The sequence below is a fragment of the Schistocerca nitens genome, chromosome 7, assembly GCF_023898315.1.
Source record: "Schistocerca nitens isolate TAMUIC-IGC-003100 chromosome 7, iqSchNite1.1, whole genome shotgun sequence".
Classification (NCBI taxonomy): Eukaryota; Metazoa; Arthropoda; class Insecta; order Orthoptera; family Acrididae; genus Schistocerca; species Schistocerca nitens.
In genome coordinates this window covers 538,358,520-538,430,608 of record NC_064620.1, presented here as the reverse complement: position 1 = coordinate 538,430,608, position 72,089 = coordinate 538,358,520, and positions in this window count along the sequence as shown.

Below are 72,089 nucleotides of genomic sequence, written 5' to 3'. Positions count from 1 at the left end.
AGCATGAAACTGGTTTGCCAAGATTAGCAACAGTGAAAAATATCAGGACCTGAGACTCAATACGCTCACTAGGCAGTAAAAAAAAAAAAAAAAAAAAAATACTTACAAACATTAAGACTTGGGAATTAACAACGTGAGTACAAGAGTTCTTTACTGAAATCTATTTAAAACACAAGCCAATTGATCCACAGTGCCTGCCGCCATTGGCCCATGCTCAGAACAGTCAACAAATCGAACGGTTCAGAATTCTGGCACTCGGCTTCTAGAAAATATGTAGGAATCGTAAGTGACTATATGCAGATACATAATATAGTTAACAATTAGACAAGTTGAAATCATGGGGCAGTGATAAAGGGGGCTGCGTCAGGAACACCGTAATATCCAAGGAAATTATATCAGGAGACTGATATGACAAGCACATAGAACCGTTACAAGACACCACTCTCGTTACATCATCAGGAATAATAATAATAAGTAAACCGGCAGCAATGCGCTCAACGTAATTTCTGACAAGAAAACCTCTCATACCGAGGTCACAGATTTAGTAGGTTGTAAAGGACCCCGTTCATTTCGTCCCTGCAGACCGTAATAAGTTCGAACCCGAACCGTTAATGAAACTGAAACATTACGCCCTTGTCGCGGAACCGAAACAAATCCATGTCTCGGTAAGCGGAACACAGCTCAGCTCGCGTGGGTAAATACAGGGTGTACATAAAGTCCAGGAACACATTCAATTATTCACTGCACAAGAACCAAAGATTGTACATACATGATACACATGTCATTTTGAAGAGAAACCCTGAAAGTTTTTTTTTTTTTCATGCATGCTGCCCCTGCGTACTTTGGTAATTTGCCGATAGTCAGCGATAGTAGCAGACATGGCGAGTTCAAGTGCGGATCGTGCTGTCTATGTGCTGGAGTTCGACTGGATATTCCTACTTGGACATGTTGCAGCAATAGCTGATGGAATCGGACTTTCCGTTCATCTTTCTGCAGGCTCCACACCATTTTCATCTTGAAGTTCGTGGGTACCTGAACACGGATCTGCCACATCGATGGACCGGCCGTGCTACAGAACGGGACAGCTGTTTCATGAAATGGCCTCCGTGATCACCAGACCTCACTCCGTGTGACTTTTTTCTGTGGGGACACATTAAAGATCTGGTGTGTGTACCGCCTCTACCACGTGATGTAGCAGAGCTCCGGGAGAGAATACGGGAAGCGACTGCCACAGTCGACGATGCCATGCTGGGACGACTATGGCAAGAATTCGATTACCGCATTAACTTTTGCCGGGTCACTCATGGTTCGAATATCGAATGTTGTACTACCAAAAGGTTGGATGGAGAGCTTACTTCGGTCTGAACCAGAAAGCTCTTATTGGTGGGCAGTAGTAATTAATGATTCACGAAAATTACTATAGAATGCTGCGAGATTTAAATTTCAAGACGTATATCAGTCCCAGGCTCGGAATCACCCCAACAGTTCAGTCATAATAATAAAAATAATAATAATAATAATGCATAAAACGTAAGTAAACAGGAAAGGAATAAAATCAACAAATTTCAGCACGATAGCTTATTATACTGTAAGGCAAAAGTGGCACCAGCGACCCACTGGAAAGCGGTTAGGAACAGCGTGCACAGTAACGCAGGTCGTTGAGTTCAAATCTCGAGACAGTACGTGGTCTCCAAACACGAAATTCTGAATCAGGAATTTCTATCACGCACTGGAATCATTGAAGCCAGCTCTGTACAAATCAGTTTGAATCACATTCTTAACACGTTTAGTTTGGGAGCTACAACCCTCAAATTTTCAGGGACAGATACCACACGCTGTACATAATACGTGATTGCGTGGTGATGGATGTTATTGTGGCGGAATGGTGATTTGAATGAGGTGTTCTACTGTGTGTCCATGTTCGCAATGTGCCTTATAAAGGATTTGCAGACGAGATGCAACGTCGCCGATGTCAAGGAGCGACATTCTTTCTCGATGCCCCGTTTTAGGTCACCTGTGGCCTCAGTAACACAAACACAATTCACCCGGAAAAGGAAATATACTGGTGTGAACTTGCGAGACCATGCAGGCTATTCATGAGGACCACAGGGCACCAGCAATCTTCCACGGAACCTGTTGCTCAGTTCTTCCACAACGGCATGCGAAGAATGGAAGAATGGGCTGTATGACCAACCTGCTGCATCCACATTTGGTCTCGGACGTCTAGACACTATGCTGAAGGAGGGCACCCAGACTGACGAGTATGAAAGCCCGATACATCTCACCTGAACGTGTTCAAATGGCTCTGAGCACTAAATATCTGAGGTCATCAGTCCCCTAGAACTTAGAACTACTTAAACCTAACTAACCTAAGGACATCACACACAACCATTCCCGTGGCAGGATTCGAACCTGCGACCGTAGCGGTCGCGCGGTTCCAGACTGAAGCGCCTAGAACCGCTCTGAACGTGTGCTTGGGAAGTAGTGTAGACTGATGATTTCAGCCCCATACATTAATAGATCGCCGATGTTGATGTTCGACAGGTCCTACTCACCGAGGATTGTCTGTGGCCTAGTAATGCCTGTTATGACGGTTTACTGTACCGTTGTTTGTGAACGGGGACTCATCAGAGAACATAACACTTTGCAAGGAGTCCAAAGTGAAATTACACACGGCCTATTCAAGAAAGTAACTCTCCAATTGAAATTGTTTCGACGCAGCCCCTGGGTCAGTAACAGGTAGTGACATTCTACTTTACGCCACACAGACGTAAGGCTGATACCAGCGAGTGCACCAGCGTCTCGTACGCTGACAAGGGGATCATGGTGTATTGAATCTAAAACCAACACCTTCATCCCCTAATTTCTTGCAGATCCTGGTCTGTTAGTGCTGCACCTCCCCAACCTGTCTTTTTCCCAAAAGTCGTTCTTCAGCGCGTAAGAGCGTAATGGCTGCCGGAGCTCTTCTCCTTTGATATCTCACTGGATAAGCCATGGCTGCGTCAGTGGGATCGTCACGGATTTCGTCGAGCACAAGCAATGTGTCAACGTACTCGTCGTGCGTGTATGCCTTCATCATCCAACGCCAGTGACCGTAACACACTGAAACCCATATTTTTTCGACAGTCGGCAGTCTTAACAGCGCATCGAGGATGCTTGTAATTCCCAGACATTGGCCACGTTCCATATTGTCCACAGCACCTATAGAAGGCGCATTGCGTTATGTACAGCGTGTGTGTCCGCCCCCGAAACTTTGAAGGGTTGTAGCTCCCAAACTAAATGTGAAAGGAATGTGATTCAAATTGATTTGTACACAGCTCTCTTAACTGATTCTAGTGCATGACAGAAACAACTGCTGCTCCATTTAGAAAATTTTACCTCTTTGTCGTAACTCTTTGGGAAATAACAAAACAAATTATATTCATAGCTCAGCAGACTGTGTAACATTTCTTATGTGCCCTATTGCAATAAATTTTTCCGTCAGGTGTTAATTTGTACGTTGCAGAGGTAAACATATATAAGTGATGAGTGTTTTGTGTTGGGGTATTATCGGTGTGCCTTATCGTCCTGCTTTACAAGGCAGCATAAAGCAACAAATTGTTTTCCAGCCTTGACTTGTAACGTATCCTAAAAAATTGGCAAGCTACATTTGAACAGTATTGGCTTGTCTGTTAATGTGGCTTGTAGGACCGCATACATTTTAGGGGCACATAATGATTTTAAAGTCCCTGACGTGTCTGCTGCCCTACACAACATGGGGTTATGGGAATAATTGTACTACTTTACTGATTTACTTTGCGTTGGCTACACATGTTGATGGGCGTCTCTGAGCAGAGAGAGGGTGGGAACAAAATAAGTAGTGAGAGAGGAGTGGGATTATGTATACAGAGAAATGAGATAGAAGGAGATGGGCAGTGACAGAGGGGAGGAGGAGATGGATGAAGAGAGTGTGAATGAGAATGAGATGGGCAGAGTGGGGTGGAGGAGGAGGACAAGAGAGAGTGTGAGAAGAGGATGTACAGGAAGAGGGGAAGATGTAAGGTACAGAGACAGTAGTGAGGATCACATGGACAGAGAGAGGGGGAGGAGAAGATCGACAGTGAGAGTGTGAAGGAGGATGAGCAGCAGCAGCAGCAGAGAGAGAGAGAGAGGGCGCAGAACAGAATATCGACAGAGATATTGGGGGGAGACAACAGTCAGGGGGAGAGATGGGTAGTAGGAGATGGTTGGGGTGAAGGGGAAGAGGAGATGGACAGATAGAGGAGTAGGAGATGCAGGAGGCAGGTGGAAGGTGCAGACTGATAGTGGGCAGCTGGAAAAGGAAGAGGGGAAGGGAAGTACAAGGAGAAGAGAGGGGGAGAGGAAAATATGGATGGGATTTTGGAGGGGGGAGTAGAAGGGGTATACATAGAGATGGGGACGTGTCTGTAATATATGTGTCCAATGCATACACGAGCAAAGCTACTGAGAAAAGGCTGGTGTAGATATAAAACAATATGTTGAAAAGTACAATTAAACAAAATAATATAAATTAAATGGGATTTAATTAAAGTTTTAAGTGAATAATTTTCAGACAATGCTGCGACGACTCTTACTGGCTGCTTTGAAGGAGCTTTGGGTTTAGCGACCAAATTTAAGTACATATAGAACTGTTGTTACTACACCATTCTTTATTGTCCCAGTGTTACTGGTGTGCCTTGGCGACCCTAAGGTTTATGCATACCCATTTAAGCCAACGCATTTTTAATTTTTTGTTGTATAGTATCTTTCAGTTATAATTTAGTCTTCTCTATCAGTATTTGTTACGGAGGTTACACTTCTTCTTAGTGTTATACTCTCCTCTTCGGATCTGTTGAAGCTATTTTCACTTGTATAGCGTCCATGTGATCTTAAATTTTGAAAGGTTAGATGGTTTTTTTAGATATTTCATGAGCTGTCAAATTAACTGTAGTCCATAAACTATGGTCATTTGCAACAATTGGCAAATTGCCATGTAATTGTCTGCGTTCAGTATCTATCTGGAAACAGGGACACCTGAAAAAAGAAAATTTTCTGTACCGTTTCAGAGACTGGTGCGTTCCTACATATCACTCGACATAGATTTTTGCGATGTGGACCAAGACTCGTTAACAATTGCACCATACTTCGTGAAGGGGCAATATCGCGCATACTGAACCTGTTCATAATATTTAGCAATATGCTGTACACCTGGATTACAGTGGTTCTAGTGTCCCAGTCTGACATCCATTCGTCTAATATCCAGTCTCGCACGCGTCTTTCACTAGAAATGTAACCTCCTCTGATCTCGAACAGTAAATCGTATTCTTCTTGCCAAAATCGGTACAATGTAATATGTCACGATACGCAATGGACGTACCCTGAAATAATCAGTAAGGCCAGGTTCAGTCCGAAGGGCACTGATGAACACCAAGACTACGTTCCGCTGTATTTGTTCCAGTGCCGTCCCACTCGAAGGAGACAACAATTAGACAATGGGAGAGAAGCCCACAATAGTGTTCAACAAAGTTTTGTAACATGACTGCAAAACATTCACCGGTAATTCTTAGTCATCAGAGTCAGCAGGGGCATTCTTACGCATATTTTGGACCGCGTTCCGAGTACCGGCTTTTACATGTTCCAGAGTGTTTCTTTTCTTATCTAGGAGACTGCCCAGATACGTACAAACAATGCAGAGGTTTAGAGGGACTCGGTCAAGCCTCATGGAAGTATTTTTGGTGAAAAAAATACAAGCGGTTTAATTAACGGCTATTGCCAGGTTACTATAAATACACCACTGCTGCATCTAAACGATTAGGCAATTCATCGTTTCTTCAAGGTTCATACCGGTGTCCACAGACATAAATACTAAAATGTCATCCCCATACGCAGTAACACCTTCATCAGTATCTGATACGTCTAACAGATGTGAGAAGGGTTTAGTGCTATGATCCCAGAACCATGACCACCCATGGAGCTTTGGAGACAACCCGTGGCAATCATTTTAATAACCTTCCTTTGCGCCACAACCCAATGGATCGTACATGCGCTACGCTAATAGGAAAAACACTTGTACAGACATTTGGAGGCCAAAGAATGGCGAAGGCGGCTGCAGTGTCAATCATGAGCGCAACAGCACATTACAGTGTTAAATATTCGACAATATGCAGAGCTCCCTTACCCTTGTTATCTATGTGCTTCCCGTATCTGAATCCAAATTCAGTTTCCTTGAGCTGGTTATAAAGTGGACGCTACTCTATCTAGGCCAAACTGTTTAGTAACCAAATAGGTCTGTAACACTATGTAATTCTGGGTTTCTACCCTTTCCATTTTTAATCACTAGTGTCCAGGCTGTTTTTGAAATCGCCAGTATCCTAACTCCTCATTTAGTAATACGTAAAATAATGCACTGCAGGCGTTGGTGGGATGTGACACTACGAAGAATAACCAAGGGTGGCGCTGAGGGCCTGTCAAGCACCCCGAGAGTAGTAGGGCAAGGTTCGTGCCACCCCACTCTCCATTGTTGCCAATTTTTTCAAGATGGCGGCGATGACGTCATCCAATATGGCGGCATATAGACTTGGCAACAGTGCACGATGTTATCCAAGATGGCGGCTTTTGGAGGGAAAATAGGACAATTGTGCTACGTCCACTAATCTAACCTCAAGAAAAAATGGCTACAAAACCTTACTTTTGTTTATTATTATTGATTATCATTTATTAACATTCATTATCATTCATTGTCATTTATTATCATTCATTATCATTTATTATTATTCATTATCATCTATTATTATTTATTATTATAGGCCTACCTCCACTATTATTATTCATTATCATCTATTAACATTCATTATCATTCATTGTCATTTATTATTATTCATTATCATTTATTATTATTCATTATCATCTATTATTATTTATTATTATAGGCCTACCTCCACTAGAAAATTGCACCAAATTCCAACACAATAATCTCTCGAAAACTGTACTTCTATTTATTATTATCATTTATTATTTATCCAAGATGTCCAATTTTCTGGGTGAGACAGCAATTTTCCTTACATCTGTAGCAAAAATCTATCACAGGTTCAAATCCCATCACCATAATTGATCACACATACGAACTTTATCTGTCACTTACTTTTTTCACTGGTAGCCTATCATAATTGCTTCAAATAATAAACAGCACTTATAGTAACGTAAGTCACGTCCTTTAATTTTGCAGGGGGGAAGGGACTGAAGACTTTATTTCAAGCAGTACGGTCATCACTTGTTCTCCAACACAGTCAGCACACACATCTTTGATATCGCAATCCAGTCGCCACGACGTCTGCGCCCCAACTTAATTAGTTCAAATACTCGCCACCCCCTGGCCAGCGCGCGGAGACATTGCCGACGCCTGACACGTGAGGCAGCCGCCCGCGCTGGAGTGCCGGTACGCTGGGAGGCGAGCCCAGCGATCGCTCCCACGTCGTAAACATGTTTTCGCTGGACACGCTGGAACTTGCCGAGTTTGCCGTCACAGCGGTCCCTTGTCCGCTCGCCACGTGTATTCGTCACCTCCGCACGTTTCGCGCCAAAATTGTTTGCCTCGGAGCTGAATCACACAACGGTCGGCCGTTCCATGTCATACTTTTCGAGCCAAAGTTTTCCTGGGGATGTTCAAACCTGTCAATGCCGACCGCTCACCATGCCCCATGTGTCCTTGTACGAGGGAGAACACAGGCTACACTTTTGGCGGCAAAGTTTGCTCTACACTGGAATCCGCCATGACTATATAACAGCGCGTTTGGTCCGCAATAGAACACTCGCTAATTGACTCTCTCTCACGTGCGTGTAATAACTGTACAATCGCTGCGCCGCCGCCCCGTTTACGTCACACACACTCCATATACAAGACGGACATAGTCTTCTAAAAATATCTAAGTACTTAATTCTATTTCCTTTTTAATCATATTAAATAATTCAATTTACAATTTCATATATGTATGCAAAGGTGTTCAACTACCTAATTTCAACTACTTTTCGAGGACCAGACAGCCACCTCTTCCTAGGAAACAGCGCCAAGTTTGAATTCTGGCAGTAAAGAAAGGCCACTTCTGCTTTCTCTATCGACGTAACAAAATTGTTGGAAATAAAGAGCACTTGTACTAACCTTAGCAACCCGACCACCACATCCTCCTAGGAACCAGCGCCAAGTTTGAAATCTGCCATTAAATAAAGCTCACTGGCGCTTCCGCTACCAACCTAAGAAAATTGTTTCAAACCAAGCTCATCACCGCTAAACTAAGCCACCAGCACTCAACCTCTTCGTACATGTTTCAGGTAAATGGAGTCACCCTGCACTAGGCCCATGGATGGAGGAACCAATTTGCTTTATTTAGGAATGGAGTATAGGTATCACACTGACATGTTCCACACAATACAGACCTACAAAACACTCCTACATAACTCATTTATAACGCTCTAGACACACGCTTGCTAATTGTAAACAGTTAAAAATAACTCATAGCACAGCCTACAGACATCAGAACGGCTCGTAAATAATGCAAAACATTTACATCCAAATAGGCAAACAACTGCTAATTTTCGCAAATAATTTAAATGCATAGGCTGATGGAAGGAGGAACGAGTGTATTTTATTTATTTGAGACATATCTTTTTGAAGCTTTTACTTCTCATAGGTTTTGATATGTAAGGCTGACATAAGGCAGTTTCTGAACTCCAGTAGTGCACTACACTTGGCAACACAACTACACCCATCAAGATATTCATTGCAATCCAGACCTGTAACTCCACTACAGATAAATTTGTCCAGTTATTTGTCGACTCACTCAGAGTCTGACCAGATTGCCGTTATTGCGCAAAAACAGCTCACACTGAACTGTGCTGCTCGGGGAAGTAATGAAGGACTGCACTCTATTTATTTGAAGTCCTTTTATTTAGTAGAGGAGTATATTAGTCACAAAACACCCACACTGATCCGACTGTGGTCATCTGACACATCCACAAACACGTAAACAGCTCCTAATTTCACCACGCAACAGCAGACAGCTCTTAAATAATGCAGTACTCAATATCAGCAGACGAGCTCTGTACTCTTAAACTCTCCAAATAAAGCACAGCACAGTGCACAGACACGCTCCCAAAATAGTTCAACAGACGCGCCCAAACACCCACGGCTGCCAAACCGACCAAAAGCCTCTGCTCGGTCACTCCCCCCCCCCCTCAAAAAAAAATGACCACAACACAGTCGCATTCGCGCATAGCACGGGGGAAATTGATATCGCCTATGCACCATAGATTACGCTCCAAGGCAGGCGGGAGAGAGGGTTCCAGAGCCTCCACCCAAGTTGCTTCCGCACTCGTTCGTGACAGCCGACCATAAAGGGCAATTCACGCGCCATAATCTCTGGAAAACCGTACTTCTATTTATTATTTTTATCATTTACTATTATTTATTAGCATTTATTATTGATTTACTGTATTTGGTGCTTTTGAGGATGACAGAGAATCATTCACGTCTAAACTTACTCTCCTCTGTGTTAAAGGATAACAGAGAGTGTACGGGATGATCGACTGAGACAGAGCTGTTGCTGTAAGATTTAACTTTGATGTCCTCTGGACGACCGAATAGCGAAGTAATAGTATGTGTTGGGCGGTTTTGGTGATCAAGTCAGAATTTGAGGTGATGATTGATTTGGGTTGGAGCATTATTCGATGGGATGTAGATTGTTCGATTGACTACTTCTGCACATGTGATTCCTTTATTTAGTTGAGTGAAGATCGATTGTGGTGTGTTGGATACACGCTTGTCTGTTCTCTAGACCTGGGACAGAACTTAGTTGACGTGTAAATTATAGCCACGATCTCGAATATGTTACATGACTGAGACCGGCATTCGAGAGTGGAAATATCATTTTGGGTATGTTTGTTTCTAGTTAGTCAGTGGTTTACAGCATGCTGCACATAGATGAAGTTCGGCGTTTGTATAGAATTAATTTGAAGTCTGTATCTTGGGAATTATGGTGAACTAGTAATCGGTAGGGTGTAGACTAGTGCATGATATTGAGAAGTACAGCTAAAATCGTGTAATATTGTGGAGAAAGTACATGTGTTCTTGCAGTCTATGAGTCTGAGGTGGTTTGTAGAAAAGCGAACAGGGAAGGAAGGAGAGACAGTAAAGCGTTTGTGCTGAGGGTGGACGATACTGAATTTGTAAAAAGAGTTCTGAGGGTGACTTAGGTCTGCTGATGTAAGAGGGAAGATTAGCTCTGAGTGTCGGGTGTGTAGAGAGAAAGAGCAGGTTGACGGTGCATTCCTAGGATTGGAGAGCAATGGGGTATATAGACGCTATAGGAATAGGAAATATTTTTTTCATATGCTGCGGGGACTACTCAAGAGGATGTCGTTATCAGGAGAAAGAAAACTGGCGTTCTACGGATCGGAGCGTGGAATGTCAGATCCCTTAATCGGGCAGGTAGGTTAGAAAATTTAAAAAGGGAAATGGATAGGTTAAAGTTAGATATAGTGGGAATTAGTGAAGTTCGGTGGCAGGAGCAACAAGACTTTTGGTCAGGTGATTACAGGGTTATAAATACAAAATCAAATAGGGGTAACGCAGGAGTAGGTTTAATAATGAATAAAAAAGTAGGAGTGCGGGTTAGCTACTACAAACAGCATAGTGAACGCATTATTGTGGCCAAGATAGACACAAAGCCCATGCCTACTACAGTAGTACAAGTTTATATGCCAACTAGCTCTGCAGATGATGAAGAAATTGATGAAATGTATGACGAGATAAAAGAAATTATTCAGGTAGTGAAGGGAGACGAAAATTTAATAGTCATGGGTGACTGGAATTCGTCAGTAGGAAAAGGGAGAGAAGGAAACATAGTAGGTGAATATGGATTGGGGGGAAGAAATGAAAGAGGAAGCCGCCTTGTAGAATTTTGCACAGAGCATAACTTAATCATAGCTAACACTTGGTTCAAGAATCATAAAAGAAGGTTGTATACATGGAAGAATCCTGGAGATACTAATAGGTATCAGATAGATTATATAATGGTAAGACAGAGATTTAGGAACCAGGTTTTAAATTGTAAGACATTTCCAGGGGCAGATGTGGACTCTGACCACAATCTATTGGTTATGAACTGCAGATTGAAACTGAAGAAACTGCAAAAAGGTGGGACCTGGATAAACTGAAAGAACCAGAGGTTGTAGAGAGTTTCAGGGAGGGCATAAGGGAACAATTGACAGGAATGGGGGAAAGAAATACAGTAGAAGAAGAATGGGTAGCTCTGAGGGATGAAGTAGTGAAGGCAGCAGAGGATCAAGTAGGTAAAAAGACGAGGGCTAATAGAAATCCTTGGGTAACAGAAGAAATATTGAATTTAATTGATGAAAGGAGGAAATATAAAAATGCAGTAAATGAAGCAGGGAAAAGGGAATACAAACGTCTCAAAAATGAGATCGACAGAAAGTGCAAAATGGCTAAGCAGGGATGGCTAGAGGACAAATGTAAGGATGTAGAGGCTTGTCTCACTAGGGGTAAGATAGATACTGCCTACAGGAAAATTAAAGAGACCTTTGGAGAGAAGAGAACCACTTGTATGAATATCAAGAGCTCAGATGGCAACCCAGTTCTAAGCAAAGAAGGCAAGGCAGAAAGGTGGAAGGAGTATATAGAGGGTTTATACAAGGGCGATGCACTTGAGGACAGTATTATGGAAATGGAAGAGGATGTAGATGGAGATGAAATGGGAGATAAGATACTGCGTGAAGAGTTTGACAGAGCACTGAAAGACCTGAGTCGAAACAAGGCCCCGGGAGTAGACAACATTCCATTAGAACTACTTATGGCCTTGGGAGAGCCAGTCATGACAAAACTCTACCATCTGGTGAGCAACATGTATGAGACAGGCGAAATACCCACAGACTTCAAGAAGAATATAATAATTCCAATCCCAAAGAAAGCAGGTGTTGACAGATGTGAAAATTACCGAACTATCAGTTTAATAAGTCACAGCTGCAAAATACTAACGCGAATTGTTTACAGACGAATGGAAAAACTGGTAGAAGCGGACCTCGGGGAAGATCAGTTTGGATTCCGTAGAAATGTTGGAACACGTGAGGCGATACTAACCTTACGACTTATCTTAGAAGAAAGATTAAGAAAAGGCAAACCTACGTTTCTAGCATTTGTAGACTTAGAGAAAGCTTTTGACAACGTTAACTGGAATACTCTCTTTCAAATTCTAAAGGTGGCAGGGGTAAAATACAGGGAGCGAAAGGCTATTTACAATTTGTACAGAAACCAGATGGCAGTTATAAGAGTCGAGGGACATGAAAGGGAAGCAGCGGTTGGGAAGGGAGTAAGACAGGGTTGTAGCCTCTCCCCGATGTTATTCAATCTGTATATTGAGCAAGCAGTAAAGGAAACAAAAGAAAAATTCGGAGTAGGTATTAAAATTCATGGAGAAGAAGTAAAAACTTTGAGGTTCGCCGATGACATTGTAATTCTGTCAGAGACAGCAAAGGACTTGGAAGAGCAGTTGAACGGAATGGACAGTGTCTTGAAAGGAGGATATAAGATGAACATCAACAAAAGCAAAACGAGGATAATGGAATGTAGTCGAATTAAATCAGGTGATGCTGAGGGGATTAGATTAGGAAATGAGACACTTAAAGTAGTAAAGGAGTTTTGCTATTTAGGGAGTAAAATAACTGATGATGGTCGAAGTAGAGAGGATATAAAATGTAGACTGGCAATGGCAAGGAAATCGTTTCTGAAGAAGAGAAATTTGTTAACATCGAGTATAGATTTAAGTGTCAGGAAGTCGTTTCTGAAAGTATTTGTATGGAGTGTAGCCATGTATGGAAGTGAAACATGGACGATAACCAGTTTGGACAAGAAGAGAATAGAAGCTTTCGAAATGTGGTGCTACAGAAGAATGCTGAAGATAAGGTGGGTAGATCACATGACTAATGAGGAGGTATTGAATAGGATTGGGGAGAAGAGAAGTTTGTGGCACAACTTGACTAGAAGAAGGGATCGGTTGGTAGGACATGTTTTGAGGCATCAAGGGATCACAAATTTAGCATTGGAGGGCAGCGTGGAGGGTAAAAATCGTAGAGGGAGACCAAGAGATGAATACACTAAGCAGATTCAGAAGGATGTAGGTTGCAGTAGGTACTGGGAGATGAAGAAGCTTGCACAGGATAGAGTAGCATGGAGAGCTGCATCAAACAAGTCTCAGGACTGAAGACCACAACAACAACAACGTGGAGATACACTGGATACGTGCACTGTTTTGTGTCAATGTGTATATACTGTATTGTTAAGTTAATGTGGTTTACATTCTGTAGTGTTTGTATATATTGCATTGTAAAGTTAATATTGTTTGTGTTATGTGATGAGTAGAGAGGAAGCGGTAAGAACGGTAGAGATATTTCCAGAGTAACAAGTGTCAAGAGAGTGTATTTCCGATACTTAGCTCATTGTCGAATGACAATCAATTGAGACCGCGATCGTACCACTTAACTGTAAGTATAAAGTCATCAACGACTTCGGTATTCGAGAGTGCGAATATCATTTTTTTGGTCTGTTTGTTTCTAGTTAGTTAGTGGTTTACAGGAGACTGTACTTCAAAAAATTTTGGTGTGTTCTTGTAGTCTATGAGTCTGGAAATGTTAGTATAAAAAAGCGAGAAGGCAAGGAAGAAGAAAAAAGTAACGCATTTATGTTGAGGGGGAGCAAACGCCGAAGTTGTGAACAATTCTGAGAGCGACTTCTGTCTGTTGATGAAGAAGGACTGATTACCGCTGAGTGTCACGTGTGTAGAAAGAAAGAGCAGGTTCACAGCGCTTCCTTAGGAATGGAGAGCATTGGGGCATATAGTCGGTATTGTAAAATTACCGTGGCTTACATTGTGTAGGGTTTGTATATAATGACTTGTTAAGTTAGTATTGCTTATGTTATTGGATGAGTAGAGAGGATGACCGTTTGTGTGTGTGTGTGTGTGTGTGTTTATTTATAGAATGATAGGGGTGTGGAGGTAATTTAGCGATCTCTGTAAAAGTAAGCGCAGAAAGCTTCAGAAAGTAAAGCAGTGTGGTACTTCGATGACGGGTCCTTAGGAAATTAGACCTGTAAATCCGATAAGAAGGAATAAGAATGATTAATCGGTTGTTGTGGGATATAGGAGGGTTGAGAACATTTACGTATGTTGAGAGCTGGAAGGGTATTATTTTCATGAACAAGTTCTGTTGGGGCAAGAATTTGAATTTAAAAATAAGCTGAGAAAACAGAAACGAGTGTTAACTATTTCTGGGGGTGGCGCGGGTTATATACAATTTCGGAGAGGTTGACTGGGCTCTTATTTTTTACATAGTATGATGATCGTTTTAGATTGTGAGGGGAGGGCAGCACTGGGATGTGTGTGGACGGTGTGTGCGTGTGAACTCGCTCTCGGCTATTCTGACAACAGACGTGAAGGTGGAGATGTGTCGCAAATAGGCCGGCAAGCAATGGAATGCGGCCTTAACATGTGTGTTGGACCGCACTGAGTTAGGACGGTGACAGGCGACGCGCGCGGCCTGGCTTGGATAGTCATGTTCGGCGTCTAGGTGAAACGAATTTCTCAGGTGTTAGGTGTGAATGTGGCTGTCATCAAGTCACGTTTGAGGGTTCGAAAAGAGACCATTGAGTGAATTGAGTGCTGTTGGACGTGTGACTTAGTGTGGAACAGGTTCAATGCGCGCGTCTGTTGAGTTATTTTGCTATGCGTTATTTGGGCAGATTACGAGTACTGATGATGTTTACTATTATGTGTCCTGGATTATGTAGGAGCAGTTTGATATTTTGCACTGAAATTAGGTGTTGTTAGCGTGTCTGTCGACTGTGGAACATGGCACCAGGTCCGTCAGGGCGAGTGTTTTTTGTTTGAGAGTGATAGATATAATCGATGCCTAAATAAAATGTAGGATAAGTATTTGTGGGACGATATAGAATATGAGAGAGTTGGTTATTATTTTTTCTACTTGGAGGTTTTGTTAGATCGAATTGCTGAGGCAAGTAGCTACGAGAGCGCGGGGGATGTGATTGCAGCATATCTCCGTCTCTCAGCGGTTAACTACAGGTGGGGCGAGCGATGTTCTCGGCTTAGGTACTGGGGGTGTGCTCCGGCTATGTCCTAGACCGTGTGGATTGAGCAACAGTATTCGGGTCATAGTTTAGCTAGAATATTTACAGAGGAGTATGTCCGACACGAGTATAAAGGTCCAGGCTGGGATGTGGGCAGTCTCGCGCTCGTGGTGTGTGAGAGAGGCAAAGCAGCAACTTAGGTTAGTGGCTTCGTTTGCCACAATTTTCTTGTGTTGGTAGCGAAACACGAACTGACCATCAGAATTCAAACTTGGCTTATTTGTATAGAAGAAATGTGATATACGTTAATGTAGGTTGGTGCACGTTAGTAAACGACAGTACACATTAGTATATGTTAGCCGACGAACATGGGTCGGTAAGGGGCCATGGTGATCGGTAGGGGCTTCAACTATTTCATTCCGAGTCCAGGTGGGCGTGGTACTGGTGGAAAATTGATTTCCGATCTAGGTGGACGTGGCAGTTTTCATTATCAGAGAGGTTAATTAATTGATCAATTTAATTAAGTAGTCATAGGAACTTTGTTACATTCACTTGCGGAGGTACTAAGCTCAGCGCGCGCGAAGGCTCACGTGTACGGACGTGTGTTTTCGTGACGATCTTCGATTAGGTAGGTGCAGAATGTGGATTGAATAATGAGAGTCTGTTGATCAATTAACTTAGCGAGGGACGTCGTGGTGAGCACATGTGCTGGACCACCTGTGTGACGTCATGGCGGATTCCACTCTCGAGCAATCTCTGGCGTCAATCGTGCGGCAGGGCATTCTTTGTCAACCAGGTGCTGGATCAACCGACCGACCGTTATGAAATCGGCAGGTTCCAACCTGTCCAGCGAACAGCTTTGGCGCCAGCTAGTCGGTGGGGGTGGACTCCACTGTCCACGAAAACATGTTTACATCGCTGGACTAGCACAGGCCTGTGACGCGAGTCGGCGGCAGTAGGCTGTGACGTGGGCGGGCCGCTGGACGGGCAGCGGGCGCGGACGCAGCTGGCGGCCGTCACGTGAAGCGCCCGGTGTCTTGCCGGTGGCGCGCGGGTCGGTGGCGACCATGTGAACTAATTCAGTGGGACTGGGGGCCTCGTGGCGGTTGGACTGCGATGTAAGATGTGTACTAACTGTATTAGAGAACAAGTGATGACGGTACTGTTTGAAATAAAGAGTTCAGTCCTTTTCCCACGAATACACAGGTGACTTACGTTAGTAAAAGTGCACTTCATTACTATTTGACGCGATTTTCATAGCATAGGTGGACTTAGGTTAGTGCACATGTGACCAATTTATCTCTTTTTCTTCGTAGGTGTGACAGATTATCGTGTTTGAATTTGTGAGAGATTTTTTTGTTATGGATGTAAGGGAATTGACTTTCTTGCCGCAAAAATCGACCATCTTGAATAAATAATAATAAACCACAATAAATGCTAATAAATAATAGTAAATGATAAAAATAATAAATAGAAGTACGGTTTTCCAGAGATTATGGCGCGTGAATTGCCCTTTATGGTCGGCTGTCACGAACGAGTGCGGAAGCAACTTGGGTGGAGGCTCTGGAACCCTCTCTCCCGCCTGCCTTGGAGCGTAATCTATGATGCATAGATGATATCAATTGCCCCCATGCTATGCGCGAATGCGACTGTGTTGTGGTCATGTTTTGGGCGGGGGGGGGGGGGGGGAGAAGGGACCGAGCAGAGGATTTTGGTCGGTTTGGCAGCCGTGGGTGTTTGGGCGCGTCTGTTGCACTATTTTGGGAGCGTGTCTGTGCACTGTGCTGTGCTTTATTTGGAGAGTTTAAGAGTACAGAGCTCGTCTGCTGATATTGTGTACTGCATTATTTAAGAGCTGTTTGCTATTGCGTGGTGAAATTAGGAGCTGTTTACGTGTTTGTGGGCTGTGTCAGATGACCACAGTCGGATTAGTGCGGGTGTTTTGTGACTAATATAATCCTCTACTAAATAAAAAGGCTTGAAATAAATAGAGTGCAGTCCTTCCTTACTTCCCCGAGCAGCACAGCGCTGTTTGAGCTGTTTTTGCGCAATAACGGCAATCTGGTCAGACTCTGAGTGAGTCGACAAATAACTGGACAAATTTATCTGTAGTGGAGTTACAGGTCTGGATTGCAATGAATATCTTTTTGGGTATAGTTGTGTTGCCAAGTGTAGTGCACTACTGGAGTTCAGAAACTGCCTGTCAGCCTTACATATCGAAACCTATGAGAAGTAAAAGCTTCAAAAAGATATGTCTCAAATAAATAAAATACACTCGTTCCTCCTTCCATCAGCCTATGCATTTAAATTATTTGCGAAAATTAGCGACTGTGTTGTGGTCATGTTTTGGGGGGGGGGGGGGGGGAGGGGACCGAGCAGGGGCTTTTGTTCGGTTTGGCAGCCGTGGGTGTTGGGGAGCATGTCTTTGCACTGTGCTGTGCTTTATTTGGAGAGTTTAAGAATACACAGCACGTCTGCTGATATTGTGTACTGCATTATTTAAGAGCTGTTTGCTATTGCATGGTGAAATTAGGAGCTGTTTACGTGTTTGTGGGCTGTGTCAGATGACCACAGTCGGATCAGTGTGGGTGTTTTGTGACTAATTTACTCCTCTGCTAAATAAAAGGGCTTGAAATAAATAGAGTGCAGTCCTTCATTACTTCCCCGAGCAGCACAGTTCAGTCTGAGCTGTTTTTGCGCAATAACGGCAATCTGGTCAGACTCTGAGTGAGTCGACAATTAATTCCTCAATAAAGTAAATCGGTTCCTCCATCCATGGGCCTAGTGCAGGGTGAGTCCTTTTACCCGAAACGTGTACGAAGAGGTTGAGTGCTGGTGGCTTAGTTTAGCAGTGATGAGCTTGGTTTGCAACAATTTTCTTAGGTTGGTGGCGGAAGCGCCAGTGAGCTTTGTTTAATGGTAGATTTCAAACTTGGCGCTGGATCCTAGGAGGACGTGGTGGTCGGGTTGCTGAGGTTAGTACAAGTGCCCTGTATTTCCAATAATTTTGTTAGGTTGGTAGAGAAAGCAGAAGTGACCTTTCTTTAATGCCAGAATTCAAACTTGGCGCTGGTTCCTAGGAAGAGGAGGCTGTCTGGTCCTCGAAAAGTAGTTGAAATTAGGTAATTGAACACCTTTGCATACATATATGAAATTGTAAATTGAATTATTTAATATGATTAAAAACGAAATGGAATTAAGTACTTAGGTATTTACAGAAGACCATGACCATCGTGTGTATGGAGGGTGTGTGACATAAGGGGGGCGGCAGCACAGCGATTGGTCAGTTATTACGCGCACACGAGAGAGAGTCAATTAGCGAGCGTTCTATTGCAGACCAAACGCGCTGCTATGTAGTCATGGCGGATTCCAGTGTAGAGCAAACTTTGCCGCGAAAAGTGTAGGCTGCGTTCTCCCTCGTACAAGGACACGTGGTGGACAGTAAGCGGTCGGCATTGACAGATTTGAACATGCCCAGTAAAACAACTTTCGCGCCAAAAGTGTGACAGGGAATGGCCGACCATTGTGTGATTCAGCTCCGAGACAAACAATTTTCGCGGGAAATTTGCGGAGGTGACGAATACACGTGGTGAGCGGACAAGGGACCGCTGTGACGTCAAACTCGGCAAGTTCCAGCGTGTCCAGCGAAAACATGTTTACGATGTGGGAGCGATCGCTGGGCTCGCCCCCCAGCGTACCGGCAGTCCAGCGTGAGCGGCTGCCTCACGTGACAGGCGTCGGCAGTGTCTCCGCGCGCTGTCCGGGTGGTGGCGAGTATTTGAACTAATTCAGTTGCAGCGCGGACGTCATGGTGACTGCACTGCGACATGAAAGATGTGTGCTGACTGTGTTGGAGAACAAGCGATGTCCGTACTGCTTGATATAAAGTCTTCAGTCCCTTTCCCCCTGCAAAGTCAAAGGACGTGACTTATGTTACTATAAGTACTGTTTATTATTTGACGCGATTATGAAAAGCTACCAGTGGAAAAAGATAAGTGACGGATAAAGTTCGTATGTGTGATCAATTATGGTGATGGAATTAGAACTTGTGATAGATTTTTGTTATGGATGTAAGAAGAATGGCTTTCTCACCGAGAAAATCGGACATCTTGAATAAATAATAAATGATTATAATAAATAGTACAGTTATCGAACATTTTCGTGGTGGAATTTGGTGCAATTTTCTAGTGGAGGTAGGAGTATCATAATAAATAATAATAGATGATAATGCATAATAATAAATGATAATGAGTGATAATAAATGACAATGAATGATAATGAATGTTAATAAATGATAATGAATAATAATAAACAAAAGTAAGGTTTTGCAGCCATTACTGTGTTGGAATTTGAATTTGGAGGGAATATTCTAGTGGAGGCAGGTCAATAATAATAAGTAATAATAAATGATAATAAATAATAGTAAATGATAATAAATTATAATAAATGATAATGAATGTTAATAAATGATAATCAACGATAATGAATAATAATAATAAAGACAAATTCGGGTTTTGCATGCATTATCATGTTGGAATTCAAACTTACCGCAATTTTTTTCTTTTGGAGGTACAGGTTAGTGGACATAGTCCTATTGATCTATTTTCCCTTCAAAATTCAAAATTCCCGCAATTTTTTCTTGAGGTTAGGTTAGTGGACGTAGCACAATTGGCCTATTTTCCCGCCAAAAGCCGCCATCTTGAATGATGTAATGCACTGTTGCCAAGTCTACATGCAGCCATCTTGGATGACGTCATCGCCGCCATCTTGAATAAATTTGGCAACAATGGACAATGTTGTAGCACGAACCTTGTCTTACTACTCCCTGGGTGCTAATGAGAGCCGGCCGCTGTGGCCGAGCGGTTCATGGCGCTTCAGTCCGGAACTGCGCTGCTGCTACGGTCGCCGGTTCGAATCCTGCCTCGGGCATGGATGTGTGTGATGTCCTTAGGTTAGTTAGGTTTAAGTAGTTCTAAGTCTAGGGGACTGATGACCTCAGATGTTAAGTCCCATAGTGCTCAGAGCCATTTGAACCATTTGCTAATGAGACCGCATTAGCATTTTGCATGTACATTTGTTTCGGTTTTACGATTGGTTACTGATCTCTCCGGTGGCGGTGGCGGCGGAGGGGACAGCAAAAGAATAATTAAGTATGTTACGTACGTGATGATGGGTCTACCTCAGCAGTCTTGACAGCTTCAGCGTAGTCATGGCAGCCAGCACAGCAGGATCGGCCCTGAGAAAAGTAGCTGGCCGAGTTTGTTAACCATCGGCAGCGACGCTCAATAACACGATGAACGGTTTGCTAGGGTGATCTCATGCTCGTCAAAGGTAGTGCCCCAGTAAGATCCCAGCTGTTTACAGGGGGCAGTGGTTGTGCAGAGTTACATCATTGCCTGTCCAGTAGAGGACGACTGTCGATGCTGGTGGGCCCCCACAAACGGAAGTTAGGGGGGAAGTGGGGGAGGTAGCAGCAGCTCACATGCCTCCCAGAACATTTCCACAATGTGCCAAACACTACCAGTTTGCCCCCAGCGAGCAGCTGTAGAAAAACGTCGAGTGCTCTCATCAGTGGACGAGAAGAAGGTAATCACAACAGCTGAGTCCAGATTCTAGCAGTTTGGGCTGGCTACAGTCTCGTAAGTAGTAGTCATCTGGTGGATGGTAGTCAGTGCATCACATAGCCTGCCTTGAAATTGGCTCAATGGAACTGAACAGAGGGAGGACTAGGTAACAAGAATATTTGTAGTTGTTTGCCTGAGGAAATGGCGTTATCTCTTGCCGCCTGTGCCAACCTTAGGTTTCAGGCTTTCAGCTCGTTACTTTCTGCAGTATGAGTGTGTTTAAAGTTATTCTGACTTACGAGTTGCTACTCCACCGTGCGTGACTTACGTTGTGACCTCTTCACATGGAGGTCATACTGCTGCATTTGTGTTTCAGATACCTCTATCGACATGTGTAGCAGTGGTGTCGGCTCTGTCTCACGTTATCTGCAGTGTCAACTCCTGGCGTGACTTGGCGCTCCCCAGGGAGAGACAGCAAAAATTTTACATCCGCCCAGGATATCTCTCTGCAGCGAAACAGGCCACACTTCTTCAGAAAATTCTCCCCCCTTCTGCCTTATTTGACCGTAAGTCCTCCAAAGCTCTTTTAAATTCCGATTCTAATACTGGATCCCCTATCTCTTCTAAATCGACTCCTGTTTCTTCTTCTATCACATCAGACAAATCTTCACCCTCATCGAGGCTTTCAATGTATTCTTTCCACCTGTCTGCTCTCTCTTCTGCATTTAACAGTGGAATTCCCGTTGCACTCTTAATGTTACCACCGTTGCTTTTAATGTCACCAAAGGTTGTTTTGACTTTCCTGTATGCTGAGTCTGTGCTTCCGACAATCACATCTTTTTCGATGTCTTCACATTTTTCCTGCAGCCATTTCTTCTTAGCTTCCCTGCACTTCCTATTTATTTCATTCCTCAGCGACTTGTACTTCTGTATTCCTGATTTTCCCGGAACATGTTTGTACTTCCTCCTTTCGTCAATCAACTGATGTATTTCTTCTGTTACCCTTGGTTTCTTCGCAGCTACCTTCTTTGTACCTATGTTTTCCTTCCCAACTTCTGTCATAGCCGTTTGTAGGGATGTCCATTCCTCTTCAACTGTACTGCCTACTACGCTATTCCTTATTGCTGTATCTATAGCGTTAGAGAACTTCAGACGTATCTCGTCATTTCTTAGTGCTTCCGTATCCCACTTCTTTGCGTATTGATTCTTCCTGACTAATGTCTTGAACTTCAGCCTACTCTTCATCACTACTATATTGTGATCTGAGTCTATATCTGCTCCTGGGTACGCCTTACAATCCAGTATCTGATTTCGGAATCTCTGTCTGACCATGATGTAATCTAATTGAAATCTTCCCGTATCTCCCGGCCTTTTCCAAGTATACCTCCTCTTCTTGTGATTCTTGAACAGGGTATTCGCTATTACTAGCTGAAACTTGTTACAGAACTCAATGAGTCTTTCTCCTCTTTCATTCCTTGTCCCAAGCCCAAATTCTCCTGTAACCTTTTCTTCTACTCCTTCCCCAACAACTAAATTCCAGTCGTCCATGACTATTAGATTTTCGTCCCCCTTTACATTACCCTTTCAATATCCTCATACACTTTCTCTATCTGTTCATCTTCAGCTTGCGACGTCGGCATGTATACCGGAACTATCGTTGTCGGTGTTAGTCTGCTGTCGATTCTGATTAGAACAACCCGGTCACTGAACTGTTCACAGTAACACACCCTGTGCCCTACCTTCCTATTCATAACGAATCCTACACCTGCTATACCATTTTCTGCTGCTGCTGTTGTTGCAATAGATTTCCTAAACTGTGTGGCGCCCCTAATAGCTTTGGACGGATCAGAAAAATTCTCCATCCTGGCTTTGAATGACATATCAGCGCGGACATTGACAGCCCTATTTCCATCTTCACCAAAGATAACAGTGTCAGCCACTGCACTCCAGCTTATGTTTGCACATTAATCGTTCATATTATATCCGAGAAGGTTCCAGTGATTCACTGTGTTTCTGTACCAGGATACCTAGATTTTCTGTGAAGAACTTCGTAGTATTCTGTGTAAGGCAGTGCTGACGCAGGCCAACAGCGAACTGCTCGAACATCTCTGTCGTACTAAGTGTTTCATGATACACTACGTATTAATTACGTTCATCCATTAACCGTAAATTAGACGTATGTAGACACTTCACATCTCATTCATTACTCAGTATGGTGGTTGCAACAACATCGTTATTTCCCCAGAAATCGTTATTTTCCCAGAAAAAGGCATTGTCAAGTTGGGTGGTACTGGATCCAAAGAATGAGGGGTTCACTCAACATTCGATTTGGTTCTCTAGATCCCCATTATATTTGCCGTTGAACGGTTTGTATTACTTCCACTTGTCTATTTAACTCCTAACTAAACCCTTGTTAATGTGAATTAACTGCCAATATCTTGGTTACAGGCTCACTCTTAGAAGCTGCACGAATGTCTGTCTCTTTGTGCATCCTACAAATGATGTAAAAATGCATTTACACTACATACGAAAAACAAACTAAATTAGCATTTACACTTTTTCATAGCCCAATGGAACTCAAAATGATCCTATGCCAAATGACCAAAACGTCTGTAACTGACACATGTAGTTGGTACTGCCTTAGTTCCTGGCAACTCGTGCCCTGACAAATTACAGAAATTACATCGCACTGGCGTTAAGTACGTTCCCCTGCAGTTTGGAGGAAATCACATACAATGTGGAAGCTGCTGTGGTTTAAGAAAAATGGTTGAAATGGCTCTGAGCACTATGGGACTTAACATCTGAGGTCCTCAGTCCTCTATAACTTAGAACTACTTAAACCTAACTAACCTAAGGACATCACACACATCCATGCCCGAGTCAGGATTCGAACCTGCGACCGTAGCAGTCGCGCAGTTCCGGACTCAAGCGCCTAAAACCGCTCGGCTACCGCGGCCGGCGTGGTTTAAGAGATGACAATTTTAAACTGCTATGAGAGTTCCTATGACTAGACATTGCTACAACCAAACGAACACAAAATGAAGGCTGACATAAAAATGTTCACTCACCATACTGTATTACGTCAGGCTGCAATCCGGAACCGGCAGAGGTGGCCGAGCAGTTCCAGGCGCTACCGTCTGGAACCACGCCACCGCTACGGTCGCAGGTTCGAATCCTGCCTCGGGCCTGGATGTGTGTGCTGTCCTTAGATTAGTTAGGTTTAAGTACTTCTAAGTTCTAGGGGACTGATGACCTCAGAAGTTAAGTCCCATAGTGTTCAGAGCCATTTGAACCATTTTTTGCAGTCCGGACAGGTGACGATCGCTGACGCTACTGGTTTGTTTCCACTGTCACTGAAGTTCTGAGGTGGCAGCCAACGCTGGCACCAACGTGTAAGGACTGGTGGGATGTAGCTCCTAGGGATGCTGGATGACGGAGCGTTGAGTGTGGCAGTGAGACCTGACTGCCACCCCAGGGGTGGTAAGGACAGAGCATAAGCGTTTTACACTTTTATTAGTTTTTAATTTAAATTTAATAATTTTCTACGTGGTCGGGTGACGGTGGTCGCGCCAGTAGAAGCCAGAGACGTACTTGGAAGATGCTGATGCTTCCACCTCTGCAGACACGAGGGCGTCAACTTTTTCAATTCCACCAGCGAGGAGAAGCAGTTCTGTGCAAGAGAAGCATCTCAGCTGGTGGAAGGCGTTGACCATCAACAGCGATGTCCAATAGTACGACAGTATGTTTCAGCAGGCTGAACTTGTTGACATTGAATGTTCTGCTCCAGTAAGCTCCCAGCAGCTCTGCATGGGACGACGGCAGTTGTGTAGAGTTATCTCATAGCCTATCCCTCAGAGGAAGGCTGCGGACACTGACGCCCACAAATAGAAGTTGGAGGAGACCAGCAGCTAGTACGCCTTCTCAGGTGCAAGAGAAGCATCTCAGCTGGTGGAAGGCGTTCACCATCAACAGCGATGCCCAATAGTATGACAGTTTGTTTCAGCAGGCTGAACTTGTTGACATTGAATGTTCTGCTCCAGTAAGCTACCAGCAGCTCTGCATGGGACGACGGCAGTTGTGTGGAGTTATCTCATAGCCTATCCTTCAGAGGAAGGCTGCGGACACTGACGCCCACAAATAGAGGTTGGAGGAGAGCAGCAGCTAGTACGCCTCCTCAGGTGCAAGAGAAGCTTCTCAGCTGGTGGAAGGCGTTGACCATCAACAGCGATGCCGAATAGTACGACAGTATGTTTCAGCAGGCTGAACTTGTTGACATTGAATGTTCTGCTCCAGTAAGCTCCCAGCAGCTCTGCATGGGACGACGGCAGTTGTGTAGAGTTATCTCATAGCCTATCCTTCAGAGGAAGGCTGCGGACACTGACGCCCACAAATAGAAGTTGGAGGAGAGCAGCAGCTAGTACGCCTTCTCAGGTGCAAGAGAAGCATCTCAGCTGGTGGAAGGCGTTGACCATCAACTGCAATGCCCAATAGAACGACTGTATGTTTCAGCAGACTGAACTTGTTGACATTGAATGTTCTGCTCCAGTAAGCTCCCAGCAGCTCTGCATGGGACGACGGCAGTTGTGTAGAGTTATCTCATAGCCTATCCTTCAGAGGAAGGCTGCGGACACTGACGCCCACAAATAGAAGTTGGAGGAGAGCAGCAGCTAGTACGCCTCCTCAGGTGCAAGAGAAGCATCTCAGCTGGTGGAAGGCGTTGACCATCAACAGCGATGCCCAATAGTACGACAGTATGTTTCAGCAGGCTGAACTTGTTGACATTGAATGTTCTGCTCCAGTAAGCTCCCAGCAGCTCTGCATGGGACGACGGCAGTTGTGTAGAGTTATCTCATAGCCTAACCTTCAGAGGAAGGCTGCGGACACTGACGCCCACAAATAGAAGTTGGAGGAGAGCAGCAGCTAGTACGCCTTCTCAGGTGCAAGAGAAGCATCTCAGCTGGTGGAAGGCGTTCACCATCAACAGCGATGCCCAATAGTATGACAGTTTGTTTCAGCAGGCTGAACTTGTTGACATTGAATGTTCTGCTCCAGTAAGCTACCAGCAGCTCTGCATGGGACGACGGCAGTTGTGTAGAGTTATCTCATAGCCTATCCTTCAGAGGAAGGCTGCGGACACTGACGCCCACAAATAGAAGTTGGAGGAGAGCAGCAGCTAGTACGCCTCCTCAGGTGCAAGAGAAGCTTCTCAGCTGGTGGAAGGCGTTGACCATCAACAGCGATGTTGAATAGTACGACAGTATGTTTCAGCAGGCTGAACTTGTTGACATTGAATGTTCTGCTCCAGTAAGCTCCCAGCAGCTCTGCATGGGACGACGGCAGTTGTGTAGAGTTATCTCATAGCCTATCCTTCAGAGGAAGGCTGCGGACACTGACGCCCACAAATAGAAGTTGGAGGAGAGCAGCAGCTAGTACGCCTTCTCAGGTGCAAGAGAAGCATCTCAGCTGGTGGAAGGCGTTGACCATCAACTGCAATGCCCAATAGAACGACTGTATGTTTCAGCAGACTGAACTTGTTGACATTGAATGTTCTGCTCCAGTAAGCTCCCAGCAGCTCTGCATGGGACGACGGCAGTTGTGTAGAGTTATCTCATAGCCTATCCTTCAGAGGAAGGCTGCGGACACTGACGCCCACAAATAGAAGTTGGAGGAGAGCAGCAGCTAGTACGCCTCCTCAGGTGCAAGAGAAGCTTCTCAGCTGGTGGAAGGCGTTGACCATCAACAGCGATGCCCAATAGTACGACAGTATGTTTCAGCAGGCTGAACTTGTTGACATTGAATGATCTGCTCCAGTAAGCTCCCAGCAGCTCTGCATGGGACGACGGCAGTTGTGTAGAGTTATAGCCTATCCTTCAGAGGAAGGCTGCGGACACTGACGCCCACAAATAGAAGTTGGAGGAGAGCAGCTGCTAGTACGCCTCCTCAGGTGCAAGAGAAGGTTCTCACCTGGTGGAAGGTTGGTTGGTTTGGGGAAGGAGACCAGACAGCGTGGTCATCGGTCTCATCGGATTAGGGAAGGATTGGGAAGGAAGTCGGCCGTGCCCTTTCAGAGGAACCATCCAGGCATTTGCCTGGAGTGATTTAGGGAAATCACGGAAAACCTAAATCAGGATGGCTGGACGCGGGATTGAACCGTCGTCCTCCCGAATGCGAGTCCAGTGTTTAACCACTGCGCCCTGGTGGAAGGCGTTGACCATCAACAGCGATGCCCAACAGTACGACAGTATGTTCCAGCAGGCTGAACTTGTTGACATTGAATGTTCTGCTCCAGTAAGCTCCCAGCAGCTCTGCATGGGTCGACGGCAGTTGTGTAGAGTTATCTCATAGCCTATCCTTGAGAGGAAGTCTGCGGACACTGGCGCCCACACATAGAAGTTGGAGGTGAGCAGCAGCTAGTACGCCTCCTCAGTACAGCGCTAGTGCACCAGAACGCTAGCACTGTGAGAAGGTGGTGGAGGGCTCCAAATCTGAGCAATGGAGAAGAGGACGACAGTTCATAATGGCTTAGTGCACCTGGCTGGGCTGGCTACTGTCTCAAAGGCAGCAGTCATGGTAGCCAGTGCGCACAGGTCTTGCCATGAGACTGTCTAACTGCAACTGAATAAGAAGGGTTCATGAACCCGAGTGTTTCTTCATGTCTGATTGAAGCATTGACGTTATTCCTTGGTGAGAGTGACCGAACGTGGCTTGTTCTTCTGGTGCTGTCAGCATTCTTCATCATCTGCGAAATCCCAGGTTTACGTTTCACGTTTTCAGCTTGTTACTTTCTGCAGTATTAGCTTTCTGAAATTCGGTCTTTCATATGATTTGTATGTTGTTTCTCCGCCATGCATGCTTGGCAGAATAATGTCATGTTCCCCTGACGGTGAGGTCATACTTCTTCATTGGCGATTCAGACACCTCGCTCAAGAAAAGTGTAGCAATAGCCTCCGTTGTGGGTGACGCTATTTACAGTATAGGCTCTTACTTTTTTAACGAACCAATGCTGAAGTTGCGCATGCACCTGACTTGGCTTCTCTAGGCGCTGGCCGGAGGGAGACTTCCACGCAGCATATATTTCTGCAGTCCAATATCACTGCCCATAATTAAATCATCGGCACGACCTCAGGTCACACGCCATGTGGACCTTATGCTTTTCCAGTTTGAGCTTGGAAAATGTGTTAGCAACTTCCTCCTCACTAAAGGTGTCACCAACATTTATGTTTCTATTATCAACTGTAATTAGGGTAATTAGCAAGTATTCAACTGACTCCCCCGACCAAATAGTTATTGGCTATCCGTTATACGAACTATGGAAATTGCAGTAAGCTCCAGAAACATTTCAGTCATAACATTATACAGTCTTCTCCACATGAGAAATCACAGTTGCCTCTCAACAAATTTCTCTCACTGTATTCTTCTGATAAGCTGTAACACTATTTGCTAGGACATCATAACAGTGCTATATTCATGGAGCCTTGCAGTGCGCTGTGGCTCACCGAAGCCTCGTTGATAAACCTTTTCTTTTTGATCATATTCTTTGCGTTTACATTGAAAGCACTGGCTCCAGGCAAAACGTCTGTTAGCAGCTGCGCACCGAAATCTACATGGACTGCAAGCAATTCTGTCGGAAAACCAGCAATGTTGGTAGTTGATCCACCCCATTACGTTCTCTTGGTATCTACGCCGTTCATGATTTCCTTCGCTTGTCTCCTATTGCTGCTGCTTTCCCCACAGAATAAACTGCAGTATGGCCATTGGATGACAGGTAATGGAGCACTTACAGGCGTTAATCTTAGGTGCTGCCATCCGGTTCATTAAGTGACATCTGTATTAGTGGAAATAAATGCAACTTTTGTTGCATACAGTAATAAAAAACCTTTCATAGGGTGTTAAAACCCTGAGCTTATGTGTAAAATGGCCGATAAGTTTTGTATGCTATATGATTATCTTGCTGCAGTCCACTTTGCACGTTCTTAAATTGTACCGTGACGATATGTTTGTCACATCACTGTGCCGCCTTACATACAGTGAATTTCCTATTATATGTTCGTCTCGTCTACGATATAAGAAAATTCGGAACAGTTACTCTGATACACTTGTATACATGGTGCTCCATTGATCGTGACCGGCCAAATATCTCACGAAATAAGCATCAAACGAAAAAACAACAAAGAACGAAACTTGTCTAGCTTGAAGGGGGAAACCAGATGCGGCTATGGTTGGTCCGCTAGATGACGCTGCCATAGGTCAAACGGATATCAACTGCGTTTTTTTTAAATAGGAACCCCCATTTTTTATTACATATTCGTGTAATGCGTAAACAAATATGAATGTTTTAATTGGACCACTTTTTTCGCTTTGTGATAGATGGCGCTGTAATAGAACTTAGAACTACTTAAACCTAACTAACCTGAGGACATCACACACATCCATGCTCTAGGCAGGATTCGAACCTGCGACCATCGCGGTCACGCCGTTCCAGAGTGAAGCGCCCAGAACCGCTCGGCCACATCGTCCGGCTCACACCGGCGTCCACAGACAGAAATACTAAGATATATATCATCCTCATACGCAGTAACACCTTCATCAGTATCTGCTACCTCTAACAGGTGTGAGAAGGGTTTAACTCTATGATCCCAGAATCATGACCACACATGGAGCTTTGGAGACAACCCGTGGCAATCCTTTTAATAACCTTTCTCTGTGCTACAACGCAATAGATCGTACATGATCTACACTAATAGGAAAAATTTTTGTATAGACATTTGGAGACCAAAGAATGTCGAAGGCGGCTGCTGTGTCAATCATGAGCGCAACAGCATATTACAGTGTTGAATATACGACAATCTGCAGAGCTCCATTACCCATGTTATCTATGTACTTCCCGTATCTGAATCCAAATTCAGTTCCCTTGAGCTGGTTAGAAAGCAGAAGCCAATCTGTCTAGGCCAGACTATTTAGTACCTATATAGTTCTGTTACACTATGTTATGCTGGGTTTCTAAGCTTCCCATTTTTAATCACTGATTTCCAGGCTGTTTTTCAATCGCCAGGATCCTACTTATTCCTAACTCCTCATTTAGTAATACGTAAAATAATGCACTTTAGATGTTGGTGGGATGTGACACTACGAAGGATAATGAAGGCTGGAGTGCGGTGCTGAGAACCTGTGAAGCACCCTGGGGCGCTGATGAGACCGCATTAGCATTTTGAATGTGCATTTTTTTCTGTTTTACAATTGGATCCTATTATCTACGGCGGCGGCGGCGGGGACAACAATAGAAGCAGCAAGCGTGGTAGGTCCGTGATGATGGGTCTACCTCAGCAGTCTAGACGGCATCAGCCTAGTCATGACAGCCAGCACAGCAGGATCGGCCCTGAGGAAGGTAGCTAGCCCAGCTGGGTAACCATCGGCAGTGACGCTCAATAGCACGATGAACGGTTTACTAGGTTGATCTCGTGCTCATGAAAGGTAGTGCCCAAGTAAGAACCCAGCTGCTTACAGGGCGGCAGTGGTTGTGCAGAGTTACATCATGGCCTGTCCAGTAGAGGAAGACTGTCACCGCTGGTGACCCCAATAGATGAAAGTTAGGGGGAAAGGGGGGAGGGGGAGTTCGCAGCAGCTAACTTTACTCCCAGAACAGTTCAACAATGAGCCAAACACTACCAGTTTGCCCCCAGCGAGCACTTGGTAGAAAAACGCCGAGTGATCTCATCAGCGGACGAGAAGAAGTTAACCACAACAGTTAAGTCTAGAGTCCAGCTGAACGGGCTGGTTGCTGTCTCGTAGGTAGTAGTCATCTGGTGAACGGTAGTCACTGCATCACATGGCCTGCATTCAAACTGGCTCAATGGAACTGAACAGAAGGAGGGCTCAGTAACAAGAATATTTGTAGTTGTTTACCTGAGGAAATGGCGTTATCTCTTGCCGCCTGTCCCAACCTTAGGTTTCAGGCTTTCAGCTCGTTACTTTCTGCAGTATGAGTGTGTTTAAAGTCATTCTGACTTACGAGTTGCTACTCCACCGTGCGTGACTTACGTTGTGATCCCTTCACATGGAGGTCATACTGCTGCATTGGTGTTTCAGATACCTCTATCGACATGTGTAGCAGTGGTGTCGGCTCTGTGTCACGTTACCTGCAGTGCTGACTTCTGGCTTGACTCGGCGATGCCCAGGGAGAGACAGCAAAAAGTTTACATTCGCCCAGGATATGTCTCTGCAGTGAAACAGTCCACACTTCTTCAGACAATTCTCCCCCAATTTTTTCTGTGGCTTCTTCTGTAACAGTCACACGCATTTTTACATTGGCAACTAACACTGTAGAGATTTTACTATTTGAATGCTGATTGACCTGAGCATAAGATTCAAGTTTCTTGTTTCGTAATGCTAAACACTATTATTGCTATGTGACAGTTTTTGTGTTCGTTTAACGGTAATCGAAACTGGACCTGTATTTTTGGTGCCATCTAGTGATTTCTTTAGGACAATGACTATCGCCACATCTCATGGGCTATCACTATTCTCATTTATTCCCTTCGCTAGTCACTAATCAATGAATCCATCATTTAATGGCTGGAGTTGCCTTGGTACAAGACCTGTCTCTCTTTCAGTATTGCCACTTGTTAGTACAGGAAGTTACGTAAAAGGCGTTGCTGATAATGCAGTATATGTAATAAACAAATCCTAGAATCGTAGTAGCAACGCGTGGGCACGTCTGTGCAGTGTTATCTCCCAAGGGAATGCTTTCCGTTGGATGATAGATTCTGGTTTGCTTTTAATGAACATTTCTGCCGATTATTATTTCCCTGTTTCACATTCCTACACTCGCGTGATTTATGGGCATCTTTCTACCACTCTTAGCAGTTTGTCTGACGAAAATGCTACTGTAGATGGCCCTTATATCCACATATGTGACATTTTATTTCGAAAGCGAAAACCCGGTTTTCACTACGCCCTTTTGTTGTAATATCGAATTCCTCAAACTGTGTGGCGTTCATAATAGCTTTGGACGGATCACACAAATTCTTCATCCTGGCTTTGCGGATACTCCATAAGAAGACATTGAGAGCCCTATTTTCATCTTCACCAAAGAAAACAGTGTCAGCCACTGCACTCCACGTCAGCTCATATGTTTGCACATTAATCTCTCACATTATATCCGAGAAGGTTCCAGAGCGATTCATTGTGTTTCTGTACCAGTTTGCCGAGTTTTTCTCTGAAGAACTTCGTAGTATTCTCTTTTGGCAGCGCTGGTGCAGGCCAACAGCGAAGTGCTCGAACATCTCTGCCGCATTAAGTGTTTAATGATACACTACATATTAATTAGCTTCATCCACTAACCGTAAATTAGTCATATGGAGACACTTCTCATCTCAACAATTACTCAGTATGGCGGTTGCTACAACATCGTTAGTAAACACAGTTACATCCTCTGTCATTTTCCCGGAAAAAGGCATTGTCAAGTTGGGTGGTATGGGATCCAAAGAAGGAGGGATTCACTCAACATTGGATTTGGTTCTCTAGATCCCTATTGCATTTGCTGTCGAACGGTTTGTATTACTCCCACTTGCCTATTTAACTCCTCAATAAACCCTTGCTAATGTGAATTAACTGCCAATAACTGAGTTACATGCTCTTAGTAGCTGCACGAGTGTCTGGCTCTTTGTGCATCCTACAAATGCTGTAAAAATGCATTTACACTACATACAAAAAACAAACTAATTAGTTTTTACGCTTTTTCATAGCCCAATGGGACTCAAAACGGTCCTAAGCCAAATGACCAAACCGTCTACAACTGACACATGTAGATGGTACTGCCTTAGCCCTTGGCATCTCGTGCCCTGACAAATTACAGAAATTACATATCACTGGCGTTAAGTACGTTCCCCTGCAGTTTAGAGGAAATCACATCCATTGTGGAAGTTTAAGAAATGACAATTTTAAAGTGTTACGAATGTTCCTATGACCTGAAATTTCTACAACCAAATGAACAGAAAATGGAGGCCAACATAAAAATGGTCACACTCCATACTGCCTTGCGTCAGCCTGCAATCCGGACAGGTGACGATCGCTGACGCTACAGATTTCTTTCCAGTGTAACTGAAGTTCTGAGGTGACAGCCAACACCGACACTAACATGTAGGGACTGGTGAGATGTAGCTCCAACTGATGCTGGATGACGAAGTATTGAGTCAAAAAAAATGGTTCAAATGGCTCTGAGCACTATGGGACTTAACATCTATGGTCATCAGTCCCCTAGAACTTAGAACTACTTAAACCTAACTAATCTAAGGACAGCACACAACACCCAGCCATCACGAGCCAGAGAAAATCCCTGACCCCGCCGGGAATCGAAACCGGGAACCCGGGCGTGGGAAGCGAGAACGCTAGCGCACGACCACGAGATGCGGGCGAAGTATTGAGTCACAAACATCTCTGGTAGCACATGGATGTTCTGTGACTCGGCGACGTCTCTATGGGATATTTTTGCCAATAAAAGTACCTAAACACCTAATGATGAATCAGCTGGTTGAATCGGCTCGAGACTTAGAAATCTGAAGCGGCAAGAACTCCGTAAAGCATCTTTTCCAGTTCTTAACGTGATCTCGCCCGGTGTGCTTCGAACATCCCGTCTTGGAGAGTGCAAATTTCGTAATGTAGTATAATTATACCACATATATCAGGAAACAGATTGATGAAGCGAAACTCATGGAATCTTTACGCGGACATTTGGGTTCTGACTAATTTCGCTATTGTTGATGCATTTGTTTGTAATAGCTGCCCTATATATCTATACAGTATCTAATGTAGGATACCTGCTAAGACTGTGAGCATGGCGGTTCCTTAATAGAGAACTTTTTTCTACACTGCGTTCTCAAAACTACTTTGAATTAAAACGGAAAATATGCTAACACCAGTAAGTCACGTTGTGATTTATTTCAGTTACATTCTCTATCAACAGCTAGACTTAAAAATGGTGGCTCACATTTACTCACAGAAGGAACAGTCGATGTCATCAGAAAAGTGGTATGAATCGAGACAGAGGCTGTGGATGTCATCAGAAAAACTGCATGAACGGAAGGCGAGAAGGAGAGCGTATCGCAGTTATGAAGAAATGATAGAAATGTTACCATTAATAGAAAGGTGAATCACATTATGAGGCATTCCTAAAGATAATTTACATACAGAGAGTAATAGGTTATTGTTATTGTTTGACTGATGACCTGATTTTGCTGAGACAACCTCGAACATGACGTGTGTACAGAGTACAAATGGTTGCTGTTAGTACTACCTTAATTGGCTCTCGTATTTTCTCTTCGTGGAGCGCACAGTGAATATTTTCGGCTCGTTGAATACTATGAACTAGCTGACGTAACGCTCCGGATATTTCACTCTATGTTGAGTAATGGAACAAAATTCCTAACGTTTACAATGCCGCAAGGAAACAGAAACGTGTGGGTATCGGTATTTACATTGAACACGGTTGCGTCTGATATTGCCTTCAACGAATTTACTTTTCGGGCTGCCATTTCTTGGAATGTATTGACGTGGATGTTTGATTTTCTAACATCCTTGTGGCCATTTCTCTGCTCTGCAGAGTTACACTCGCCCATCACAACAGGGCTGTAGGCTGTGTGTCAGGCAGTAACGAATGGAGTATTAAGAGTCTCACTGCTCTACACCTGCATCTACATATACATACATATCACGCAAGGCACCCTAGGGTGTGTAGTTGAGAATACCATATACCACTACTAAACACTTCCATTCCTGTTCCACTCACAAAGGGATAGAGGGAAATATTGAATCTGTATGCCTCCAATACGAGCACTAATTTCTGCTGTCTTCGCGGCCCTGACGCGAGATATACGTTGGCAGCAGTAGAATGGTTTTAGTCAGCTGCAAATACCCATTCACCAAATTTTGTCAATAGAGAAGAACGTTGGGTTCCCTCAAGGGATTCCCATTTCGTTTCAAAAGGCATCTCCGCAACATACGCTTGTTAATTTAATTTACCGGTAACAAATCTAGCAGGACGGTTCTCATCTGCTTCGGTATCTTCCATTAATAGACCTGATGAGGATCTCAAACAGTGGGCAGAAGTCAAGAATATGTCACACAAGTGCTGTACACGTGGTTTCCAGTCTAGGTGAGTTACGCTTTGCTAGAATTCTCCCAATAAACCGACGTCGACCATGCACTATCTTTACCATTGTTCTGAAGTGTTCATTACATTTCATATCGCTTTGTAACGTTGCGCCTAGTTATTTGATTGACGTGACTGTGTCAACCAGCACACCATTAATACTGTATTCGAATATTAGAGGACTGGTTTTCTTGCTCATGTACAGTCATACTCAAAAGTATCCGAACGACCTGAATTGCATTTCGCCTGATTCGCATGCAACCCACAAAACGCAGCTGTCTAGCAGGTCCTCTAATCGCTCCTTGGTACAGTGGTTTGACTATTGAAAATGGTTCCAACAACTCACCACTAGAAAACACTGCTCTGTATCGCAATAACTCAAGATATAAAGTAATACCAAGATATTAGAAGTATCAGGGAACACCTTATCACAGATAATACTGTCCTTAAGGCTTGTAAGCTCAGATTTATTGCAATAAATGACATACCTGAAATGTTACCACTCCCATTATTACGTCAGATAGGTAATGCACATAGTAAGTTTGTCGTATTCATGATTTCCTCTTCAAAGTAACGTACCGTACTTGTTGTTTAACATAAAATCACACTACAAATTTAAGATATTCACGAGCAGCTAGTTTAGAATGTGTATGAACTTCAAATGACACGACGAACCGTCTCGTTCTGCATTTGGATTCAAACCCAGGTCATGCAGACTGAGATTTCGTGACTAACGAAAATTAAGTCATTCCTGGCTAGGCATACAGAGAGTGATATACCTCGATTTTAGACAGTAACAGTTATCAAATATTAACTTTAAACTACATAAAGTAAACATTTTTAACGGACACGAATTCCTACCCAGCATCTGTTGTCCCTGTTAACGAACTGTCAGAGATGTTAAATATTGCTTCTTCACAAGTAACTTACTTGAAATGTCGTGAGGTAAAGCTTTGTGTTGGACAGGGATTCGAACCCAGAACCTAATCGGATTGTTATCGAAGCATAATCAGCTGTGACATCCTGATTTTCTCCGCAGTAGCTAGATGTTTTAACTGAAATGACGAGACGAAACATTTCATTTTATTTTATTCATTTTTTTATTTTTTATTTCGGCATCTTTTTCTGTAAGCCGGATGCCTAAATTACCTTAGCTAACATAAAGGAGAATGAATATTTCTTCTTGATATTAATTAAAGTTGATGAATCTTCCTTTTGCTAGTGGAAAGACAAGTATATTAAAATAAACTGAAACGTGAAGTCTCTAATCTTCATAAGGAAAACATATACATTTACTAGTTTGGTTTTCTGTATCTCGTCCAGTTGCCTCTATGTGATCGCCGTAAGCTTAGTGACAACAGTGCATTCCAATTTAAGTTATACAATATAGCACTGAAGATGGTCACTCAGTGACAGAAAATCGATTTTGCAATAGTAAAAAATATACGACCAATGCTGTCTCTTTTTTCAAGTATACCTGTTATTCTGGTCGTTGTGCACAAGACAACATGGAGTCGCCAATCAAAAAAAGATATTTGGTTCTTTTCCTTGACTCTTTGGCTGTGTTGTCACCATCGAGTCGCTAACTTCCATTATCACTTCATTGTCGCGAGCTGCATCATCCTGAGTAGTCCCGAGTAGCGTCAGGAGCGTCACGCGTGTGGAGTTGTCCAGCGGCTGCCGCTACATAAGTTAAAGGCAACGTTGACATGGCTGGGGGTCTCACTGCTTCGCCCGCAGGTAGCTGGGCCACTCGGCGTTGTATACACTGCGAGCGGACATGGCCTGTACCGCCGCAAGACGCGCAGGTTCTTGGCTGCCCATCATGTATTACTATAGCCCGATAACCACAAACATTTATATACGAGGGTGTGTGCTTGTGTACATCAATTCGCAGTTGCCTGATACCATTCAAGACGGGGAACTTGTGAGCAGGAGACCACTTTTCTGCAAAATTGCTAATTATTCTCCCATAAGGAGCTATCACGGAATTGATCTGACCAGCGGTGATTTCAAATGGTAGCTCAAAGATACGCACAGTCCTTAATCCAAAGTCTGCATGTGTAACACGAACTTCAATAACATTGCCATCGTGGTGTTTGAACTTAAATATTCCGCCACTAGATTCAACAATGTTGTCACACAGTTCCGTGTTTTTAAGCTTGACATACACAGTGCTACTCACAATTGAAAGGTGAATACCTATAATATCCTCAAACGAAATTTTCACAACTTCGTCTAACCATGTCTCAATTTCGAACGAATTCGGTCTCTGGCCTTTCCGATCATAAACAAATTTCAGTGTGTCTCTTCTATTAGGCTGACCCATCCCTCCTTCTAATACGAATCCATCAAGAGTCTGAAATAACGCAGCCGACTACTGCAACAGGCGCTTGACTTACCGAGCGGAAACGCAGCAGATCGCAGCGCACAGCACACGCCGGAGGTCCGTACATCACGGCCGCCAAAAGCCGACTTACTGAGCGCGGCTGCGACCACCAAATCCCCTTCTTTTGGAATCATTTTCCGGTCATAACGTGAGACTTCTGACAGACAGTCTCCCTGTAGTGTTTTGCAGCATGTTCAGTACATTCATTTACTTGGTTGACCGAATCGCCATGAACTAGCTGCCTCGGCTATCCAGTGCATACATTCGATTCTATTTTGTAATCACCGAAATAAAATCACGTAACTGCCACCTACACAGAACTGCCAACAGTGTAGGATGCAGAAATTTAAATAGGAAGTGTTCCTTTCCATTTGAGCTACTCTATTGCGCTATCTGTTTGTTGAAACCGTCCTGCAGTGCAAAAGAAAAGCTTTAACTGTCTGTCTCTCAGAAGTCTAGATCCGGCCATATGTATTAGCTCACAGCACTGTGGAATTCCTAAGTTCTGGAGGAACTATCGACTTCCGCAGCAGCTGTAGTTACATGGCAGCTAGTGGCGTAAAAGTAAGCGTTGGGCATTGTAGATAGGATGTCGTGAGTTCGTGTACATTCACTGCTACATTTTTTAAAACGCAATTCTGCTGTCTGCTGAAGTTATCAATTTAATGGAACTTTAAATATAATTCCCTTCACTTCTCAACCCAAAATATTCGCATATAGAAAAAGGGCTAACTTCTGCAACATTTTGTTCTTTTCAGGTTTAATAGACGGCCAGGCAGCAGTTGCATCTCGAAGCTTTTGTATTATGTGTGGGGAGAGCGCATCGTGCCCAAATAGTCAGAAAAGTATTTTCTACATTAGCTGTCGTGTGGTAGTGGCATTTTATTCTTCTTCAAACCTTTCGTGACAGCTTTAACTTAGAACAAGTTTTCTACGTGCATGTAATCAGTAAACTGCATGTGCACAGTCAGACTGTTATAGATAACTTCAGAGAATTCGCATATATCGTTGATGATTAATTTCTCTCTCATGTTTAGTATTGTTTTAACAACACTAAAAGAAACCTTACGAAAATCGTGCACTGTATTGTAAGATATGAAATAAAACTACCCACGATAACCTTACGACGAAAGTCTCTTTGAATAAAACTATCTGTACAAAAGCGTGCCTCTATCGGCACGAATTTGTGAAATACTACTCAATTAGGTTTCGATTGGGTTTGTGTTTAATTGGTATGCTGTGTCATGTTCAACAGGTATGCAAATGTAGCGTTTCATAAATAAAGTTATGTGTTCCTACAAACCCAAAATTTGCTTGTCAGCAGCGGAAAGAGGTTTTACGTGTTGTGCAGCATTGTAAGTTTTTCACCATTGCACTGTGAGCTGAAAGTATTTTCTTGAGATTTTCTTATCAGTTCATTTCCTTGATACTTATCACCCTGACATGTGAGTCTTAAGTGAAGAACAGTATTGAATTTCGTATCGTTGACGGTCGATTCGAATTTCTTCAGAGACGCCTGTATTGTGAAGCAGCTTGGCAGCCAGAAATGCGAGATCTATGACCATTAACACTACTTACTGAGTCGAGCTGCCAAGAGAATTTGATGTATGAAGGTTTTCTTCTGAGTTCGTTACAGAATTTTTTCTTGAAATTCTCAGCTCCATAAAACAGAGGACAAAAAAAAAAAAAAAAAAAAGCTCGCACACGCTGGTCCCTACGACCCTACGACGGCTAAAACTGACGACTCCTTGAACCGTTGCAACACGAGACACGGGCGGTACCGCGGGGCTACGAACACACTGCTGCCTGTGTGCCACTCTCATCATGTGGTATTGGTCGCCCAGACTCATAACGCATCGCGAAAGATAATAAAAGTTGTCACTTATGTGAAGAATAGCATTTCTGTAGCCAAAAAAATGAATTTTCTGTCTCAGTGTCTTAGTTAATATGAGGATTATATAGTACGAGTCATTCAAATGGAAAGGGAATATCAAGTGAATTTAGCGAGTTAATTCAGTACCATACGCGGAAGTGATTGCACTGCCACAGTGTTGCCAAATGTTTGTTACGATGTTGCCAGTTCTCAGCTGTGTTAGGAACAGCTCTGTAGCGTTATAGGAGGAGAATCCCGTGCTCGTATCATAGGAGGAAACGGAGAGGAGGCGCGGGGTTTGGTTAATATGCAGCGTTTTCTCCTACCAGTTGTGTCAGACATTCAGGTGTGTAATCTTCCGTCACGATTACAGATTCCCACAAAATATACACGAATAAAACACTTACCTTTTTACTTTGTGACAAAAGATTATTTCAGTACAATAAAAAGTCTTTGGAAATCAACTTTGCCCACCTTTCGCGAAAAGTAAGATAGCAAACACTTTGCATCTATGTGCAGTCTTGTGATCATACAAGTAGAATTTCATGAGCTGCACGAGAATGTAGAAAAATTTTGATGCGAATGGAAGATGTAAGAAACACAGTTAACTGATTATTCTACACCACGTAACAATCAATTCATTTGAAAATTCAGAAGAGAAGAAACTAAAAATTATGCCCATTAAGACAGGAACTAAAGTGCAGATGTGGGCACTGCAGATCTGTGCTTTTTCATCTTCAGATCTACACGAATAATGTATACTAACCAGCGTATTCATTGCTTTTGTAATGTTTCCCTCTTGTTTAGTCTTCTAATGATGGACTGCATCCACACCCATGAGTTTGATTGTTCCTTTTACCCTTCCATCCACTATCTTGGTGTGTTATTGTTCGGTGTTCAAAAAGCAGAATATTATGCCTGCTCCCACGAGGTATTAAAACGAGGTCGCAAGAAGGCTAACGAATTATAATCAAAATACAGTGAGACGCCAATTTATCTGTCGTCATGGTGTTGAGTCGACAGAAATAGTTGGGTGTTATTGCCTGCATCACCGGCATCCCGTTGTCGTCATCTCTTATTGATATTTTCATGCTACCCTGAACAAAAGAATACGAGATAAATGTGTTTATTCTCCGTGACGAAACACCCCACATTCCATTCATCCTGATCCATTCTCTACGTGCATCGGCGGCAATGAGTGATAGGAAAGCTGTTGTGAGGTGACGAATAACAGTAACAATGGTAGTAATAACAAATCAATAATCAATTATGTTTGCTGCATTACAGACGATTAACAAAATAGCCAAGAAAGGCTGAGTGTTTAATTGGCGCACTGCATAGATGTTCTTACCATTTTGTTACTGAATTCTGTTCTGGTTGTTTATAGAGAGAAAAGAAAGAACCCTGTAGCCGTGCATATCGCTAGCACAATGAGATATTACCTGTCAACTATCCTTGCTTTATATCACGAGCAAACATATTTGAAATACATTCCTGTTTTCTCTCTCTCTCTCATTTCTTTTTATTTTTTGAGGAAAGCATCGAGAAGCGCGAATAATAAGCAAGTAGGCATATAACCTGTTTACAGTTATTTTCATTGGGATACGTAATGCAAAAATACAACTTTTAGGTGTATTATTGCGTAATTTCAGTTATTGACAGTCTATTCGTGAGCTTGCTCTCATTCAGTGGGGTGAAACCTATCACAAAGGCAAGCAAAACATAAATATTTCTTGCATCATGTGCAACACACAAATTAAATCTCGCTGCACTGACTTGTTGTCCGATATATTGCACGGAAAACGTATCTGATTCATGTTGCTAAATTCAGGTCTATCAGATACCAATTTGCATGCGTACCAAGTGTTTAAAAGTATATCTTGAAATACGCAGAAAGGGACATAGAGGGATTCAACTGAAACATAGCCATGACCAAGATTGTAACTGGGGTCGACAGCATCGTCGTCTACCACTTTGACATCTCGATCGGTCACAGTGCTCAGCCGGTTACTTACGTTTACTGGTATCAAAGGTACAGCATGAAAACACAAAAATGTTAATAACCCGAAGATCATTAACTTTGGAACCCATAGTAAAGTAAAGCAATCGTCAGTCGAAAGAGTAGTTTGAACACCACAGTGCTTTAATAGGCACGGTCTTGGTGGAGGTGGTATGCTGTTGCTTTCCTCCGACCTTTGAGTTGACTTACGTAGCCAGTTAATAGGGGAACCTACAGTTTAACGTGCCTTTCGGACCACAATGCAACTCGGCATTTTTCACATCAAAAAACACTGCCCGAGGGGAAATCAGTATAAAATGGCACATAAAAATCGTGAGACTGTTGAGGGATCGAACATCAGACCTTCATATCCGTAGTCTTGCTCTTTATCACCTTGCCACCATGCAGCAAACACTGTGGTTTCTGCTTGGCATTAAAATTAGGATTTGTCGTTTGTGCCTGCGATGGCACTTGCGTGTCCCTTAGGAGACAAATACGCCTCAGTTTGTGGATGAATGCAGACTTCGGTTGATAATCATTTTGAATATTTAGCAGTACTGTACCCATTGGTGTTAAACTCGTTTTAACCAATGTTTCCCGCAGCTACAGGAACACTGCTTGTGATATCTCTTAGTCAAAATACTTACGCAGTGGTATCAGACGAAAAGATCAACCTGACAAAAACTGTGGGAAGTTTGTGTTACAACCTTCGTACCTGGATAAAGAGCTTTTCCTATTTGAGATAACTGTGAACGTTGCTGCATAAGACGATTCAAGAAGAAACTAAATTCCTTCAGCTACGCCAATGTTTAAATATATCGTCTTAAGGGCACTAAATCATGGTTCGTGAATAGTTTACCGGCCGTACTTTGCCGCTTTTCGCTGGTTGGAATGCAAAAAGCTTACTGACAAATTTCACAGGAGGAAAAGGGGGACGAAATGTCTCCCACTGGAAGGTCATGTTGTTTTATTTAAATGATTACAAAATCAGTTAAAACGAACAGTGAGGTTGTCAGTATAAGCACATTACTGTTGTCAATATGATGTTGCACTGCCTAGGGTCTGTATTGATAAAGGGCCCGTTTGGGTCAGGCATATTGTATACAGAAGTGGAAGAGAGCGCACCACTAAATTCTACAATCCGTATGCATTGCATACGCAAAAAAATTACTGTTACAGTGTACTTATGGAGCCCAATGAGTGAATTTGAACTAATATTGGATAGCTTAGAATGAAAATCTTTCTGTTTATTGAAAAGGAAAACAATTGATTTTCTAAAACATTCTCTGTCATACACAACTTGAAACAGGTTACGTCGAACAAATCATATGGAAGAACTGACAGCGACGTATATCGGAAGGCAGTAAGATCCCTTGTCTTTTGGTTTGGCAGTATTCAGCAGCCATTTCTAGGCGCAAGTAAATGAAGAAAGGCAGCACGTTTTTGTTATCAAGTAACGTCGTCATCAATTACTTTAGTTTTAATGTGATCTACGAGTAATTGCTGATGTTTGATATTAACATGAAAAGGATTCCGTAGACAGGGAAAGAACCTGCTCTTGAGCAACTACTTCTATAATGAGGAAAAGGCTTTAATGATCTTGAAGCACATGTGTTCCAGCAGCAGTATGAAGAAAATGATAGTAATAAAAGGCTTTAATGATCTTGAAGCACATGTGTTCCAGAAGCAGTATGAAGAAAATGATAGTAATAATGACGATAACTTCACACTTCACAGTGGATTTTCTCGAACTAAGAAATTTCCTGAATTAGTGAAAATTTCAAAATAGCTTCACATGGAGGCTATGATGCCCAGAAGAGTCTTTACGTTCTGCTGACATGAGAATAGCATAATCTCTACTTCAGAAGCTTCTTCTACTTAACCATTTAATATACTCGCATTTTTTCTACCGTAACTAATTTTGTAAGCTAAGCACATTATCCGTTACAGCACACTCCTGGCCACAATGGTCTAGTGGAACAAACTATCACAAGTGGAATACGTGGGTTCAGGCATTTACTTTTAAGAAACACAAACAGATTTACTTTACCTCTGGTAACCTCAAGAGAAAGACGTTATAATCCTGAATCCTCATTAAACATCACGTTCCTTCTTTCTCAAATTGGCAAGGCCGGTTTACGTTGGGAAATGACATAGGTGGAGGTAATGGTAAACAGAAATACTGTCGCCAGTAAACTTACTTACACTAGAAAATTTTATTTTATTTATTTAACTGATAGCCATTTAAAGGCTCTTATTTTACTTGTACTTGATTGAACTAGAGACGTTGAAAAATTTGGTGCTGGACTGTGATTCGAATTCGTATCTCCTCTTTGGAGGATCTGAATATCTCGGAACAGTGCAGTTCAATCATTTCGTTTCTTTTCCCAAGACTGCAATCTTCTCTAGCTCTTCTCCAAAGTATATGGGTCTGAATCCTGATCCGGTACAAAAATATTCATAATTTCATTTCAAGCCCTATCACGTGCAAACCGGCCGGCTGGTGAAAATTAACGTGCATTTTTAATGTCTGTTCATGTGTTGCCAACAATTTCTGGTCAAACCCGCACACATCTTACTGTTAGTGAGTAAGCAAATGATACTTAAGTTATATTCGTGGACGATATAGAAGAACGATAGGCGTGCGATTCGAATGTCGCTCAGGCACAAAAATTTGTATCCTTATTTTAGATTCAGACACCTAGCAGCTGGTAAGAAAAACCGATACGTAACATTTTGTTTTACTTAGTTAACAATCCGATTACGTGTTGGGTTCGTATCTCCATCACAGAACTTCACATCATGCGCTTCATCTTCAAATGGATACACACTTTGTTACTTCTGAATTGAGGTATATCAGACCTCTTTCGTGGTTAGTTAACAGGGATGAAAGGGTCTTGATAGGAGTCCCGGTTTATTACAAAAACTGTCGTCTTGTATTTTCAAGTTTAGATTTGGTTACTGATATTGGGGAACATTTCGGTAATTCATGACTCTTCATGACTAGTCAGCAATATGATATGATTAGATTAGATTAATACTTGTTCCATAGATCATGAATACGATATTTTGTAATGATGTGGAACGTGTCATTTCAATAAAAGATTTCTTTACATAGCAGTATTGAATTTCTTTACAACAATTTTTTACCTTCTCTCTCATTCTTTTTTATTTTTATCTCAGTCTCTCTCTCTCTCTCTCTCTCCCCTTGTCTCTCTCTCTCTCTCTCGCTCTCTTTATAATGAATTCTCTCTACTTTAAATGATGTAAGTATGTGAATGCAGCTTGCCGCTAACTTGGTGTAATGTTTTGTCTGTACAGAGGTGTATCTGTCGCCTTTATTACTCCTTCACTCTCACACATAAATCGGTACAATAAAGTCAGGGCTTCGTGGTTTATATGTAGGCTGATCCGTGAAAAGACAGACAAACAATTATGCTAATGGAGGATTCAGAGTAATTTCTCGAATTTCATTCGCTCTCTCTCTCTCTCTCTCTCTCTGTCCTTTATCTATGTACAGTTTAAATATATTATTTACGTGAAATCAGCCTAGTAGAATCTCTGGTGGAGCCCTTTGTCTTAATATTCAGCGGCTGGCTTGCTGGAAAAGATCTTTACATTTGTTATTATTATTAAGCGCTGCATTCAGTTGGGAAAATCGATCGTTTGAACAATTCGTTCAGTTTACGACAGATCTAAAATTTCAGATGTGGACGAAGCCTTTTTGGACGATTTATAAAAACTCAGAGATTGCAGGCTCTCTTCGTCACAGCTGAAACTTCCCAATTAATTACAGGGCCCAGACAATCATCAATGATTCAGACAGAGAACTCATTCGTCATTCACTCTAGAATAAAATGGTCACAAACCTTATTTCTGAGGAAAATTGTATATTGAATCCATCTCCGTACATGTTCCGTTTTCTGTGGATTTCAAGTCTCGTGAATTTGCTTTTACAGGTTTTTCTTTGTCTTTATCTATCACGCTAGCGACACAAACGTTCCTAGCTCGCTTTAGCGCGAAGAAGAGTAAATAAATCTCTTTTAGCAATCCGACAATCTTCCAAACGATACTCCCGAAGCTGTGTCCCTCTCCCTCTATAATGACCATGGAGCATACATATCTGTACCTCTGTTGTTCCAAAGAATAAACGTACTAGAAAAATACCTTGGCGTCGACGAGCTGTCGGCGCATATATTACTAGAAAATCCGATCAGATACTTTTCAAACGTAAATAAATGTGGATGATTTGATTAACCATTATTAATTATTGCGTGGTAGAGGGTAATTTTCCGTGGGGAGATTACAATGCCCCTCGCAGCGAGCGAAGTTTGTGAGCTCAATTTTGATTCACCGAACACACTTCGCGAGCTATCTATTAGCGTGGATAACCCGGAAGTGATGATTGTCTGTCCTCCGACTGAAAGAGAATATTATGTTTGAGACAGACGAAGAAAAGAAATGTTGAAGACAGCAGAAATGAAGAGACAGGTACCGCGGCTGTATTGCTTTTACGTGCATCTAGGTGTTATGTTTGCTGTGCACAACCAAGGAAGATGATCTTTCATGAACTGTTGTCAGGGTCTACCCATTCGGGAACTTTCTTAAGCAGGGAAACCTTGGAAAACCTCTTAAGCTTAGACCCCCAGCCTACGGTACATAGAAGATAGGAAAGCCTATAGAAGAACAAAATTAATTTTGAAGTTCATCTCTAAAGGAAAGACAGGGATCAATTTGTATCACGATTTAGAGAAGAGTGGTTTGTGCCTCTAGCAAAAAAAAAAAAAACGTTTTACAATAAATACGTAAATTCTCGTTTTACAATCTTGTTCCTAGGACAATATCTTGCGGTGCTAAACTCCCCCGGGTCTTGCATGTCCCCGACGTCCACATTTGTAGTCGGTCTTCTACGCGGCCCCCTCTGTAGTTGATCTTCTACGCGGCCCACAATGGGAAGAGTAGAAGAGACAGGGATACTCGAATTCACATGCAACATTCATTCCAAAAGAATTAGCAATGACCAAAAGGGAAACTCTTCCTGTAAGAGAACTGGTTAGGTTGCACCGTCCAAGATTCTCCTTTTTGAAAGCAAAATCCTTATGGCTTCATGGATCCTTTTTGTTACGACGTACTTCAAGGAATTCAACCATTAACTAATGATGTTGCCAAAAGCATCATCCGATTTATTCTCGTTTGAATACTCCTTTTGACTTTTCCTCCCCACTTGTGTTTATAAGTCCAAATGTTCTAACACATTTTCTATCACTGATTTGTTCTTCGTAATTTAAAGGATTCATGTAACTTACTATAGATTTTGGATTCAAATCATCGAATAATGGAAAGTGTAGTTCATTTGATACAAAGACATAATTCATATTTCCTTGATAAGTCATATAATTTAGCTATACTCAGAACTTTTTATTCTAAATACATATATTTCTTCGCTTGAGCGCTGAAATGTAAAAGTTATTAGCATTGAGGAATGCGGATTCACTTCTTTCATTTACTCTCTGATTCATACGGCGTTCATCCATGCTCATATATGGAAATGGATTTTTCACACAAAATTCCCAAACGAACACGAACCATTAAATAACTCCTAATTCTATGAATATTACTTTCTTTAATCATTCATTAAAAAATTAAAAACTCTTAACTTCTAATTATAACACCTATTCTTTTTAAAGTTCAATATGAATCAATTTACCCTCGCGTTTGGTGCGAGTCTCTTACAAAGCATATCTGTGTCGTCTTTATCGATTTTAACTCTCGCGCCGACGTCAACTGTTTTGCGCGGGAAATTATCTTTGCGGCGTTAACCGTCACTCACGATTCACTGCCACAACACATCCCTTCACACGTTTACATATGTAAGCGGTCACATGAGATTATATATGAATATTCACTCGGAACCTCTTTTGATTATTCAGCGTCATTTGCGGGAAACATTTCATTCTTCTTGAAGGTCAGTTAGATCCTTAATTATTATTGATGAGATTAGCAATGCTAAAGTTCTATATTCACCCCAACACAGGTGAAGCCTATCTCCACTATCTTCTTTACAACACTCGATAGTAATAGTTAGTCACTATTTCTATACTCTATGTCACTGATTAACTATTTCAATTTAAAGGTTTCTAACACTACACACACAGTTTATTGCTATGTTTTTTTTTTTTTACGAGCGTTCATCTCTGTCATTCGGAACACCATTCCTCACTATCTTCTAATCTTCATTACATTTTTTTAAGTAGTTATGAGAAAATAACCCTTTTATTTTGTTCGATCCCGGGTATGCTTTTGGCACGACCAACAATGGGGAGCAGTATGGCTTGTGGAGGGTTCGATCAAACTCCATTTCAACATGCGATCTGTTTCTTTTTGAACTTGAGCCTTTAACCTCCAGGGAACAGGATAGAAAGTTCTACAATACGTTTCGTGCGGCTTAACGTAGAGATGGCATATGTATCCCTTAATAACTCCTGGCCTTTCATCAAACACGTTTTCATACGCTAATAATAATTCTTTGAGCTGCTTCTTCTGATTTCCAATAATGCAGTCAGATTCATTTAACTTCTCATAGACTAATTGACCGAAATCTCCTTTAACTTGGACCTCATTATTTACGTGCGGTTTAGAATTTTGTTCAGTCCTAATTACTTGCACACTGATCCCACTATTATATTTTCTGGTAAGGCTTTCCTTTTTCAACAAGTCCAACTCAATTTCTTGTTTATTTACATTTAGCCTAATTTTTCCTGTTTTAAAATCTATTCTGCATCCGTATTGACGTAGGCTGTCGACTCCGATAATGCAGTCTACCACCAAATTTTTCACAACAAGGAATGTGCTTAATATTGCTACATTTCCGACTTCTACACTAAGTAGTGACTGCACTTTTACATTAGCCGATCTAGCCCCAACGGCGCCTATTATTCTGCAATTTTGTACTGGAAAAATTGGTACTCGTCTTATATTTCTGATCTTGTTGAATGGAGCCTCCGAAATAACATTCGTGGTTGCAGCTGTGTCTAAAACCGCCACAATAGGTACAGTCTCCAAAATGACTTGCACTTCGGCTACTGCCACCTGTTCCTTATCCTCATCTTGGGGTTCTAAGTCCTCGGTCCATTCATCTGCCAGTAATCGTCCATCATTATACGTTAGCATGGGTACACATATCCTGTTGCCCCTCAACCAATTGTTGACCGCTCCTCCGGGGCACGAGTGGGTCGTTACAAGTTTGTTGGATTTTGATTCGCCTGGTGGTTGACATCATCCGTCACTTCGGTAATTACCGGTTGATTCGCAGATGTCCGTCCCCACTGATGTTGTTTATTTGAGTTTATTCCCCCCGGTTGATTCCACTTTCTATTACTGTTATTGTTCCAGGCTTGCGGTCTGAAATTCCTTTCGTTCCCCCATACGGGATTGTATCGTTTCCCATTCCTGTTGTTCCTTGGAAAGCCCCTCGCAAGACTATTGCCGGTATTATTGTTGAGATTTTGAGGGGTTTCTCCACTATTTATCGATCTCTGTGCGTTCACTTGCCTACCATTTGGCGGAGGTTCTATCTCCCTATATTGGAATCTGTTGTTACGGGCTTTCTGGTTGTTCTCTTCTATAATGTCTATATGATCTAACGTCGTGAGGAACGACTCCAAGTCTTTATCGTTCCCGTAAATTAATTGATTCCGGATGTTAGTTGATAATCTTGCCTTAAGTATGTTTATTATGTCTGGCAAGGGCATAGGTCTGTCCCAATATCTAGTTTTATTTATATATTTTTCAAAATACTTCCTAAGGCTTCCTTTCGAAAAAGAGAAAGGCTCTGGGTAGAGCACCTCCTGCCTTAGGCGTTCCTGTACCCCTTCTGATCAGAATTTTGCTAAAAACGCTTTCTCAAAATCGTCATAGGTCGAGCAAACAGAAGTCATGTCCGAGGCCCAGATCGCCCCCGAACCCTGTATATACCCAGTAACGAAACTGATCTTCTGCCACTCCGACCAATTTCTGGGTAGCACTCCTCTAAAACTTCGGATAAAAACAATCGGATGGAACCCCCATTTTGTCAGTGTTAAAAATCTGAAATTGCCGATGCTTTATCATTTTTTCTTCGGCATGTCAAAGACTTTCGTAATCTCCGTCAGATAAAACTTCACGCGAACAACTAGCTCGTGGCAATTTAATATTTGAGTTACTTACACAAGTCGGTATCGTGTGCGAATGTGCAGTAACTGGCTCTATAGTCGCTGCTAACTTCTGCTGTTGGCCTGTATTCATTTGTTCTGAGCCTTGTTGTGAAACGCGTATCGACTCTTCGATCGTTTGTTTCCAATGCTCGAAATCAGCACCTAACTGCTGTCGCACTTCCTCAAGTCCTTTCGCAAACAAATTCTCTTCCTGTTTGCCACATAGACTCTGGAATGCTGCTTTAACATTTTGCTCAACGTTTTCACACATTAGCCTTTTGTTTTCTAATGTGATTTCGGATAATTTACCCGTTAATACATTAATTTGATGGTCTATAACGTCTTGACGTTCTGTCAAATGTTCCACACTTTCCTTTAGGTTCGTCTGCGTACGTGCCAATTCAGGAAGTTCCGCAATTGCACATGACATGGCATCTTGCTTTTGTACTAATTGCGGAACCATTTCCACCTGTTCGCGTACGGTATCTATCTTAATAGCCACATACTCCTTCATTTCTACACGTACGCGGTGAGTAGATTCCTCACATTGAGCTTTCACCAATTCTATTTGTGCAGTTAATTTTCGTTCCGTCTCTTCGGCCTGATCTTTAAGTTCCTTTGTCTTTGCCTCTATCCGCTGCTCTAATTCGGAAAAAACTGTCGTGTAACTGCTGCTTAATCTCAGCTTTCAGATTTTCCTGCCCCTCAGTAACTGAGGCTAATTTCGCGTTCAAATCATTTTGCCCTTCATTAACTGAGGCGAACTTCGCGTTAATGTCGGCTTTCAAATTTTCCTGCCCTTCAGTCACTGAAGCTAATTTTGTATTCAAATGATTTTGCCCTTCAGTAACTGAGACTAATTTCGTGTTCAAATCATTTTGCCCTTCAGTAACTGAGGCTAATTTCGTATTCAAATCATTTTGCCCCTCAGTAACTGAGGCTAACTTCGCATTAATGTCAATTTTCAGATTTTCTTGCCCTTCAGTAGCTGAGGCTAATTTCGTATTCATATTATTCATGGTCTCAGTTAACATCTGCATCTGCCTCATGATAATGACCAATGGATCTAATCCATGTTGCGTACTTGCTGTTACATCTCCAGCCGTGTCTACAGGGCGTTCTATCGCGCTATCTGTAGCAATCGGTTCTACAACACTTCTTACTATATCATTATTATCAGTGCTCACAGCTGAAGGCTGTTGCGTGTTGCTCTGCTCTGCTTGACTCATCTTAAACATTGCCCTAGTTAAAACCATATAAATGTTCTACCGTCAATATGTATATATTTTCCTTCACACAAGAATACTTCTGTGGCAACTTTCTTATAGTACTTTACAGGTAAATGCAACTAGGGCAGGTAACTCAACTACATCTGGCATGAACACAATTAGTAAATGTTCAAATCTACGTCTACTTCCTCAATACTAGCAAGCTTTAATAAAAAATTATACATCTGGCATGAACACAATTAGTAAATGTTCAAATCTACGTCTACTTCCTCAATACTAGCAAGCTTTAATAAAAAATTATAGAACTGCCCGTTTTTCTGCGCCCAGCGTGCTGCTTTAATTTGTTGATCCACTTAATTCGACTGCGAGTATTTCTTCTCTTTTCCAAGTTAAGTTGTCTCGTCGTAGTTCAAATGAAACAGAGAACAAAATTATTTTAACAACGTCCAAAAACGTGTCCTGTCACGGATTGGCCATTATAATGAATTCTCTCTACTTTAAATGATGTAAGTATGTGAATGCAGCTTGCCGCTAACTTGGTGTAATGTTTTGTCTGTACAGAGGTGTATCCGTCGCCTTTATTACTCCTTCACTCTCACACATAAATCGGTACAATAAAGTCAGGGCTTCGTGGTTTATATGTAGGCTGATCCGTGAAAAGACAGACAAACAATTATGCTAATGGAGGATTCAGAGTAATTTCTCGAATTTCATTCGCTCTCTCTCTCTCTCTCTCTCTCACTCTCTGTCCTTTATCTGTGTACAGTTTAAATATATTATTTACGTGAAATCAGCCTAGTAGAATCTCTGGTGGAGCCCTTTGTCTTAATTTTCAGCGGCTGGCTTGCTGGAAAAGATATTTACATTTGTTATTATTATTAAGCGCTGCATTCAGTTGGGAAAATCGATCGTTTGAACAATTCGTTCAGTTTACGACAGATCTAAAATTTCAGATGTGGACGAAGCCTTTTTGGACGATTTATAAAAACTCAGAGATTGCAGGCTCTCTTCGTCACAGCTGAAACTTCCCAATTAATTACAGGGCCCAGACAATCATCAATGATTCAGACAGAGAACTCATTCATCATTCACTCTAGAATAAAATGGTCACAAACCTTATTTCTGAGGAAAATTGTATATTGAATCCATCTCCGTACATGTTCCGTTTTCCGTGGATTTCAAGTCTCGTGAATTTGCTTTTACAGGTTTTTCTTTGTCTTTATCTATCACGCTAGCGGCACAAACGTTCCTAGCTCGCTTTAGCGCGAAGAAGAGTAAATAAATCTCTTTTAGCAATCCGACAATCTTCCAAACGATACTCCCGAAGCTGTGTCCCTCTCCCTCTATAATGACCATGGAGCATACATATCTGTACCTCTGTTGTTCCAAAGAATAAACGTACTAGAAAAATACCTTGGCGTCGACGAGCTGTCGGCGCATATATTCCTAGAAAATCCGATCAGATACTTTTCAAACGTAAATAAATGTGGATGATTTGATTAACCATTATTAATTATTCCGTGGTAGAGGGTAATTTTCCGTGGGGAGATTACATCTTCTCTCTCTCTGTCTCTCTCTCTCTCTCCTTGTCTCTCTCTCTCTCGCTCTCTTCTCTCTCTCTCTCTGTCTCTCTCTCTCTCTCTCTCTCTCTCTCTCTCTCTCTCTCTCTATCTCTCATTCAAACACACACACACACACACACACACACACACACATTCTCTTTTTATTTTTATTTGTTCGTTGTGCTCGACTATCGGCGAGGCACGAAAACGTCCGTGAACGAGTTTCTTAGTTTTGAGTATAGTTACGAAAGAAATATAAAAACAACTATGACAGTTACTGATTTATGATGCTTAGTTAGCAGTCAGTTCTGAGTATTATTAGTAACTACGCTCCAGTCCCTAAACCTAGTTACAAAAATGCGAATCAGACGCATTACGTATTCCGGGCCCTAGCAGCCGCGTCTTTGAGACGCCAGCTATGGTCACTACCCAGCCCGCTGTAGGATCACATCGGTTCGTCTTCTTCTGCTGGTACTGTAACTGAGATTTGGCAACAAGGCAAGGTATGTTTGGCAACACTGTGATCGACGAGTTACTTCCTGGTATGTACTGAATTAAGCCTCAAAGTTCACTTGATTTTTCCTGCCATTTCCATTGAATAATCTGAGTTATTATCGCTTGAGGTGTAACAGAAGATTGTAAATTTACGGTTATCAGCCCAGGAAAATACACTGCTGGCCAACGTAAATGCAACACCCTGAAGGAAGCATCCGAATAAAGTGAAATTTACACCATGGGTTTGCAGCGATGAGCTATGCAACTGATTAGAATTTCAGCGCAGACGCACATCACGCGCGCCTGTGGCGCCACCTCATAGCGCCATTTAAGGCTTGGCGATTTCGACGAGTGTACGTTCGGCACGTGTGTTTTCCTTGTGGTTGTTTCACAAGACGATCAGTTGTGCCTCGTAGACAACAGCGAACATCGTTTGATCAAGTATCCGAGTTCGACAGAGGAAGGATAGTGGCTTACCGTGATTGTGGATTATCATACAGAGAAATCGCTAGTCGTGTTGGACGAAACCAAACAACTGTAATGCGGATATGTGACCGTTGGATGCAGGAGGGTACGACGGACCGACGTGGTCGATCGCATTCACCTCGGTGCACCACTGCACGTGCTGATAGGCAAATTGTGCGCATGGCAGTGACGGATCGCTCAGTGACATCCCGAACCATAGCACAGCACATTGCGTCTGTAACGCATCATCCAGTGTCTGCGCGTACCATTCGACGCCGTTTACAGCAGAGTGGTCTGTCCGCAAGAGGTCCATTGCTTCGTCTACCATTGACGCAGAACCACAGACGTCTCCGTCGCCAATGGTGTGATGACAGACGGATGTGGACGGCAGAATGGAATGACGTTGTCTTTACTGACGAGGCACGCTTCTGTCTGCAGCACCACGATGGTCGGATTCGAGTGTGGAGACACCGTGGAGAGAGGATGCTGGACAGCTGCATTATGCACCGCCACACTGGTCTTGCACCGGGTATTATGGTATGGGGCGGTATTGGATATTACTCTCGCACGCCTCTAGTACGCATTGCCGGTACTTTAAATAGCCGGTGCTACATATCCGAGGTGCTGGAGCCAGTTGTCCTTCCTTACCTTCAGGGATCGGCCACAGCCATATTTCAACGGGATATTGCGCGACCGCACGTGGCACGCATTGTCCAAAGGATCTTCGTCAATAACCAGATTGAATTGCTTCCCTGGCCGTCTCGCTCTCCGTATCTTTCGCCGATAGAAAACATGTGGTCCATGGTTGCTCAACGAGTGACCCAGATTACATCCCCAGCTGCCACACCAGATGATCTTTGGCAACGTGTGGAAGCTGCTTGGGCTGCTGTACCCCAGGAACACATCCAACGTCTCTTTGACTCAATGCCGAGACGTGTGGCAGCGGTGATCTCCAACAATGGCGGCTACTCTGGCTACTGATTCTGGCAGGAACCACATGTCACAGACGTCTGTAAACGTAATCATTTGATACTTGGTCAACATGTTATCTACAAAATAAATTTTGTCGTGCTACCTCTTGTCTTTCTTGGTGTTGCATTTACGGTGGCCAGCAGTGTAGTTGCACGTGGAAATCGCAACTAATCTCGTACTTTAAACAGCGGTTTACGAGTTCTAGCCCTATTGACCTTGTATGAGGAGGGCCTGGGATATACCTCTTCGCTACCTCTGTGGTGACGTGCTGACCTATGGAAAAACGTCTGTTATGGTTCGCGTTTCCAGTCTCGCTGACTGTAATGTTTATATCCCTTCTGTGAAACAGCTACAAGCAGTCAGATCAAACATCGATAAGCACATCGCAAGAATATAATTTCAGCTCGTAGTGCAATGGTCAAAAACTTCACAATGCTGCACAACAGGTAAAACCTCTTTCTGCTACTGACAAACAAATTTTGGGTTTCTAGGAAACCATAACTATATTTATGAAAAGCCACATTTGCATACCTGTTGAGCATAACACAGCATACCAATTAAACACAGACCTAATCGAAATCTAAGTGAGTAGTGTTTTACAAATTCGTGCCGATAGACTCACGCTTGTGTACAGATATTAAGGTTTATTAAAAAAGACTTTCGTCGTAAGGTTATCATGGGTAGTTTCATTTTATTTCTTACAATACAGTACACAATTTTCGTAAGGTTTCTTTTAGTGTTGTTAAAACAATACTAAACATGAGAGAGAAATTAATCACCAATGATATATGCGAATTCTCTGAAGTTATCTATAGCAGTCTGACTGTGCACATGCAGTTTACTGATTACATGCACGTAGAAAACTTGTTCTGAGTTAAGGCTGTCACAAAAGGTTTGAAGAAGAATAAAATGCCACTACCACACGACAGCTAATGTAGAAAATACTTTTCTATTTGGGCACGATGCGCTCTCCCCATACATAATACAAAAGCTTCGAGATGCATCTGCTGCCTGGCCGTCTATTAAACCTGAAAAGAACAAAATGTTGCAGAAGTTAGCCCTTTTTCCACATGCGACTATTTTGGGTTGAGAAGTGAAGGGAATTATGTTCAAAGTTCCATTAAATTGATAACTTCAGCAGACAGCAGAATTGCGTTTCAAAAAATGTAGCAGTGAATGTATTCGAACTCACGACATCCTATCTACAGTGCACAACGCTTACTGTTACGTCAATAGCGGCCAGGTAGCCACAGCTGCTGCGGAAGTCAAGAGTTCCTCCAGAACTTAGGAATTCCACAGTGCTGTGAGATAATACATATGGCCGAATCAAGACTTGTGAGAGACAGACAGTTACAGCTTTTCTTTTGCACTGCAGGACGGTTTCAACAAACAGATAGCGCAATAGAGTAGCTCAAATGGAAAGGAACACTTCCTATTTAAATTTCTGCGTCCTACAGTGTTGGCAGTTCTGTGTAGGTGGCAGTTACTTGATTTTATTTCGGTGATTACAAAATAGAGTCGAATGTATGCACTGGATAGCCGAGGCAGCTAGTTCATGGCGATTCGGTCAACCAAGTAAATGAATGTACTGAACATGCAGCAAACCACTACAGGGAGACTGTGTGTCAGAAGTCTCATGTTAAGATAGGAAAATGATTCCAAAAGAAGGGGATTTGGTGATCTGTTGGTTTGATGATGGGTTCATATTCTTATGGTCTGGGCTCGATTCCATCTTCTGCCGATGATTTTTGATAGGGAAGAAGGTATAGTGACATTGTGGTCTGAAATTCACTTTAAACATGATATTCCTTCTCTACCAAGTAGACGTCAGGATGAACCACAATAAAGTCAGTAGTGACGACATGTAGAAACACCAGTATCCCTTCTTATATTAGTGACGAAACATACGCTATGTAGGGTCACAGGACACTTATTCCATCTTTAATTTGAACTTCTGTATGCCGATAAAATAGGTTCTGAACTAGGAATGCAACTCAGACCGCCCTTAACGCGGAATTTGATCCCGTCGTGACAATACAGCTCGACTACAATTCAAAACTGCAGATTCCTCAACATCTCCACATACTGCGCGTGAATGAGTTCGAATTCTGGCCCAGCGCCAAGGTATTCATTATGAATTATCAAGCTCTAGCATGAGAACACCTATCTGCTGGTGGATAATAATTTTGGTTTTTAATGCATTTTCATTCGTTGTCAACAATAACGATATCTGACGTTATTGACTCCCAGTGAGACATATAACTATTTGCGAGATCAAGTTAGGTCAAGGATGTTATTCCGAGCTGCTGGTGGAGAAAAATTCGGTAGCTGACTTCTGTTTGTGTGTAGAAACGATATGTGTGGGGTTCGATTCCCAGTCAGCACTGAACTCTTCGTCATATTAATTCTAGTTCAAACATGCTCACATGTCGCTGCTGGTGTAACAAACCCACATTTAACGTTAGTTTTCTCTAGAATATAACAGCGATAGGTGCCATGTTGAAGTCCTGGGAAGGAAAAAATTAATGTTTCGTCTCGTCATTTCAGTTAAAACATCTAGCTACTGCGGAGAAAATCAGGTATGTCATAGTTGATTGTGCTTCGATAACAATCCGATTAGATTATGGGTTCCAATCCCTGTCCAACACAAAGCTCTACCTCACGACATTTCAAGTAAGTTACTTGTGAAGAAGCAATATTTAACATCTACCGTAATCCCTTAACAGGGACAATAGATGCTGGGTAGGAATTCGTGTCCGTTAAAAATGTTTACTTTATGTAGTTTAAAGTTGATATTTGCTAACTGTTACTGTCTAAAATCGAGGTATATCACTTTCTGTATGCCTAGCCAGGAATGACTTAATTTTCGTTTGTCACGAAATCTTAGTCTGCATGACCTGGGTTTGAATCCATATGCCGAACGAGACGGTTCGTCGTTCATTTGAAGTTCATACATATTCGCAACTAGCTGCTCGTGAATAACTTAAATTTTTAATGTCATTTTGTGTTAAATAACAAGTACGGTATGTTACTCTGAAGAGGAAATCATGAATACGACGAACTTACTACGTGCATTACCTATCTGACGTAATAATGAGAGTGGTAACATTTCAGGTATGTCATTTATTGCAATAAATGTGAGCTTACAAGCCTTAAGGACAGTCTCATCTGTGATAAGGTGTTCCCTTATATTTCTAATATCTTGGTATTACTTCACAACTTGAGTTATTGCGATACAGAGCAGTGTTTTCTAATGGTGAGTTGTTGGAACCATTTTCAATAGTCAAACGACTGTACCGAGGAGCGATTAGAGGACCTGCTAAACAGCTGCGTTATGTGGGTTGCATGCGAACCAGGCGATATGCAATTCAGGTCGTTCGGATACTTTTGAGCATGACTGTACATTAACTTACATTTTGTTTTACGTTTAGAGCAAGCTGCCATTCAGCGCACCACGTAGAAATTCTGTGCATTTCATCCTATATTCTTCTACAGTCACTCACCGCTGATACTTTCCCGTATACTAAACCGTCATCCGCAGACAGTAGCAGAGTGCTGCTCACACTGTCCTCAGATTTATGTGCCACTCTATTATAATTATGTGCAGCTACTCAGAGATCTCCAATGCGGGCTGTAATTATCTGATGCCACCGAAACATGGTAGATATTGTAATTCGTTAATGCGAGACAGATGAAGGTGAAGAAAAATAGTTCCAATTTTGGCGACGAGCTGCAAATATGACGCTGTTAATACTAGAAAGACGTACAGAAATATTTCCATAGGTAACAGATCAGGGACGTGACGCGGCAGAAACGGTCAAACAAGCGAGAAAGGCATTATGTTGATTTTATTACTAACCACTGCTTACACAGTTTGTTCAGTACGACCTCCGGAGGCGGCAGATGCTGCATCAATAAAACATTGTGATCAACAGATGATCGCAGCTGGAGTCTGAGCAACGTATTCACGTCTGTATATTAGTTGGAGATAGAACGTGTCTGTGTTAAACTGGTTCTTTTAGATACGCCGAGAGCCAAAAGTCATATGGATGCAGATCAAGTGATCTTGCAGGCTATACATGTGGAGAACATCTGGATGTAATACGTTCATGGAAGATTGCATTAAGCAGATCTCTCGTTTGTCGACCGACATGAGGTGTTGCCCCATCTTGCAATGAAAACAGTGGTTTTCACTCAATTGCGTTCTTACAAAGCAGGAATCACATGCTCTACAAGACGCTCTCGATAACGAGCAGACGTCACGATACATCTGACAGGCCCACTGGCTGTATTCTCTTTAAAGAAGAACAGACCGAGAATGAATCCGTGTTTGTGAATCCATACAACACAGTCACATGTGCCGAGTGCAACGGCTCTTCGCGCACAACATGGGGGTTAACAGTACCCCTAATTCAGCAGTTGTGCGTATTCCGTGCGCACTTCATTGTAAAATGTGCCTCGTCACTCCATAGAATATTGTCCTTCCACATATCAACAACTTCGATCCGTGCCAGAAACAGAAGAGCGAATTCAGAATATTACTACCGATTGTGATATTTCATTTGCTGTACCGTCTGGATGTTGTAAGAGTACCGATACATGTGTAAAACAGAGCACAAAACTCTCCGTATTGTTGCTGACCGTGGGTGGACAATTCTTGTGACACTGTACAAGCACTAGTACAACATGGGGCACGTGATGCATGGTCAATTACACAAACACACAACTTCGGCAGTAACTTTCTACATCTACATCTACATCCATACTCCGCAAGCCACCTGACGGTGTGTGGCGGAGGACACCTTGCGTACCTCTATCGGTTCTCCCTTCTATTCCAGTTTCGTATTGTGCGTGGAAAGAGAGATTGTCGGTATGCCTCCGTGTGGGCTCTGATCTCTGTGATTTTATCCTCTCTTCGCGAGATACACATGGGAGGGAGCAATATACTGCTTGACTCCTCGGTGAAGGTATGTTCTCGAAACCGCTACTGAGCGTCTCTCTTGCAGAGTCTTCGCCTGGAGTTTATCTATCATCTCCGTAACGCTTTCGCGATTACTAAATGATCCTGTAACGAAGCGCGCTGCTCTCCGTTGGAACTTCTCTATCTCTTCTATCAACCCTATCTGGTACGGATCCCATATCGATGAGCAGTATTCATGCAGTGGGCGAACAAGTGTACTGTAACCTACTTCCTTTGTTTTCGGACTGCGTTTCCATACGATTCTTCCAATGAATCTCAGTCTGGCATCTGCTTTACCGACGACTAATTTTATATAGTCATTCCATTTTAAATCACTCCTAATGCCTACTTCCAGATAATTTATGGAATTAACTACTTCCAGTTACTGACATGCTATAATGTAACTAAATGATAAAGGATCTTTCTTTCTATGTATTCGCAGCACATTACACTTGTCTACAGTGAAATTCAATTGCCGTTCCCTGCACCATGCGTCAATTCGTTGCAGATCCTCCTTCATTCCAGTACAATTTTCCATTGTTACAACCTCTCGATATACTACAGCATCATCCGCAAAAAGCCTCAGTGAACTTCCAGTTTTATCCACAATGTCATTTATATACATTGTGAATAGCAACGGTCCTACGACACTGCCCTGCAGCTACCTGAAATCATTCTTACTTCGGAAGACTTCTCTCCATTGAGAATGACATGCTGTTCTTTGTTAGCTAGGAACTCTGCAATCTAATGACACAAATGGTCTGATAGTCCATATGCTCTTACTTTGTTCATTAAACGACTGTGGGGAACTGTATCAAACGCCTTCCGGAAGTAAAGTAACAAGGCATCTACGTGGGAAACGGAGTCTAGGGCCCTCTGAGTCTCGTGGACGAATAGCGCGAGCTGGGTTTCACACAATCTGAAACGTCCCCTTAGAAAAGTTAATGAATTACTGTGCTGATAAACATCTTATGTTATTTGATTTTCAAACAGCTGAGCAAAACTGAACATACTCAGACATTCACTAAAGTGACACACAATATTTTTAGCGCAACGCAGTCTGACCTTCAATAATCCCTACAATAGAATGGCCCTGACTAACATTAACCTATACCTTTCACAAATAACTTACCTCACAAAAATCTTTGTTACTCAAGCTACTGCAATACAGAGAGCGCCACTACTGCCATCTAAATAAAAGATTCAAACTACTGAAGGCACTAACTACTGATATGCATAGTTAGCAAATGAAAGATATTGATAGAGAACAAACAATGTATTTACCTTAATAGTGTTCAAAAGTCATAATATATATATATATATATATATATATATATATATATATATATATATATATATCAGTTCATGATATCCACCCTTACAAATTTACTGTCTCCGTCCAGATCATCCGCTATCAAAACTCCGCCATCTCACTCCCCACATCCACCACTGCTGGCGGCTCACCTTCAACTGCGCAACGCTACGCGCTGTTAACAGCCAACTGCCCAACTCTACAATAGCCAACAACAATGCAAACCAGTCACAGACTGCATACAGCACAGCCAGTCATTTTCATACAGAGCGCTACGTGGCGTTACCAATATAAAAACCTAAACAGCCTACTTACATATCGTCTTTTTCGAAACCCATACTGATTCCTACAGAGTAGATTTCTAGTCTCCAAAAAGTCATTGTACTCGAACACAATACGTGTTCCAAAATTCTACCACTGATCGACGTTAGAGATATAGGTCTATAGTTCTGCAACGGGATATGACGCCTTCCTCTTCCAGATGCCACACCAAGCTTATCCGTGTTTTCGAATTTCATTCTCATCTTCTTCGAGCCAATTAATAATATCGGGCCTCTCTTTAAACCTTTCAGTTGGCAATACTTTCTCAATGGAGCACTGTAATTGCTGCCGTTCACATAAAATAGTGCAGTCTCCCTTCTCGATAGCTACACTGTTCACACACGTTATGGCTCGTCAGAAGAGAGCGTGGATGTCATATCTTCGCACAAACAGTGTTCAGCGCCAGATTTTGGCCTGGTAGCCACATCTGGAACTTACTTGTTTTCCGGCGTAAGTCGGTTCTACATTAACGCATTTGCATGTCTATCAGGTTTCGCTGCCATACGATAATTACAGCCACAGTGGACCTCCATCAGGAGCTGCACCTTAGTTATAACGACACGGTATACTCGTCTAGAGAGCAATAGCGGTCCATTCGCACTTCCCAGCGGCACTCTTGGGTATACCCAAACTCTGGTGAACCCTCGTCGTCGAGGACAACTTATTGGGTTTTATTACTGAAAAAGTCTTCGAGCGATATACATTTCTGGGAACGTATTGCTTACCCTCGGACCTTCGTTAACAGTCTGCAGGTGAACACCGCTTCAAATACGTCTGCAAAATCTAGTAATAAGGAATTGTCCATTGGCCTTCAATCATGGTTCCCTGGATGTTGTGAGAGAAAACTGTTCTCGAACCAGCGATGCTTTCTAAATCCGTGCTGATTTGTGAACAGAAGCTTTTATATCCTAAGGAAATTTATTATATTCGATCTTAGAATATGTTCAAGAATTATACAGCATACCGATGTTAAAGATGTGGGTCTGTAACTTCACTGGTCCGCTCTGTCACCCTTGTATACAGCAGTCATCTGTTCCTTCCTTATAGTCACTTGGGACTTCGCGTCGGGCGAGAGATTTGCGATAAGTTCAAGCTAAGTATGTGGACTAGTCCCTGTAAAACGAAATTGGGGTTGCGTCCACACCTGCCCACTTATTTTGTTCTCAACTCTTTCAGTTGCTTCTCCATGCCAATGATGTCTATTTCTTTGTTACTCATACGGGAGTCTGTGCGACGCTCAAACGATGGTATCTCAGTTCGATCCTCCTGCAAGAATGATTTTTTTTTTAAACGCCAAATTTAAGTTTCTGTTTTGCTGTGTTCTACTGGCATAGCAGAACGGTCGACGCGTGATTGGATACAGGCCTCCGACCCGCTTAGTGACCTTATTTTCATCAATCCTACTTAAAAGTAATTTTACATTTTCATAAGCAGACCACTCATACAGACCTATATCTACAAGCTACTAGTTGCCACCATCCAGCACAAATAAATGGCGTTCATAAAACCTTGGTCCACCGTGCCCATACTATCTCTGACGCCAACAGTCTTCAAGCGGAACTGGAACACCTGCAAAAAGTATTTTTGAAGAATGGCTTTTCACCTAGGCAAGTGAACAGAGTGGTGATGACCTACAAACGACGGAACAAGGAAGAGGAAGAGGATTTCAGGTCGACTGTTTATCTACCATTCTTCACAGATAGGCAGAATATTGAGAAAGTATCAAGTGAGAGTCATCTTTCGTCCTCCTTCCAAAATTTCATCACTGGTGGGATCCGTTAAAGACGACCTGGGCCTGTGTAAACCAGGTGTTTACAAAATTCCGTGTGAATGCGGCAAATCATATATAGGGCAAACGACACGAACTGTGTAGGAACGCATTGTGAAACACCAACGGCATACTCGCCTTCTCCAACCCACCAAGTCCGCAATCGCCGAACATTGTATTTCCACAGACCATTCCATGAATTACGACGACACAAAAATTTTGGCCCATACATCAAACTTTTGGAGCTCGATTATCAATGAATCTGTGGAAATAAGATTTTCTGACAACGAGACTCTCATCAATCGAGATAGTGGTTATCAGCTAAACTCTGCTTGGAATCCTGTTATAGAGAAACTTCGTAGTCGACGTAGTTATCTGCATAAAGATGGAAATCGACCTGACACCGATACGCCAGGCTTTCACAGTAGAGGGCGCGAGGCGCAGCGCACGGAGCCGTTATGAACGCGCACGCTGAGCAGCGCATGCGCAATGTCACCTAAGAAGGCTTTAAATAGCGGAGCTCAGCGCGTACTCGCCAGTAGTACTACAGTGGCATTCACCTGAAGATGGCCAGAAGACTCTGCGCCGAAACATCGTGGCAGAACGTTACCGATATCCGGCAGTTCTCCCGTGTTTTTATGGAACAGGCTCATCACTATTTTCACACGTCTTCTTGAGCTGATGGATAGCAGGTGACCCGTAGGATTCTAGGTCTTGAATAGATGCAAACCTGAATATTCTCGAGTTCTCGGCAACATACTTTGCTAAGGTATAACGATGGAAGTTGTATACTTCATGGGTCGTGACGCACAAATTTACATTAACTTTCCCCAGTTGACGCACCTAGTATCGTATTTGAGCGGGAACTTTTTTTCCCAAAGGATGTGCTGACCTCCCTCCGCCCCCACCCCTACCCAGGGATTAATGGAGATTTCAAATTGGCGATGCCATATACTTTGCTAAGGTATAACGATGGAAGTTGTATACTTCATGGGTCGTGACGCACAAATTTACATTAACTTTCCCCAGTTGACGCACCTAGTATCGTATTTGAGCGGGAACTTTTTTTCCCAAAGGATGTGCTGACCTCCCTCCGCCCCCACCCCTACCCAGGGATTAATGGAGATTTCAAATTGGCGATGCCATATACGAGGCTCGAACGCCAATCCTTCTGGAAGGGAAGCCCAAGTGTACATCCCCCACTCCCCCAACATAATTTTGCCACCAGAGGCTCTTGGAATTGGCAGTGGCCAATAGGAACGCAGCATCTGAACACATCGGGGACATAAAGCGGGCCCAGCAGCTCTGCAGCCTCCGATGGAGTCAGTCAGCATGAAGCGCCAGCCGAGATCGACCAGCGCTGCCCAGCCGCAGCAGCAGGAGAATGTGAAGAAGCCGCGGAAGAGTACTCGTAATTACCCCTTGCTTAATGTATTCGTTTACTGTCGTACCGTCACAGAATATTCCAGTAATACTGCGTGGACAAGGTGAGGATTTAGTGGATTAGAAAGTAACAGTTAAGCCCTGTGCATCACTACTGTTCACGTCAGCGTCTAATTTAACCGCTAGTGACTCGAAGCGCTTACGTATTGGTATAGAAGCAACCACGTGTAGGTAGGAAGTTGGAGAATTGAGGTGACAGAGGCTGTGAGAACTCTCTTGCTGAGTTCTTTTACTCGCGTATCACCCCCATTTTATGCCAGAGTCTTATGATGTCTCCAGAGACCCCCCCAGATCGAGAGTTGCCAGAAGAACAAGCTGGATTTAGGAAAGGAAGAGGAACTAGAGATCAAATTGCTAACATTCGGTGGATTATGGAAAAAGCGAGAGAATTCCAGAAAGATGTGTACCTCTGCTTTATTGACTACGCCAAAGCCTTTGACTGCATCGATCACAACAAATTATGGAACGTACTGAAAAACATGGGTGTACTAGATCACCTCATTCATCTGATACGGAGTTTATACCTTGACCAAGAAGCCACGGTGAGAACTATGGAACAACGAAATGGATAAAGATTCAGAAAGGGGTCCGGCAAGGCTGCATACTGTCACCGTACTTATCCAATCTGTATGCAGAACATGTCATGAGGAATGCGAGGCTAGATGAAGGAGAAACAGGAATTAAAATAGTTGGAATAAATGTAAACAACCTCAGGTACGCGGATGATACGATCCTGTTGGCAGAAAGTGAAGAAGAATTGAGAACACTCTTACTGAAGGTGAAAGACGAAAGTGAAAAGGCTGGTCTTATGCTGAATGTGAAGAAAACGAAAATTATGGCAACTACACCTACCAATTCGTGGGATATAGCAGGAGAAACCATGGAGGTAGTGACCACATTCAGTTATCTCGGTTCCCAGATCTCTGCTGACGGTGACTGCAGCCATGAAATCCGGAGACGCCTGTTGCTCGGTAGACAGGCGATGTCAAACCTTGACAAGGTTATAAGGTCCAGAGATATAACACTAGCAACAAAGATCCGTATTGTGACGGCTATGGTCTTTCCAGTTGTGATGTATGGATGTGAGACCTGGACCATTAGAAAGGCTGAACGGCGAAGAATTGACTCCTTCGAATTGTGGTGTTGGAGGAAACTTCTTAGAGTTCCATGGACTGCAAAGAGAACCAACAGATCAATATTGGAGCAAATTAAACCAGATTTCTCCCTGGATTGTCTAATCTTAAAACAAAAGCTGACCTACTTTGGACACACAATGCGAAGGCATGCCTCGCTGGATAAAAAACATTAATGCTGGGGAAGATTGAAGGAACTAGAAGAAGAGGACGTCAGAGGATGAGATGGATCGATGGCATCACAGAAGCAAAGTGTTCCAACCTGGAAGGTCTACGGGAGAAAGTGCAAGACAGGAAAAAGTGGCGTGATTTGGTTCATGGGGTCACGAAGAGTCGGAACCGACTAAACGAATAGAGAGAGAGAGATAGAAGCAACCGCAGACAGAGACTGGCGTGTTGTGATAGAGATCAAGAATGCAGTTAAAAGTTTTGAAGTGTGGTTTAAGGAGATGGAATGGGATGAAATGTGTCGTGCAAAAGCCTGCATGAAGCTGCAGTTGAGCGCCCAGTGTCAACCGGGCCGTTCTCCTCCGGAAATTTACTGTGTTGCTCGAGCTGTATCCATTACAACAGTGTACAATGACTCTGCACACCGTGTGAAATCGGACGACACATCACCAACGCCTTTCAAGAATGCGCATTGTGCTAAAACACTAAGGAGTGCAAAGTGGTTAACATGTTTCTTTCATGGACTCCACTGGCACGATCGTGGTATACATCAACAAGGTATGATGAAATCACTTCGAATATTCGGTCATCCTTAGACAATCATCTACCACAAAGGCGAGGAGAAGATCACGTGGATGTAGCGAATCTTCAGGTTTGTATCTATTCAAGACCTGGAATCCTACAGGTGAGCTGCTATCCATCAACTCAAGAACATGTGTGAAAATAGTGATGTGTGTGCTTATGAAAATTTAAAATTACTTTTAAGTTAGATTAATGGAAATAAAGAATATTTTACCCCACATTCTGTGTTTTTTTTTTCCTTCTTCTTACCTATCTCCTTCTCAGATAATACGTAGCTTTGTACAGATCCTACGTCTGTGCCTTTGTTCAAGCACAGGAGATATAATTTGAGAGATGTTAGCCGTATGTCTTAGGAAGCGGTCACGATCACGTGCCGTCTGTTCCCAGAAACCTAAACATTCAGAACGACAGGCGGAATCCCATGCAATCATACCTATACATTGAAGCGCCAGAGAAACTAGTATAGGCATGCGTATTCAATTACAGTGATATATAAACAGGCAGAATAGGGCGCTGTGGTCGGTAACACCTATATAAGGCAACAAGTGTCTGGCGCAGTTGTTACTCGTAGACTGGTTACTACTGCTGCAATGGCAGGTTATCAAGATTTAAGTGCGTTTGAACGTGAGGTTATGGTCAGCGCACAAACAATGGGACACAGCATCTCTGAGGTAGCGATGAAGTGGGTATTTTCCCGTACGATCATTTCACGAGTGTGCCGTGAATATCAGGGCCAGTAAGACATCAAATCTCCAACATCGCTGCGACTGGGAAAAGATACCTGCAGGAATGGGACCAACGACATCTGAAGAGAATCGTTCAGCGTGACAGAAGTGCAATCCTCCCGCATATTGCTGCGGACTTTAATGCTAGGCCATCAACAAGTGTCAGCGTGCGAACCATTCAACGAAACATCATCGATATAGGCTTTCGGAGCCGAAGGCTCACTCGTCTACCCTTGACGACTGCACGAAAAAAACTTTACGCCTCGCCTGGGCCCGTCAACACCGACTTAGGACTGTTGATGACTGGAAACATGTTGGCTGGTCGGACGAGTTTCGTTTCAAACTGTATCGAGCGGGTGGACGTGTACGGGCATGGAGACGACCTTATGAACCCATGGGCCCTGCATGTCAACAGGGGACTGTCCAAGCTAGTGGAGGCTGTAAAATGATGTGAGGGATGTACAGTTGAATTGGTATGGGACCTCTGATACGTCTACATACGACTCTGACAGATGAAATGTACGTAAGCATCGTGTCTTTTCACCTTCATGCATTCATGTGCATTCCGATGGACTTGGGTAATTCCAAAAGAAGAGTGGGACAACCCACACGTCCAGAACTGCTACAGAGTGGCACCAGGAACACTCTTCTTCTGAGTTTAAATACTTTCGCTGGTCACCCAATTCCCCAGACATGAACATTATTCAACATATCTCGGCTGCTTTGCAACGGCTGTTAAGAGGAGATCTCCACACCCTAGTGCTCTTATGGGTTTACGGACAGCCCTGCAGAATTCATGGTGTCAGTTCCCTCCAGCACTGCTTCAGGCATTAGTGGAGTCCCTGCCACATCGTGTTGTGGCGTTCTGCGTGCTCGAGGGGGCCCTACACGATTAATATCGTGCCAATTTTTTGTCTTTTCTGTGTTTTTATTTTTTTCCTCCATCTTAAACGTTATCTCACTCATGCTCAAAATATTGCCTTGTGCATCTTGCTTAACGATTATATACATTTTTTAAGGGTAAGGATTTGTGAAATAACATCAAAGAAGCATGGTAATTGATAACAATTTTTATTCAGACGTAAATATTCGCAGTAGTAGTACAGCTCTACATCCATAAATCTTGTTGTTTTTACAGTACACGAAGTAATACTCCTTTTAAATTCACAGTTATTGTTACCATTTGAAATTTTTTTATTCATAGTTCTTGGTTTTACAAATAATAGTGCCAGTTGAAAACTTTTTACTTTACGTTGTTGTGCTGATTACCGCTACTGCAGAAGTGTAGTTTCTCTTACACTAATACTATAACTAGTCAAATTCCAGCGAAACAGAAGACTTAATTAATATGTTGAACTGGGTGGCTCTCAACATTTTCCACCACAAGCAGCTGAAATAATTTAATAATACAATGAAGTTAGTTGCCCTAAAATGTTCATCCAGAAAAGCTGCACTAAACTGAAAGGGTAGAACTCACACTTAAAATGAGAATGACTTGGACAGCTAGCTGCATGTGAAACTTAAAAGGTATTCTATTTAGACATCCACTCACACAATCACACATGCACATGAAGTGCAAAAGAGAGAAGTTAAAATTTTCTAATTTTTTCGACTATTTTAGTCCAATTTTTAAACTTTCCTGTATATATATTGCAAATTTTTAACTGTTTTTAAAATATTTTGATAATTTTTTCCAGAAAATGGAGCTTATATTTTGATGCACCCATAGTATGCTAGTTATTAAGAAAAAAATGAGTATAATGTATCTACTCACTGGCATACATACTTACACAGGCACCTGCACTCAGTATACTCAGAAGCATACACACATCCACATAAGCAGCCACACATACAGGCACACCATACATCACAAACGTACAGTCTTCACACTATGGTAAAGGAGCCATACCCTTCAGCACAAGCTGTCACTCAGCCAGTCACTCACTCCCTCTCCCTCTCATTCACACCTTCGCAATCCTCCATCCCTCTTGCGCTTCGAGTAAATAGTGTGAATATCAGAGAGTTTCTATCCTGTCATCGCAAATGGCTCTTTTATTGTCATGAAGTGACAATCCAACGTTTAGATTGCAGCGCAGCGTACACCTTGTGACTTCACAATCGAATACTATTTTCCTGTACCAAATGCTGAGGTTGCGGCAGATCACCACGAACACCACTGTACAGGCACTGCAAGTAGTCCTCGACCATGTGGAAATGTGATGCCTCACGTCGCCTAGCCTTAGCTCATCTCTGGGTGGCTCCATTTATTGTACGATAAGCATGCATTTTGGATTTTAGACCCACAAATTCCACATCTGGTAGTCCATCCGCCCCATCTTCCATTAAACCGATAACCGTATTGTTCCCAGGAACAATACTGTAAGGATTAACAACAGCATATCCCGAGTGTGGAATTCGTTACCGTAATACCTAAGTATTTCATATGGATCACACTTCTTCACACAAGAGATGAAGCTGTCTGTATTCGTATAAAATAACTTTGGTTCCACTCATAGTGGAAGCGGTACATATGGAGTTTAGAGATGTCCACTATACGTATCACATACGTTTCGTAAACTCTATTGAAACCTTCCACATCTCCACAGCAACAATTTTCTCATTGGAAATGGAGACCCACTTTAATTACGGATGGCAATGGACTTTCTTATGGCCCAACGCCCATCACATTCAGCCCCAATCAAAATATCGAGTTCATTTCTTACGTTATGCATAGTTTTAACGAAAATGGAATTACTCATTAATTTGTAAAAGTCTTTTCCGAAATCACTAGCCGCGCTCGCCCTCTTTTTGGTATTTAATTCAATACACTCCTTCAGCCTTGGGGACTGATTGAAGGAGATGGCCCAGTTGATTCTACCTAGCTCCATCTCTAAACTGAAACACTACTGGAGATTACGATAATGAGTCATATACCTCTGCTTGTGTCCAACAGTTGTCGTCAGTTTTGGGATACTGCTTGCTCGTAGAACTTACTGCTCTGGACATAGCGGCAAGTCTTTTGTCATATCATGCATACTAACAGGATATATGAGGTCTACATCCACCACATACCCTACATCAGAGTCTGCCGCTAGACCCATTATTTTTCCACCTAATCTGAGTAATTAGTTTTTGGGCACCAACAGAAACCCAGGAACTGGCAGTGGCTGCATCGTGGTGTGCCCGTGTAACTTATTCACATCCAAGTATAGAATATAACTTGAGTCAGTTGATGCATTGAATCCCACATCCAGACATGTGTTATTTGCATCGACGTGTCCATGGACACTGGCAAGGCCCTCCACAAGAAAAGAAGCGTATCAGCATCAGTCAAAAGTTGAAGGCCACACCTAGTTTTCTTGAGATTGCGTCCTGGGCAACACAGGTGCCATGAGATAAAAGGTGGTGTCCAGAGAGTACGTGGCCATGCAAACACTCCAGAGCTTTTCAAATACATCTGCAATGAAGCGCATATTGGTGTCCATGTATAGTCTTGCGTCTTGCGTATTCACTCAAACTGAGAGTGTTGAATTCCCACCAGGTATTCACAGCATGCTCATTATCTGCACTAGTTATGGAATCGCCTGTGAGAGTACTGGTAAATACAGATACGTCAGGTAGACTGGTTTTGTAGAGCCTTGCCTTATTATCCAGATACTTGTAAGGGACAACTCATTTCCTACTCACAAGCTGAAACATATTCTCAGCAGGTTATGCAGATGGGGTGATACACATATCCTCCATCTCAAGGTAGAGTCTCAAAGAGTTTCTGGAACGGTGCCTGCATAAAATGCAAAGAGTCAAGGAAGCGGAGCATAATTTTCGGGCGTCGTTTAGTTGGAGAATGAAATGTACACTCCTGGAAATGGAAAAGAGAACACATTGACACCGGTGTGTCAGACCCACCATACTTGCTCCGGACACTGCGAGAGGGCTGTACAAGCAATGATCACACGCACGGCACAGCGGACACACCAGGAACCGCGGTGTTGGCCGTCAAATGGCGCTAGCTGCGCAGCATTTGTGCACCGCCGCCGTCAGTGTCAGCCAGTTTGCCGTGGCATACGGAGCTCCATCGCAGTCTTTAACACTGGTAGCATGCCGCGACAGCGTGGACGTGAACCGTATGTGCAGTTGACGGACTTTGAGCGAGGGCGTATAGTGGGCATGCGGGAGGCCGGGTGGACGTACCGCCGAATTGCTCAACACGTGGGGCGTGAGGTCTCCACAGTACATCGATGTTGTCGCCAGTGGTCGGCGGAAGGTGCACGTGCCCGTCGACCTGGGACCGGACCGCAGCGACGCACGGATGCACGCCAAGACCGTAGGATCCTACGCAGTGCCGTAGGGGACCGCACCGCCACTTCCCAGCAAATTAGGGACACTGTTGCTCCTGGGGTATCGGCGAGGACCATTCGCAACCGTCTCCATGAAGCTGGGCTACGGTCCCGCACACCGTTAGGCCGTCTTCCGCTCACGCCCCAACATCGTACAGCCCGCCTCCAGTGGTGTCGCGACAGGCGTGAATGGAGGGACGAATGGAGACGTGTTGTCTTCAGCGATGAGAGTCGCTTCTGCCTTGGTGCCAATGATGGTCGTATGCGTGTTTGGCGCCGTGCAGGTGAGCGCCACAATCAGGACTGCATACGACCGAGGCACACAGGGCCAACACCCGGCATCATGGAGTGGGGAGCGATCTCCTACACTGGCCGTACACCACTGGTGATCGTCGAGGGGACACTGAATAGTGCACGGTACATCCAAACCGTCATCGAACCCATCGTTCTACCATTCCTAGACCGGCAAGGGAACTTGCTGTTCCAACAGGACAATGCACGTCCGCATGTATCCCGTGCCACCCAACGTGCTCTAGAAGGTGTAAGTCAACTACCCTGGCCAGCAAGATCTCCGGATCTGTCCCCCATTGAGCATGTTTGGGACTGGATGAAGCGTCGTCTCACGCGGTCTGCACGTCCAGCACGAACGCTGGTCCAACTGAGGCGCCAGGTGGAAATGGCATGGCAAGCCGTTCCACAGGACTACATCCAGCATCTCTACGATCGTCTCCATGGGAGAATAGCAGCCTGCATTGCTGCGAAAGGTGGATATACACTGTACTAGTGCCGACATTGTGCATGCTCTGTTGCCTGTGTCTATGTGCCTGTGGTTCTGTCAGTGTGATCATGTGATGTATCTGACCCTAGGAATGTGTCAATGAAGTTTCCCCTTCCTGGGACAATGAATTCACGGTGTTCTTATTTCAATTTCCAGGAGTGTATTTATGACCACTTTCAGGCAGGACACTGACCAGAATTTTCTCTCAGCCGAAATTAACCAATTGTCCAACTAGAAAGTGAGCGTCATACCCATTTAAATTATGGAAGGAAACGGGTATGTGCCCTGGTAACTAATACTTAAAGTTCCATCCATTGTGAGCTGCACCGCAGAACCTTTCCGTAAGCCGACAATGACCTCCAGAGGGAATTTCAGCTTTTGTATCTAACTGCAGCCCACAAATATGATGGTTAACCACATCATTGTATAATTTTTATCCTCCTCCCATGCGGTCATGGGGATGCTGGTGTTGTAAAGCCTATGAACTTCCCATGAGAGTTTTTCAAACTCAGTGAGCAACCAAACCGC